The sequence below is a fragment of the Mytilus californianus genome, unplaced genomic scaffold (genome assembly GCF_021869535.1).
Source record: "Mytilus californianus isolate M0D057914Y unplaced genomic scaffold, xbMytCali1.0.p SCAF_4, whole genome shotgun sequence".
In the NCBI taxonomy this organism is placed as follows: Eukaryota; Metazoa; Mollusca; class Bivalvia; order Mytilida; family Mytilidae; genus Mytilus; species Mytilus californianus.
Genome location: NW_026262690.1, coordinates 53,419,351 through 53,491,439, shown reverse-complemented (window position 1 = coordinate 53,491,439; position 72,089 = coordinate 53,419,351). Strand labels below are relative to the sequence as shown.

At 32.6% G+C, this 72,089-nt stretch overlaps 2 protein-coding genes and 1 long non-coding RNA gene across 5 annotated transcripts in view; 1 reads left to right on the top strand and 2 right to left on the bottom strand.

Moving 5' to 3' along the window:
* LOC127738260 (acyl-coenzyme A amino acid N-acyltransferase 2-like) overlaps window positions 1–20,235 on the top strand; it is a 25,932-nt gene extending 5,697 nt beyond the window's left edge. For both annotated transcript variants that reach the window (XM_052249441.1, XM_052249442.1), the window contains 5 exons: window positions 566–679; window positions 10,096–10,172; window positions 14,518–14,620; window positions 18,267–18,498; window positions 19,139–20,235. In XM_052249441.1, coding sequence (XP_052105401.1) covers window positions 566–679; window positions 10,096–10,172; window positions 14,518–14,620; window positions 18,267–18,498; window positions 19,139–19,272 — 660 coding nt within the window. In that variant the 3' untranslated portion in view covers window positions 19,273–20,235. The remainder of the gene's footprint in view (window positions 1–565; window positions 680–10,095; window positions 10,173–14,517; window positions 14,621–18,266; window positions 18,499–19,138) is intronic.
* Window positions 20,236–30,453: 10,218 nt separating this feature from the next.
* On the bottom strand, window positions 30,454–55,419 carry LOC127738258 (uncharacterized). 2 transcript variants are annotated; one of them, XR_007999972.1, is made up of 5 exons: window positions 55,244–55,419; window positions 38,231–38,312; window positions 37,360–37,462; window positions 35,447–35,522; window positions 30,454–30,582 (listed from the first exon to the last, which is right to left on the bottom strand). XR_007999972.1 is itself a non-coding variant. In XM_052249440.1 (5 exons), the coding sequence occupies exons 1-5, from the start codon at window positions 43,392–43,394 to the stop codon at window positions 30,568–30,570; spliced, it is 285 nt and encodes a 94-aa protein (XP_052105400.1). In that variant the 5' UTR covers window positions 43,395–43,504; the 3' UTR covers window positions 30,454–30,567. The 2 variants fall into 2 exon arrangements, 1 of the variants encoding a protein (XP_052105400.1); XM_052249440.1 differs by lacking the exon at window positions 55,244–55,419 and adding an exon at window positions 43,386–43,504.
* An 11,419-nt stretch (window positions 55,420–66,838) lies between these two features.
* LOC127736964 (uncharacterized) lies at window positions 66,839–70,193 on the bottom strand. Its single transcript, XR_007999249.1, has 3 exons — window positions 70,073–70,193; window positions 68,739–68,974; window positions 66,839–67,481 (listed from the first exon to the last, which is right to left on the bottom strand). It is a non-coding gene; the product is annotated as an uncharacterized LOC127736964 (long non-coding RNA).
* Window positions 70,194–72,089: the final 1,896 nt, after the last annotated feature.

Genomic DNA, 72,089 nt, shown 5'->3' with positions numbered 1-72,089 from the left:
AAGTTGAATTCTTTGATTTATTGTTTTTGATATCATGCTGGCTAACAAATTGGACCTCGTTATTTTAGTAGTATAGATTGTTCTTACCTATTAGACTAATACATGACACTTATTTCTGGGTATAGAAACAGATTATTTTCATTTTGTCAAATTCATTATTCTAGGAGTCATGAATTTATCCAACTATTTTAGAGTAACAAAAAAAGAATCTGTTGAATATTTCAAACTTATTGCAAGTTGAATGACTAGTGAAGTGTTTTTCATGGTTCAGAACCATCAGAAAGCATTAGGTCATGGGACTCACCTAATGACGGAAAACAATTGCTTATTGTTAACTATCACTTTTACCTGAATGTTTATATCAATTTACATATTTAATTTCACAGACAATATATATTTTCAATTATGGTTGAAGATTTCAGATAATAAAAAGAAAAACTCTATACATTAAAATTAAAGTTTTCTTTTATAAATTTGTTAAATAGTCTTTATGAAGGACAATATCTTGTTTAACAGTACATTCATCAAATATATGTATAAAGGATGAGCATGTTTATATTGACAGGAAGCAGTTACATGGTTCTGTAGTCATCCTGCCACTATGAAAACAGGTATAGGAATGTTTGGAGTATCTAAAGGGGGAGAACTAGCACTCTTATTATCTACAATTTGTACAAAGGTAAAACATTACTGCTGTAAGATTTTTATTGCCATAGGGTTTACAGAAAGGACTTAGTGAAAATAAATATCCAGTGTTTAAGGGAAAAGTTAGATTTAACACCAATTCTCTAGTAAAACTGAAATGTTCAAGGCTTGATCACACTCTCGACATGGGATCTTGTGACTATAAGCATTTTATATCCTCACTTATTGGTTGTGGGGAGTACTGCAATGTCCCTTCATCTGTTTTTCTGTCCATTGGTTCTATACTGTGTGTCCTTCTGTTCACCTGTGTTACTTTCATTACATTTTTAATATAAACTTCCATGTTAAGGAAAATGTAGACATTTGACATAAAAAATAATGTTGATCTATTGTGTGAAAGCGATTTTCTATTCTGCAAGGCAGTCATTTCCTGTTTGACAGAGAATCAAATGTTTGTTTAAATTTCATGAAAATTGTATAGAACATTTGAATGGCTGTAAGAAAGCATCCTTTGGATTTTGAGGGGTGTTTTACATTCCAAAATGATAGAATTTGAACTTTCCAATTTAATTTTGCACATAAGTGCACCATCTTATGCTTTAATAAATTAACTTGAAACTTTATAATATTTTTTTCAATTAGTAAAAAAAGCTTCCTTTTGATTTTTGAAAATTTAATATTTTTTTGTATCAGAGTTATGGGACTTTAACCATCAGATATGTCAACTTTTCACATGTCACACACTTCTTAAAAGAGTGTGCTTGTATTGATTAACTTAAAACTTTATACTTTTCACCTTTGTTTGGGTTAGGAAAAGAGGCATATCTTTCAATTTTGATTTTTTTTATTTGTCATTCCAGTCTAACTAGTCAGAATCAACTATTTTACATATTATGGACTAGTTCAAACAGTTTTTTTCAGATTGCTCACATACTAATTCAACTGCACATTTAGTGCAGGAGGGTGAAACTATCTCTTTCCTATTGAAAGTTTTTTAGACAATTATTGAAAAATGATTTTAAACTGAAATATAATGAAAAGTAAGTCATGAAGTAATTTTTGTTTGCATATTTGGTTAGTGCATATTAAATTTGACTTTGTGCCAAACTTTTCAGGAAAAACCAACAAGTTTCTTTTTCTGCATCGAATGCCTTTAAGGCCTGGAGTGACTGAAATGGAATTCCAAACTTAATCCAGTTTTCAAGTTCAGGCAAAAACCATGACCTGACAATTGAAATCTATAGCTTACATACAAAGTGTCTCTTGATTTATAGACCTTTACGCTTAAGACAGTCTAATGAATGGAGACGTAATAAGATGAAAATTTTGTGAAATCATGCAATTATTGGTAATAAAAAGCTGTAGACAGTTTTCTTGCCAATACAAATGAATACAGAAAAAAATCTACTGTTAATTTTTATCTTACAATTTCGATATAACATTCTTGAAGTAGAACATAGTCGATTGCAAAAGAAAAAATGGGGATCCATGTGCTCCTTTTTAGCTCACCAGGGCCCAAAGGGCCCCATGTGAGCTTATGCCATCACTTGGCGTCCGTCGTTGTCTGTCCTCGTAAACTATTTAAAAAATCTTCTCCTCTGAAACTACTGGGCCAAATACCTTCAAACTTTAACTAAATGTTCCTTAGGGTATCTAGTTTATAAATTGTATCTGAAGTTTTGATCCATCGACAAACATGGTCGCCATGGCTAAAAATAGAACATAGGGGTCAAATGCAGTTTTTGGCTTATATCTCAAAAACTAAAGCTTTTAGAGCAAATCTGACATGGGGTAAAATTGTTCAAATGGTCAAGATCTATCAGCTCTGAAATTTTCAGACGAATCGAACAACCCATTGTTGGGTTGCTGCCACTGAATTGGTAGTTTTAACAAAATTTTGCAGTTTTTTTTTATTATTTTGAATATCATTATAGATATATATACAAACTGTAAGCAGCAATAATGTTCAGCAAAGTAAGATCTACAAAAAAGTTAATATGACCATAATTGTCAATTGACCCCTTAAGGAGTTATTGCCCTTTAAAGACAATTTTACACAATTTGTTCATCAAGTTTGCTAACATTTAAAAATCTTCTCCTCTGAAACTACTGGGCCAATTACCTTCAAACTTTAACTAAATGTTCCTTAGGGTATCTTGTTTATAAACTTTATCCGAAGTTTGTATCCATCAACAAACATGGCCGCCATGGCTAAAAATAGAACATAAGGGTCAAATGCAGTTTTTGGCTTTTATCTCAAAAACTAAACCTTTAAGAGCAAATAAGAAGGGGTTAAATTGTTTAATTGGTCAAGATCTATCGGCCCTGAAATTTTCAGACGAATCGAACAACCCATTGTTGGGTTGCTGCCACGGAATTGGTAGTTTTAATAAAATTTTGTAGTTTTTAGCTCACCTGACCTGAAAGGTCAAGTGAGCTTTTCTCATCACTTTGCGTCCGTCGTCCGTCGTCCGTCGTCCGTAAACTTTTACAAAAATCTTCTCCTCTGAAACTACTGGGTCAAATTTAACCAAACTTGGTCACAATCATCATTGGGGTATATAGTTTAAAAGATGTGTCCGGTGATCTGGTCAACCAACCAAGATGGCCGCCATGGCTAAAAATAGAACATAGGGGTAAAATGTATATTTTGGCTTATATCTCTGAAACCAAAGCATTTAGAGCAAATCTGACATGGTGTAAAATTGTTTATCAGGTCAAGATCTATCTGCCCTGAAATTTTCAGATGAATCTGACAACCCGTTGTTGGGTTGCTGCCCCTGAATTGGTAATTTTAAGGAAATTTTGCCGTTTTTGGTTATTATCTTGAATATAATTATAGATAGAGATAAACTGTAAACAGCAATAATGTTCAGCAGAGCAAGATCTACAATTAAGTCAACTTGACCAAAATGGTCAGTTGACCCCTTAAGGAGTTATTGCCCTTTATAATCAATTTTTAACCATTTTTCGTAAATTTTTGTTATCTTTTACAAAAATCTTCTCCTCTGAAACTACTAAGACAAATTTAACCAAACTTGTCCACAATCATCATTAGGGTATATAGTTTAAAAAATGTGTCCGATGACCCCGCCCACGAACTAAGATGGCCGACATGGCTAAAAAATAGTACATAGGGTAAAATGCAGTTTTTGGCTCATATCTCTGAAACCAAAGCATTTAGAGCAAATCTGACATGGGGGTAAAATTGTTTATCAGAACAAGATCTATCTGCCCTGAAATTTTCAGACCAATCAGGCAAATCGTTGTTGGGTTGCTGCCCCTGAATTGGTAATTTTAAGGAAATTTTGCCGTTTTTGGTTATTATCTTGAATATTATTATAGATAGAGATAAACTGTAAACAGCAATAATGTTCAGCAAAGTAAGATCTACAATTAAGTCAACTTGACCAAAATGGTCAGTTGACCCCTTAAGGAGTTATTGCCCTTTATAGTCAATTTTTAACCATTTTTCGTAAATTTTTGTAATCTTTTACAAAAATCTTCTCTGAAACTACTAAAACAAATTTAACCAAACTTTTACACAATCATCATTAGGGTATATAGTTTAAAAAATGTGTCCGATGACCCCGCCCGCGAACCAAGATGGCCGACATGGCTAAAAATAGAACATAGGGGTAAAATGTAGATTTTGGCTTATATCTCTGAAACCAAAGCATTTAGAGTAAATCTGACATCGGGTAAAACTGATTATCAGGTCAAGATCTATCTGCCCTGAAATTTTCAGACCAATCAGGCAACACGTTGTTGGGTTGCTGCCCCTGAATTGGTAATTTTAAGAAAATTTTGCAGCTTTTGGTTATTATCTTGAATATTATTATAGATAGAGATAAACTGTAAACAGCAATAATGTACAGCAAAGTTAGATCTACAAATAAGGCAAATGACCAAAATTGTCAATTGACCCCTTAAGGAGTTATTGCCCTTTATAGTCAATTTTTTACAATTTTTTCATAAATTTTGTAAATTTTTGTAAATTTTTACAAAATATTTTCCACTATAACTACTGGGCCAAGTTCATTATAGATAGAGATAATTGTAAGCAGCAAGAATGTTCAGTAAAGTAAGATCTACAAACACATCACCATCACCAAAACACAATTTTGTCATGAATCCATCTTTGTCCTTTGTTTAATATGCACATATACCAAGGTGAGCGACACAGGCTCTTTAGAGCCTCTAGTTTGTTATTATTTTGAATATTATTATAGATATATATAAACTGTAAGCAGCAATAATGTTCAGCAAAGTAAGATCTACAAAAAAGTTAATATGACCATAATTGTCAATTGACCCCTGAAGGAGTTATTGCCCTTTAAAGACAATTTTACACAATTTGTTCATCAAGTTTGCTAACATTTAAAAATCTTCTCCTCTGAAACTACTGGGCCAATTACCTTCAAACTTTAATTAAATGTTCCTTAGGGTATCTTGTTTATAAATTGTATCCGAAGTTTGTATCCATCAAAAAACATGGCCGCCATGGCTAAAAATAGAACATAAGGGTCAAATGCAGTTTTTGGCTTATATCTCAAAAACTAAACCTTTTAGAGTAAATGTGACATGGGGTAAAATTGTTTAATTGGTCAAGATCTATTGGCCCTGAAATTATCAGACGAATCGATCAACCCATTGTTGGGTTGCTGCCGCCGAATTGGTAGTTTTAACAAAATTTTGCAGTTTTTGTCGAGCCTTCGACTTTTGTCGAAAAAGCGAGACATAGCGATACTGCAACGTCAGCATCGGTGGTGGCGGCGTCCACAAATATTCACTCTGTGGTTAAAGTTTTTGAAATTTTAATAACTTTCTTAAACTATCCTGGATTTCTACCAAACTTGGACAGAAGCTTGTTTATGATCATAAGATTATATTCAAAAGTAAATTTTGTAAAAAAAAAATTCCATTTTTTTCGTATTTTACTTATAAATGGACTTAGTTTTTCTGCCAGGAAACATTACATTCACTCTGTGGTTAAAGTTTTTGAAATTTTAATAACTTTCTTAAACTATCCTGGATTTCTACCAAACTTGGAAAGAAGCTTGTATATGATCATAAGATAGTATCCAGAAGTAAATTTTGTAAAAAAAAAGTTCAATTTTTTCCGTATTTTACTTATAAATGGACTTAGTTTTTCTGACAGTTAACATTACATTCACTCTGTGGTTAAAGTTTTTAAAATTTTAACAACTTTCTTAAACTATCCTGGATTTGTACCACGCTTGGACAGAAGCTTGTTTATGATCAAAAGCTAGTATCTAGAAGGAAATTTTGTTCCATTTTTTCCGTATTTTACTTATAAATGGACTTAGTTTTTCTTCCAGTCAACATTACATACATTCTGCAGTTTAAGTTTTTAAAACATTTATTAGATTCATAAATTATCCCTGATTTTTACCAAACTTGGACAGAAGCTATTTACAATCAAAAGATAGTATAGAGAGGAATATTTTTATTATTTTTTTTCCTCATTTTTGTTGCGCCTGCGAAAGTAGACGAGACACGGTGTTCTGCGGAACCCTTACAAATTTTTTGTTATTATTTTGAATATTATTATAGATATATATAAACTGTAAGCAGCAATAATGTTCAGCAAAGTAAGATCTACAAAAAAGTTAATATGACCAAAATTGTCAATTGACCCCTTAAGGAGTTATTGCCCTTTAAAGACAATTTTACACAATTTGTTCATCAAGTTTGCTAACATTTGAAAATCTTCTCCTCTGAAATACAGGTGAGCGATTCAGGCTCTTAAGAGCCTCTTGTTAAACTAGAGGTTGAAAACCTAGTTTTATAAATGCTAGAGATCCAATTTCTTTTTTTTTTGGTGCTAGATTTCATTGCAGTGATTTTTTGATACAACATAATTGTGCAGCTATTCCAGGCATACATCAAAACGCTATAAGAATTACTGTTATGTATGACTTTATTGATGATAGAAAAGTAAACAGTCTTCATTTTCCTCAAATTTTATGCTTCTGCAATATTCTCTTTTTCCTTTGTAAATACTTTCAAATTCACATAACTGATTTCATGATGTTAGTGATTTTTCCACGAGTTTGGATCTTACCGTTTATAGCAATGATGCAAAAATTGGAATGCATTATTTATATCTGTTCTTGCTACTTTATTGTATGCCTTTAAAATGTCCTTGAAATTTGCCAAAAAAATCAAAAACATTGAAAAAAGAGAGGCAGATTCATGTATTGAATGCTACTGGGTGGATGATATCATTGGGGACAAAGCTTTTAATTTCTATATCAATTGATAACATGCTTTGAAAATCAAATTAAATCCTTTTCAAAATTCTGAAACAAAATTTAGAATTATTTGTTAACCCTCTGAAAAGTTTTAGATAGGCTATATATTTAAAATCCTTTTTATTAGCTCACCTGACCTGAAAGGTCAAGTGAGCTTTTCTCATCACTTTGCGTCCGTCGTCCGTCGTCCTGCGTCCGTCGTCCGTAAACTTTTACAAAAATCTTCTCCTCTGAAACTACTGGGCCAAATTTGACCAAACTTGGCCACAATCATCATTGGGGTATCTAGTTTAAAAAATGTGTCCGGTGACCCGGCCAACCAACCAAGATGGCCGCCATGGCTAAAAATAGAACATATGGGTAAAATGTAGATTTTGGCATATATCTCTGAAACCAAAGCATTTAGAGCAAATCTGACATGGGGGTAAAATTGTTTATCAGGTCAAGATCTATCTGCCCTGTAATTTTCAGATGAATCGGACAACCCGTTGTTGGGTTGCTGCCCCTGAATTGGTAATTTTAAGGAAATTTTGCCATTTTTGGTTATTATCTTGAATATTATTATAGATAGAGATAAGCTGTAAACAGCAATAATGTTCAGCAAAGTAAGATCTACAAATAAGTCAACATGACCAAAATGGTCAGTTGACCCCTTAAGGAGTTATTGCCCTTTATAGTCAATTTTTAACCATTTTTCGTAAATTTTTGTTATCTTTTACAAAAATCTTCTCCTCTGAAACAACTAAGACAAATTTAACCAAAATGCAGTTTTTGGCTCATATCTCTGAAACCAAAGCATTTAGAGCAAATCTGATGAAAATAAAATTGTTCATTAGGTCAAGATCTATCTGCCCTGAAATTTTCAGACCAATCAGGCAACACGTTGTTGGGTTGCTGCCCCTGAATTGGTAATTTTAAGAAAATTTTGCAGCTTTTGGTTATTATCTTGAATATTATTATAGATAGAGATAAACTGTAAACAGCAATAATGTACAGCAAAGTTAGATCTACAAATAAGGCAAATGACCAAAATTGTCAATTGACCCCTTAAGGAGTTATTGCCCTTTATAGTCAATTTTTTACAGTTTTCATAAATTTTGTAAATTTTTGTAAATTTTTACAAAGTATTTTCCACTGTAATTACCGGGCCAAGTTCATTATAGATAGAGATAGTAGTAAGGAGCAAGAATGTTCAGTAAAGTAAGATCTACAAACACATCACCATCACCAAAACACAATTTTGTCATGAATCCATCTGTGTCCTTTGTTTAATATGCACATAGACCAAGGTGAGCGACACAGGCTCTTTAGAGCCTCTAGTTATTCGTACTGGTTTAACTCCTAACAGAAGATATGAATTGTTAACATCCAATGTACAATATACAGTCGAACCTCCTTGTGTCGAAAACTCTGATGAGTCGAAGTAATTTCTCAGTCCCGGTAAAATTCACGTTTGATCAATGCATTATTACCTCTGATGAGTCGAACTCGGTGGATTCCAATACTTGGTTAAGTCGAGTAAATTGTATAGTCCTGTCGATGTAAAATTAATGTAAATTGACCCAGATGTCTCGAAGTTCGAAAGTAAGAATTTTCGAAAGATGCAGATCTAATGATAAAAGTTCAACTCAGATGTATTTCTCATGTAACCTAATCATTTTCAAAAGAGATTAAAGCTGAGTAAACATACTTGTTTGTATAACAGTTAAAATGACATGTTTATAGTGACCGGTAATTAACACCTTTGTTGATCGTCCAAGCGGATGTTAGTGTGTTGAACATATTTCACCTAACATAAAAACGAATTGAATTTAAATGACCAAAGCCGAGATTAAATAAATCGTTATAATTAAAATTCATTAATTACAATAAATAAAAGGATTAAGACAATTATGATAAATATATAATAATTTAATATAAAGCAGACGACCTCATCAGAGACCGTTAAGAACTTGTTTCGTTCCGCGAGTGATTTCATAATTTATAGTGACTGACCTTTGTAAACATTTATGTATACTATTGATTTTATTTGTACATGATTTGTATCTTACTTGTGTGTTTAATTATTATGAAGGACCAAAAAATATGGAGATTGAATACACAACCATAAAGTTTCATTTATAAAAAAAAGGCACACTGTTCAAAGTATCTAGTTTACACAAATCTCATACCATATTTCATGCATTCCAAATTTATGACGACACACTCAATCTTGGATGAGTCGAACCTGGGATAAGTCGAACACCTTTGTCCGGTCACTTCGACATAAAGGGGTTCGACTGTAACAATATTAACGATTCATTGGTATAGTCATGTTACAAACACACTAAGCAACAAGGGAAGTAATGTTAATGTGTAATGCATTCCTCATGTAGATGGTAGAATATTAAAATTTATTATACTTCATGTCAAAATGCCAGATTTTGATTGGTTATTACGAGGGAGATAATTTACTCTATTACCCTTCACTGAGACGCTTGATCAAGTGTGCGCTTTATTAAATACAGATGGTTGTTATGTTCAAGACGTCATTGTTTATTACCTTAAATTTGAAATTTAATAGACAGTACCAGTAATAACAAAACATTCAGAATAATAAACTAAATAACACATATCTGAGAGGGTGATAGTGCAGATTGTTACCCTTCTAAAAGACATTATTAACCTGGGCTTCGCTTCAGTTGACAATGTTTTCTCGGGGTAACAATCTGCTCTATCATTATATGGATGAAATATGTCTTTGTTAATTCTCTGTGGTTTGGTTGTTCCTTCAGAACACTGATAGAATGGTAATAGTTAAATACATAGATATTAAACTGTTTGGAAGAAAAAGATGAATGAATTGGAGAAATCCAGGAAAAATTCTAGATTTTTTTGTTTTCAAAGAGTTAGAACCCTGCTTATAATAATACTGTTATTTCCATTTACTTTTATTTGTAATTTGAGGCTCCATGCAGCTTGTAAGTTGTATCACTCACGTTACAGCTAAACACTTCCAGACTTGTGTCAAATCAAACATCTAATGGGAGCTTAAATCCCATCAAATGCAGTGACCAATGACTTTCATTTTAGTCAAGTATACACAGAAGTAAAATTTCACTTTTATATCAGGTTACAGATAATATATATTGAGGTACTTGGTTAATATTGATAACCTATGCTTATTTTTCAGATCAAAGCTGTAGTAAACATCAATGGTCCTCCATTTAATTCTTCAGCTCCACTGGCTCCATTTGATAACTATGTAGAGTAAGTTAATTTGTAATCTGATGAGAATACAGATCCTGTGAGCATGCTTTACTTCCAACAATCTTACAATGCTCTGTTTTACTTTCTGTAGTGAAGAACTTTTTAATGTATCATCAAATTTTGAAGCAGAAATGTCATAGGTTGACAAAAGTAGAATGGAGTTTTGTTAGATCTTTACAACTGAAGTGTTGACACCGGATAAGTATTTCAATCAGATTGGTGTATATAATGGGAAGAATTTCATCTGTGTTGCCTTCATACATAGGCCATCATACTTTTCGACAATCAGATATACAAATTTGTAGGAAATTCTATGCTCCTATTTGGTATTACTAAGCTCCTAAATGATGTTTTAGGAAAAAATCTTGAAAGAAATCAAATCTTAAAAGAAGTTTGCCACCATAATGTTTAATGGTTTTTCATAGCTATAGTATATAGACCCAAATGGACCCTTTTTCATAAAATGAGACAGGGGCTACCTGTTTTTTTACATGTGAACACATTTGTTTTTCTTGTCATAATGATTATCAGTAATCAGATATACAAATTTCCAGCAATAATTATGCTCCTTTTTGGTGTAATCAGTTACAAATATGCACGAGATCTGATATTCTTCAACATTATGATGTTTTTTTCTCAAAAAAAATCCAGAATAACTTAACAATTAATAGAAGTTAATCCCCACCTTGTTGTTAAAGGATTTTGTCTTGACTGCGGCGGAAGTAAACATAGGGATTACAATCTTGCAGGGGAGTAAACAGAGTAAACTATTTGAGTAAAGCTTTATATTTCAGAAGGTATAAGACCTGGATGCTTCATACCTTGTATGCAGATACCTTATGATACGAAGTTTCCGTCTGTCATATCTCCATTGTCCTTGAACTCATTTTCATGTTTCAGTGACTGCTTGAAAAAAAAAAATGTTTTTTTGTCAAGTGAAATACTCACTTATAATGAGTAATAGTTAACTATATTTGGTATATGGGTTCCTTGCAACATCTACATGTCCATCAGGTAGGGTTCACCTGACCTCAACCTCATTTCACGGATAAGTGATCAAGGCTAAAGTGTGTAAGGAATGATTGTATGGTGTACATGTCAGACTGGCAGGTTTCATCTGACCTTCACCTTTTAATTTTATGGGTCACTGGACAATGTTTAGTTTTCGTGGTTTGGTCTATTTCTCAGATACTATAAGCAATAGGGCTGCTATATTTAGTGTATGGAATGGTAAGGTGTACATGTCAGTCTGTCAGGTTTCATTTGACCTTGACCTCATTTTCATTGTTCATTGGACAATGTTTAGCTTTTGTTGTTTGGTCTATTTCTCAGATATTATAAGCAATAGGTCAATTATATTTGGTGTATGGAATGATTATAAGGTGTACATGTCTGTCTGGCAAGGTTCATATGAACGTGACCTCATCTTTATGGTTCATTGGTCAATGATAAGTTTTCATAATTTTGTTAGTTTATCAGATACTATAAGCAATAGGTCAACTATATTTGGTGTATGATATGATTGTAAGGTGTGCAGGGTTTATATAACCTTGACCTCATTTTCATGGTTCATTGGTCAATGTTAAGATTTTGTAGTTTATTCTGTTTTTCAGGTATTATTAGTGATAGGATCCCTATATTTGGTATATCGAATGATTGTAAGGTTTACATGTCTGTCTGGCATGGTTTATCTTACGTACTGTGACCTCATTTTCATAGAACATTGATAATGTTAAGTTTATGTGACACTTGTAGTAAAACCTTCATATTACAGACTTTCAACATGAATTCAATGATAAGTAAAACAGGCGAGACATTTCAGTGTGTGCACTCTTGTACAGTTTTGTTATCAATTGTTTGTCCCCCGCGCAACATGTTGTAGGGGACATAGAAATACCAGGTGTCCCTCCAGTCCTGTTAGCGCTCTCATGTGTTCAATTCTTGCCAGATTTTTATGAAACTTATATCATAGGTTTATATCAGCAATGTTTTGGACGAGTTTGAAAATGAGTGCCAATTAATTATTTTTAAAATAGTTATGCCCCTTGGAAACATTAACTATATGGACAATTGCAATGTTAGCGCTCTCATGTGTTCAATTCTTGCCAGAATTTTATGAAGCTTATAAGTTTATATCAGCAATGTCTTTGACACTTTCAAAAATAAGTTCTGATCAAATATTTTTAACGAGTTATGCCCCTTGGAAATATTAATTATAATGGAAATCATATTTCATTTGTTCTAAAGCCTTCATTTCTCTTAAGATAAGAATAAAAATTTCAAAGAACAACAAAAAAAGTGCTTTTTTAGCTCACCTTTCCAAAGGAAATGTGAGTTTTTGCCATCACTTGGCATCCGTCGTCGTCTGTCTGGTGTAAACTATTACATCTTCTCCTCTGAAACCACTTTTTTGCTTTTGAAGAAAATATGACAGATACAGAGAACATTTAAATGACAATTTTATGCAACTCATTAAATATATTGAAAAGTAAAAATAATCATTGATGAAAGATTTAAGCAAAAAAATTACAGGTGAGCAATTAAGACTCTTGAGAGCCTCTGTTTAGTTATTGCCCTGGTACCTTGGATAGATAAAATATGTGCAATGCAGGGGACATTGGAACTCTGTTCTTTTATGTGTTTTTTGGATGTTTTCTGTTTTCTTGAAAGGTATAATAAATAAGAGTTAAACTGTATCTAGCAAAAATGATCAGCAAGACAAGACATACCATCCAGTCAAATAATAAGAAAATGGATTGACTCTTTACAGAAGTGAATGCCTTAAAAAAGGCAATTTTTACCTAAATTTTGTGTGTTAATTAATTTTAAAACTATATAAGATAGACAGTAATTAAAAAAAATATCACCAAGATTAAAATAAGATTATACCAGGTGAGCTTCTAGTTGAGGTTGATAGATATGGTACTCTACTACGAGTTACTTATAGTAAGTTTGAACTTTAGTGGTTCCCTTCGTGAATCGCCTGCACTTATAGTAAATGATTTCCTTTGTTTATATCTAACTTTTTTACAGAAAATGTCAACTTCAACATATGTTACGGATCCTGAAATTCATCTCGATTATTGTATATTCAGCTGTTATTGGTAATTCACCAACACCCTGTCAACCATTTTTTGTCGAGCCTGCGACTTTTGTCGCAGAAAGCTCGACATAGGGATAGTGATACGGCGGCGGTGGCTACGGCGGCGGTGGCTACGGCGGCGGCGGCGTTAGCTAACTTCCTAAAAGCTTTATATTTTAGAAGGTGGAAGATCTGGATGCTTCATACTTTGTATATGGATGCCTCATGTTACGAAGTTTCTGTCAGTCACATGTCCAATGTCCTTGACCTCATTTTAATGGTTCAGTGACTACTTGAAAAAAAGTTAAGATTTTTTGTAATGTTAAATTCTCTCTTATTATAAGTAATAGGATAACTATATTTGGTATGTGCGTACCTTGCAAGGTCCTCATGCCCGTCAGACAGTTTTCATTTGACCTCAACCTCATTTCATGGATCAGTGAACAAGGTTAAGTTTTGGTGGTCAAGTCCATATCTCAGATACTATAAGCAATAGGTCTAGTATATTCGATGTATGGAAGGACTGTAAGGTGTACATGTCCAACTGGCAGGTGTCATCTGACCTTGACCTCATTTTCATGGTTCAGTGGTTATAGTTAAGTTTTTGTGTTTTGGTCTGTTTTTCTTATACTGTATGCAATAGGTCTACTATATTTGGTGTATGGAATGATTGTAAGGTGTACATGTCTAGCTGGCAGGTGTCATCTGACCTTGACCTCATTTTCATGGTTCAGTGGTCAAAGTTAAGTTTTTTAGTTTTGGTCTTTTTTTCTAATACTATATGCAATAGTTCAACTATATTTGGTGTATGGAAATATTTTATGATCTACCAGTATATGTCAGTCACGCAGGTTTTATTTGACCTTGACCTCATTTTCAAGGTTCATTGCTCAGTGTTAAGTTTTTGTGTTTTGGTCTGTTTTTCTTAAACTATAAGCAATAGGTCAACTATATTTGTTGTATGGAAGAATTGTTAGCTGTACATCCTGCCTAGCATGGTTCATCTGACCTTGACCTCATTTTCATGGTTCATTGGTCAATGTTTAGTTTACTTGGTTAATGTTAAGTTTATGTGACAGTTGTAATAAAGCTTTATATTTAGGACTATCAACATAATATCAATGATTAGTAAAGAAGGCGAGACATTTCAGCGTGTGCACTCTTGTCTTCTTATCAAAGTATGTTTGGGTATGACTAAGAATCTAGCGACATTGTATTGTGAACATAATTATTAATTCTAATTCTTCTTAAAATTCAATATAGGATGAACCATTCTGCTGCTTTAACTGTACAGCCAGATGAGAGTCTTGTATTTAGAACAAGGGATGCAATATGTGACAATTTAACCAGTGAAAAACTTACCCAAGTAAGTCTTTGCATTGATAAGGTACAGAGGTCAGTGGGTTCTTGAAAAAAAATCAACAGTTTGGACATCAGAGAAAGGGGTTAAATGCATGTTGATATTTAAGAACAGAGTAGCCTTGGTATTAAAAGGAAAATGGCAAGAGATTCTTTTTATTTTTTTGACAACACACATAAGCTAATAGTCTAAAAGGCTTATCTGATTTTACAAAGTAATTTTTTTTATTTGAAAACCGTTATATTGATAAATTTTTTATCTGGATTGCAAAGAAATTCGCAGAATGCTGTCTGGGGTGGCAGTTATAATGAAGATGACTAATTATTTCAGAAGGTTAAAGAGCTAGACAAGTAAAACCTTGCTCATGGTAGTTGACCTTGACCTCTCATTTTCATGTTTCAATGGTCACATTAGGTTTTTGACTTACATCCAGTGGCATAGCTTGACACTCAGCTGATGCCACTTAAGAGTGGATGGTTAAAGGGCATAAGCAAGGCTCCAAAAAATTTTTCAGCATTTACAATATTCAAAACATTGCATTCTTAAACAGGTTTGATTGATTGATTGTCTTTTGCTTAACATCCAGTGACAAATATTCCAGGCATATTCAGGAGGAATCAACAATAATCCAAAAGATGACAGGAATTTAAACTGCAACTGGTAAAGGAGGACATGTTAGACAGGGATTCTGACTGTACAGAGAAAATGTAACTGGTAAAGGAGGACATGTTAGACAGGGATTCTGACTGTACAGAGAAATGTCATTGGTAAAGGAGGACATGTTAGACAGGGATTCTGACTGTACAGAGAAAATGTAACTGGTAAAGGAGGACATGTTAGACAGGGATTCTGACTGTACAGAGAAAATGTAACTGGTAAAGGAGGACATGTTAGACAGGGATTCTGACTGTACAGAGAAAATGTAACTGGTAAAGGAGGACATGTTAGACAGGGATTCTGACTGTACAGAGAAAATGTATAACTGGTCAAGGAGGACATGTTAGACAGGGATTCTGACTGTACAGAGAAAATGTAACTGGTAAAGGAGGACATGTTAGACAGGGATTATGACTGTACAGAGAAAATGTAACTGGTAAAGGAGGACATGTTAGACAGGGATTCTGACTGTACAGAGAAAATGTAACTGGTAAAGGAGGACATGTTAGACAGGGATTCTGACTGTACAGAGAAAATGTAACTGGTAAAGGAGGACATGTTAGACAGGGATTCTGACTGTACAGAGAAAATGTATAACTGGTCAAGGAGGACATGTTAGACAGGGATTCTGACTGTACAGAGAAAATGTAAAAAACAAAAGTCATCAGCTTGACAAGATCTTCTTATAAGTCAATATGGCAGACATTGTCATTCGACATGAGTTATTGCCCTTAAATACAGATTTTACTCATTATTGTTTTTGATTTTTGGAATGGCAGCTATAGTAGATATGGAGAAACTGTAAATTACAACTATGATTAGCAGGACAAAAAAAAGTTGAAATGACCTATATCGTCAGTCGACTACTGATAGGATTTTATTGCTCTTGAATGATGAATGCATGACCCTCATGGGTAGTCAAGGTCGTTAAACACCCCTCTAGTAGTATTATTTTTGTCTCACCTGTGATGAAAGTAGCCTTGGAGACATCAGGATTGCTTTCCGGCAATGTAGATGGCTGCGGCGACAACAGCGTCAACAATTGTTAAGTTAGTTTGATAGGAACTACTTGTGATAGATCATTGATATTTAATATAAAGTTGCATTACTATCAGTACATATCAGTTTGATGACTATTTCGAGGCCCTGACCCCTATAGGTCATGGACCAGCGACTTTGAATTAACTAGCAATTTTCAATGTTTAGTTTTCTGTGTAAGTTAGTTTGATAGGAACTACTTGTGATAGATCATTGATATTTAATATAAAGTTGAATTACTATCAGCACATATCAGTTTGACGACTATTTCTTGACCTTGCCCCCTAGGTCATGGTCAAGCGACTTTGAATTAATTAGAAATTTTCAATGTTAAGTTTTCTGCTTAAGTTAGTTTGATAGGAACTACTTGTGATAGATCATTGATATTTACTATAAAGTTGCATTACTATCTGTACATATCAGTTTGATGTCGTCTATTTTGTGGCCCTGCCCCTTAGAACATGGTCCAGTAACTTTGAATTAATAAGCGATTTTCAATGTTAAGTTTTCTACTAAAGTTAGTTTGATAGGATCTACTTGTGATAGATCAAGGATATTTTGTATGAAATTGCATTACTATCAGTTCATATCAGTTTAACGACTATTTTGAGGCCCTTCCCAATAGGTCATGGTCCAGTGACTTTGAATTAATTAGCAATTTTCAATGTTAAGTTTTCTGCTTAAGTCAGTTTGATAGATTAATGATATTTTGTATAAAGTTGCATTACTATCAGTACATATCAGTTTGACTATTTTTTTTCAGGCCCTGTGTGTCCGTCCGTTTGTCTGTCTGTCTGGTCTTGTTAGCGTTCTCACGGGTACAATTCTTGCCAGATTTTTATAAAACTTATACTATAGATTAATATCAGCAATATATCGGACAAGTTCTATAATGGTGGACGATCAACATTTTTTAAAAGAGTTATGCCCCTTGGAAATATTAAATTTATGGAAAATGGCTTTGTTAGCGTTCTCACGGGTACAATTCTTGCCAGACTTTTATAAAACTTATACTATAGGTTAATATCAGCAATATCTCAGACAAGTTCTATAAAGGTGGATGATCAACTTTTTTTAAAAGAGTTATGCCCCTTGGAAATATTATTTTTTTTGGAAAATGGCCTCGTTAGCGCTCTAATGGGTGTAGTTCTTGCCAGATTTTTATAAAACTTATACTATAGGTTAATATCAGCAATATCTCAGACAAGTTCTATAAAGGTGGACGATTGACTTTTTTAAAAGATTTATACCCCTTGGAAATATTTAATTTATGGAAAATGGCCTCATTAGCACTACAAAAAAAAAAGTTTTTCATTTAGTTATTGCCCTTGTACCTTGGATAGATAAAATATGTGCAACGCAGGGGATTTTTGGAACTCTGTTCTTTTATTACTATTTTTTTAGTGTTTGTGCTGAAAGTATAGCAGATAGAAAGAAACTAAAAACAAAAAAGACCAGCTGGAACAGATCTATTAATAAGTCAACTTGAACGAAATCCCACGATAAAGTTTCATTAGAAATTAAATTTTCATACTTTAAATGCCATTTTAATAATACATGTCCCTCAAAAGGATATTAGAACAGAAACAAATCTGGTGATTTATGGCTTACAAGATTTTTGTTTATAATAAGCTTTTATGTTGACAGCGACTGACTTTCTCTCAATTTATTTTAACAGTCTGCAATTATTTTAGTGTCAGACATTGAAAAAGCTGTTATGTTAAAGATATAATTTCCTCAATGAGGGCAAGTTTTATATTCAAGAATAACCGTTTTGAATTGTATTTGCTTTATGCAGTTATTGAAATTTTTACCATATTGAAATAAGTTTTTTATCAGGTCTGAGCATGATATATTGATCCATTATATGGTATAATTCATTATTAAAAGTAATTATTGCAAATGAAATATATAAGCTGAACAGCTGTTTATATTCTGCTTTATAATGTACATTCAGACATGGAGAACAGATGTACAGATATTATATTTGGTTGGAGAAGATGATCAGAGTTTACACCCAAGATGTGCTCAAATGTTCCAAGAAACCTATCCACGGAGTAAACAACATAATCTGACAGTTGTAAGGTACCCTGGAACTGGACATTTAATTGAGCCACCATACTTACCAATATGTCCTTCAAATAACAAAACATATGTAGTTGACAGTTTTGGTGAAAAAATACAAAAAGGTACAGGATTATACAATTTGTCTTTCCTTTTTTAAATGGTACACATATTAACCAAGGAGTACAATGACTGTGAAAAAAAGATGGCTGAAAAAAAATTTGATAGTGACAATCAGACTTATTTTCAAGAACAGATGAAATCAAATCAAATCAACACATTCCTGTATCTTTTCTTTTGAGTTATGATTTTTGTTCTACTTTCCCTCATCAAATCAAGAACATGTTAAGCAAAGGAAATAGGCTGAAATAATAAAGAAACTTCATTGAAAATATCACTGAAACAGATAATAATTTTTTATATATGAAACATAGTTTATAAGAAATTCAAAAGAAACTGTTAAAGGGAGACCATGCCCTAAATGTCATGTACTTATTTTAGAACCCTATTGCTTAGTGATCCTTGTACAATTGTCTAATATGTCTTTTGTAATTGCCTTACACTGAAGTTTTTGTAAGTGCATCTACCTGATTTAGCTTACAAATCAGAAAAAGGGTTGTTCTGTTTAAGTTCTATTTTATGAGAATGATATATACAATATGAAATGTGTTGTATCCATGCTTGTTTCTTTTGAATTTCTTCATACATAAAACATCTACCACAACCTAAACTAAATTACCATTATATACAACTTGTTATTTACAGAAGTGATATTGATGTGGGGTGGTGAGAAAGAAGCTCATTCAAAGGCACAGGAAGACTCCTGGAATAGAATTATAATGTTCTTCCATTCTGTCTTACTGAAAAAAAATGTATATTCGTTAAATAGTCAATTATGATAAACATATTTATTGAATGTTATTTGACCTAAAGATTGACACACGAACATATCATGGTATCAATAGGCAGAAACGTCATTTGTTTTCATTGTTATGATACTGCAATTGTATATGGTAATGAACACCATAAAAACCCGGTGAATGAAGGACTTGCTAAGAAACATATCATTTAGTGATGTCTGGTGTATCTACTGAATGTGATCCACTGTAAGATTAAATAATTGTAACACAAGCAATACACAACTATACATAACTAGTATGCCGCTGCATTAATGAGTAAGGCATATTGAATCAGATCTCTTGCCTGATAACACAATTATCAACCTTTGATTTTTTGTTATCTACTAATATAGTCCCAAGTGTGGACAGTGCATAACTTGAAAAAACTATTTTATTCACCTTCCCAGTTTATTACGTCAAGTTTTATGCATAAAGTAGCAAGTAAGGGGATTAAATTAGACTCATCTCAGCTTCATCTCATCTTATCCGGGACAGGAACCATTTATACAATAAACAAAAATTTACAACTTCTTCCTCTTTGATGGTTTGTATTGGTGTGATACTGTGAGGTATGAAAATATAGTTTTAGAAAACAGAGAATGTTATGTATGTTATGGTTTTATGGAAGACAAAGCACATGTTTTATTGAGATGTCCTGTTTATGATGATTTTAGAAGCCATTTAAAATAAATATTAAATTTTAATAATTTAGATGATAACCAAAAACTCAGATGTAAATATGATTAGTATGTTTGTGCAAAAACCTTTTAATTTTAAGAAGATGTAGGAATTTAATACATTATAAATAGTACTTTATTTCATATTGTTTAATTTAGTGTATTTATGCATTTTAATAGTCTCTTATAACTCTGTATAGAATGGCTTTCGTTTTATAGTTTTACAATTAATACATATATATTGTACTTGTTGAGAGATGAGACTTTAATAAAACATTGAATTGAATTGTGATCTTTGTCTTGGCTCCCTATGAAATTGCAATACATTTCAGGTTTATTACATTATAGTAACAACATTAATAGTATAAATTTTTCTGCACTAGATGTGTATTTCGACAATAATTGTCTCTTCATTGATACTCAAGGCCAAAATATTTGAAAATCAAAAGCTTATTCAAAATAGCTTATGAACCAAAAAGACAAAAAGTATAGCATATACCGTGCAAGGAATTATTTCAGAATATTCCTTAAAACAACCTTAAGCTTGTATACAGTTTACTATACACGAAACCAAAAATAGCTTCATGCATAATTTTACGTTCTGACTTGTGACGTGTTATACATTTTATATTGTTCATATTTTAGACTTAAAACTCTCATTGAACTTGAAATATAACAAGTAAATAATTTATAACCTATTTAATGTCTCACCTTGGATGTAAGTCGCAGATTTCTTCATAGAATGCGAGACATTGGGATGTTAATCCATTGGAGGCAACAGTGTAAACTATTAGTATAAAATTTATTTCAAAAGATAGAAGGCCTGGATTTTTCAAATCTTGCCAGATGCCTTATGTTCTGAAGTTTCGGTATGTCACATGTCCATTGTCCTTGACCCCATTTTCATGGTTGAGCGACTGCTTAAAACTATTATAGTTTTGTTTGTCTCGCCTACAACGAAAGTCTCAGTCTTATATTTCAGAGGGTAAAATACCTGGATGCTTCATACCTTGTATAAACATTACTTATGTGACAAAGTTTCCGTCTGTCATAATTATGTCCATTTTCCTTGATCTCATTTTCATGTTTCAGCGACTGCTTAAAAATATATGTTTTTCGTGTGCATTTCTTACTTATTGTTATCAAGGACGTATATTATACGTCCTTGTTATTATTAATAGGATAACCATATTTGGTCAAGGACGTATAACTAACAATATATGTCCTTCATTTGGTATATGGTTTCCTTTCAAGGTCTACATGTCTGTCAGACTGTTCATCTGACATCGATCCAATTTCATGGATCAGTGATCAAGGCTAAAGTTACGTGATTAGGTCCACTTCTCAAGCAGTAGGTCAACTAAATGGGGTGTATGAAATGATTGTAGGTTGTACATCTTCTGTGAAGTTTCATCTGACGATGACATCATGTTCATGGTTCATTGGTCAATGCTAAGTTTTTGTGTTTTAGTCAGTTTTTAAAACACTATAAGTAGTATGTAAACTTTATTTAGTGTGAGGAATATATGTCTGTGTGGCAGGTATTATCTGTCCGTGACCTTATTTTTATGGATCATTTGTCAATGTTAAGTTTCCGTAGTTTTGTCCTTTTCTCAGATACTATAAACAATATAGGTCAACTATATTTGGTGTATGGCATGATAACAAGGTGTACATGTCTGTCTGATAAGGTCCATCTGACCTTGACCTCATTTTCATGGTTGATTGATCAATGCTAAGTTATTGTGTTTTAGTCAGTTTTTAAAATACTATAAGCAGTATGTCAACTTTATTTGGTGTGAGGAATGTATGTCTGTGTGGCAGGTATTATCTGTCCGTGACATCATTTTCATGGATCATTAGTCAATGTTAAGTTTCCATAGTTTGGTCCTATTCTCAGATAGTATAAGCAATTTAGGTCATTTATGTTTGGTGTATGGCATGATAAAAAGGTGTACATGTCTGTCTGATAGGGTCCATCTGACCTTGACCTCATTTTCATGGTTTACGGGTCAATGTTAAGTTTTCATTGTTTGGTCTGTTTTTCAAATACTATAAGCAATTATATGTCAACTAATTGGTGTATGGAATGTTTTGTAAGTTGTACAAGTTTGTCTGAAGGTGTTATCTGTCCTTGACATCAGTTTCATGGTTCATTGTCAATTTTAAGTGTCCATAGTTTGGTTTTTTTCTCAGATACTATAAGCAATAGGTCAATTATATTTGGTGTATGGAATGATTTCTAGGTGTACATATCCGTTAGGTTGGGTTCATCTTAGTACCTTTACTTGTTGTAATACCTTTATCTTAAAGACTTTCAACACAATTGGGTCATTAAAAGTAATTCAGCCAGATATTTCAGCGTGGTTTTTTTCATGTTTCTGTTCTTTTCTTGGATACTATAAGCACAAGGTCAACTATATTTGGTTGATTGAATAACTGTGAGTTGTACAAATCCGTCTGACAGGGCTAATATGACATTTGCCTCTTTTTCAAGGTCCAATAGTCAATACTAAGTTTCTCAGAGATACAATTCACAATAGTCAACTATATTTGTTTTATGTATTGATTGTTAGAATAACCGTGTATCATGACTCTTTTGACCTTTACCTCATTTCCTGTATCATTGTTCAACATTATTTTTTTTCGTTGAAAGGTCGGAATCTTAGTAACTACAAGCAATAGTTTAACTTCATTTGGTTTATGGAATGATTTCGAGGTTATGTCCGTCGGGGAGGATTCATTTGACCTTGATCTAATTTTCATGCTTTATATGTGAATCTTAGGTTTTCGTGGTTATGTCCTTTTCTCAGGTACTACACGTTATCTGTCAACTATATTTGGTGTATAATTGATTGATTGTGACGTGTAGCTGTCCGTCTGACAGGGTTCATCTGAACTTGACCTCAATTTCACGGATCTTTATAATGTTAAGATTAGGTGATACTTGTAGTAGTACCTTTATCTTATAGACTTTCAACACAATTGGGTCATTAACAGTAATTCAGCGAGATATATCAGTGTGTGCACTCTTTTTCTTTTATTCTTATGTTTCCAAAATATTTTAAAAGCAGGTGTACTGCTAAGCTAAGGAATAACTTTAATTTTCAATAAATTAATGTTTGACACGCACAGGTTCACAATTCGAAGAAACAACAGTTCAAAAGCACTACAAAGAAAATTAATGATTAAGCAACATTGACCCACCTAAAAACTGGAGTGTACTCAGGTGCTCTGGAAAAGTAAGCAGTTTCCTGCTACGCTAGTGGCACCAAATGTGTCGCTCACAGCAAATAAAACTACTGTAATAAGTCGCCTTCTGTGGTGACATCAAATAGGAGAAAAAGACAAGGTCTTGGCTACGACACATCCTTGGATAATAACATTTTCAAAGTGATAACTTTAACTTAACCATTTACCATTGGTTCAGCAAGTTCCTTGAAAGCAACAACTCTCTATCAAGGTGGTCATGAAAAGAAACGTAAGCACTAGATAATTCTATCTACTTAGATATATATATATATATATATATATATATATATATTTCTGTGACTGCATCTTACGATCCTTTACGACAGATAATTTAGATCATCTGCAATCAATTCCATCTTCATGCCTAATATATCATGTACTGTGTAACAACTCTAGATTCTACTGACGAGGAAAGGTAACACTAGGCCACCGAAAGCTGAACTTTGTTCAGTCTAAGTGGCCGAGTGGTTTAGAGCGCTGGGACACAGTGCAAGCGGTGTTGTCACGATATCCCAATTACATGAGTTCGAATCCCGGCGAGGGAATAACAAGCAGATTGAACATTGCTGTGCTGATATTTAGAGTAATTATGAATATAATATGTGTTTTCAGCCGTGTATCACCTTCAGTGGTGAGTAAATGGATAGATTTCTCGTAGAGTTGTCACTTGTTTAGACGTACTTATCAAATAATTATTTCTGTGACTGCATCTTACGATCCTTTACGACAGATAATTTAACTAATCTGCAATCAATTCCATCTTCATGTCTAATATATCATGTACTGTGTAACAACTCTAGATTCTACTGACGAGGAAAGGTAACACTAGGCCACCGAAAGCTGAAATTTGTTCAGTCTAGGTGTCCGAGTGGTTTAGAGCGCTGGACACAGTACAGGCGGTGTTGTCACGATATCAAAATTGCATGAGTTCGAATCTCGGCGAGGGAAGAACAAGCAGATTGAACATTGCTGTGCTGATATTTAGAATTATTATGAATATAGTATGTGTTTTCAGCCGTGTATCACCTTCACTGGTGATCAAATGGATGGATTTCTCGTAGAGTTGTCACTTGTTTAGACGTACTTAATATCAAATAATTATTTCTTTATCCTTTACGACAGATAATTTAACTAATCTGCAATCAATTCCATCTTCATGCCTAATATATCATGTACTGTGTAACCACTCTAGATTCTACTGACGAGGAAAGCGGGTAACACTAGGCCACCGAAAGCTGAATTTTGTTCAGTCTAGGTGGTTGAGTGGTCTAGAGCGCTGGACACAGTGCAGGCGGTGTTGTCACGATATCCCTATTACATGAGTTTGAATCCCGGCGAGGGAAGAACAAGAAGTTTGCGGAAGCAAAATTGCAGATTTAACATTGTTGTGCTGATCTTTAGAGTAATTATGAATAAAAAATAAGAAAATTAATACATTTTGTAAAAGATAATAACGGTTTCAATTCATCACATTTACTAGCGCTTTCACTGCTTTGATAGATCTTCAGGTAATGTGACTTGTATATATAAGTGTTATAAAACAATTTATTGATGTTAACAATAGTATGACGTTAACAAATAGAAAGGAGACTACAAATGTCATTTTAAAATTTGAATAAAGTCTTTAAAATATTATTTAAGTAAAAATTAAAATATTATTTATCATTTAATCCCGGGTTAAGATTTGCACAATGATACTAATATAAGATGGTAATATACGATTTGATTTTGATTTGATTTTTGGTGTTTTAACGCCACTTTTAAGCACCGCTTTTGGGCTATTTCGTGGCGGCCAGTTTTTATTGGTGGAGGAAGCCGGAGTGCCCGGAGAAAACCACCGACCTTCGATAGGAAAACTGACAATCCTAGTCAATTAAGATTGGAGTCGAGTGCACCCGCACGAGCGGGGTTCGAACTCACAACCTCAGTGTTGACTGGCTAGTGATTACAGTAGTAACTACTTAGACCACTCGGCCACCGAGGCCCCTGGTAATATATGAAGATGATGTTATAAAATCGTGTTGACAAATATTTCGGCTGAACTAATAGCCTTCGTCAGTGTCAATAATTTTAACAAAATGTTAAAATTATTGACACTGACGAAGGCTATTTGTATTTCGGCTTAACAAATAGCCTTCGTCAGTGTCAATAATTTAACGAGGCTATTTGTTAAGCCGAAATATTTGTTCATCCTATTTCGACTCTTTAAAATTCAAGAGTCTATCCTAAATTGAGGAAAATTATATGGCCTTCCAAATACCGTTTCGATCCCTTACATCACTGAAGAGACATTAATTGTCGAAATCCGGATATGGTGTACAAATTTTTGCACCTCATGTTTGTGGTATATCATCTTTTCCGCAAGTTTATTGTTTTCTGTTTGGTATTAAATTAATATTAAGATCCATTTTGTTACATCTTGAGATCAATTTATTTGGCAATCGCCAATGGCAGTCAGCAGGGTTTAAGAACATCCGTTGTTCGACCTGTTAATCAAATGCGTTTTGTTAAAATATACTCTTTTCACTTTTTTGGTCTTTTGGAAAATGTTGTTTGTGCTGTATTTAGACCCCTCTACCAAGAAATTTGTTTAACGTGCACAAGTATAAAAATTGCGGTTTTTATCCAACGCAATCATATGTTTGAACGTTGATTTCAATTTAGACTTGTTTATATTTTTTCGTTTGGGCTTGTAATATATTTTCCTTCGGGTTTATATGATCCGTTCATCCTATTTCGACTCTTTAAAATTCAAGAGTTTATCCTAAATTGAGGTAAATTATATGGCCTTCCAAATACCGTTTCGATCCCTTACATCACTGAAGAGACATTAATTGTCGAAATCCGGATATGGTGTACAAATTTTTGCACCTCATGTTTGTGGTATATCATCTTTTCCGCAAGTTTATTGTTTTCTGTTTGGTATTAAATTAATATTAAGATCCATTTTGTTACATCTTGAGATCAATTTATTTGGCAATCGTCAATGGCAGTCAGCAGGGTTTAAGAACATCCGTTGTTCGACCTGTTAATCAAATGCGTTTTGTTAAAATATACTCTTTTCACTTTTTTGGTCTTTTGGAAAATGTTGTTTGTGCTGTATTTAGACCCCTCTACCAAGAAATTTGTTTAACGTGCACAAGTATAAAAATTGCGGTTTTTATCCAACGCAATCATATGTTTGAACGTTGATTTCAATTTAGACTTGTTTATATTTTTTCGTTTGGGCTTGTAATATATTTTCCTTCGGGTTTATATGATCCGTTCATCCTATTTCGACTCTTTAAAATTCAAGAGTTTATCCTAAATTGAGGTAAATTATATGGCCTTCCAAATACCGTTTCGATCCCTAACATCACTGAAGAGACATTAATTGTCGAAATCCGGATATGGTGTACAAATTTTTGCACCTCATGTTTGTGGTATATCATCTTTTCCGCAAGTTTATTGTTTTCTGTTTGGTATTAAATTAATATTAAGATCCATTTTGTTACATCTTGAGATCAATTTATTTGGCAATCGCCAATGGCAGTCAGCAGGGTTTAAGAACATCCGTTGTTCGACCTGTTAGTCAAATGCGTTTTGTTAAAATATACTCTTTTCACTTTTTTGGTCTTTTGGAAAATGTTGTTTGTGCTGTATTTAGACCCCTCTACCAAGAAATTTGTTTTACGTGCACAAGTATAAAAATTGCGGTTTTTATCCAACGCAATCATATGTTTGAACGTTGTTTTCAATTTAGACTTGTTTATATTTTTTCGTTTGGGCTTGTATTATATTTTCCTTCGGGTTTATATGATCCGTACACCCTATTTCGACTCTTTAAAATTCAAGAGTTTATCCTAAATTGAGGTAAATTATATGGCCTTCTAAATACCGTTTCAATCCCTAACATCACTGAAGAGACATTAATTGTCGAAATCCGGATATGGTGTACAAATTTTTGCACCTCATGTTTGTGGTATAAGATCTTTTCCGCAAGTTTATTGTTTTCTGTTTGGTATTAAATTAATATTAAGATCCATTTTGTTACATCTGGTGATCAATTTATTTGGCAATCGCCAATGGCAGTCAGCAGGGTTTAAGAACATCCGTTGTTCGACCTGTAAGCCAAATGCGTTTTGTTAAAATATACTTTTTTCACTTTTTTGGTCTTTTGGGAAATGTTGTGTGTGCTGTATTTAGACCCCTCTACCAAGAAATTTGTTTTACGTGCACACGTATAAAAATTGCGGTTTTTATCCAACGCAATCATATGTTTGAACGTTGTTTTCAATTTAGACTTGTTTATATTTTTTCGTTTGGGCTTGTATTATATTTTCCTTCGGATTTATATGATCCGTACATCCTATTTCGACTCTTTAAAATTCAAGAGTCTATCCTAAATTGAGGTAAACTATATGGCCTTCCAGATACCGTTTCGATGCCTTACATCACTGAAGAGACATTAATTGTCGAAATCCGGATATGGTGTACAAATTTTTGCACCTCATGTTTGTGGTATATCATCTTTTCCACAAGTTTATTGTTTTCTGTTTGGTATTAAATTAATATTAAGATCCATTTTGTTACATCTGGTGATCAATTTATTTGGCAATCGCCAATGGCAGTCAACAGGATTTAAGAACATCCGTTGTTCGACCTGTTAGTCAAATGCGTTTTGTTAAAATATACACCTTTTCACTTTTTTGGTCTTTTGGAAAATGTTGTGTGTGCTGTATTTAGACCCCTCTACCAAGAAATTTGTTTTACGTGCACACGTATACAAATTGCGGTTTTTATCCAACGCAATCATATGTTTGAACGTTGTTTTCAATTTAGACTTGTTTATATTTTTTCGTTTGGGCTTGTATTATATTTTCCTTCGGATTTATATGATTCGTACATCCTATTTCGACTCTTTAAAATTCAAGAGTCTATCCTAAATTGAGGTAAACTATATGGCCTTCCAGATACCGTTTCGATGCCTAACATCACTGAAGAGACATTAATTGTCGAAATCCGGATATGGTGTACAAATTTTTGCACCTCATGTTTGTGGTATATCATCTTTTCCGCAAGTTTATTGTTTTCTGTTTGGTATTAAATTAATATGAAGATCCATTTTGTTACATCTGGTGATCAATTTATTTGGCAATCGCCAATGGCAGTCAGCAGGGTTTAAGAACATCCGTTGTTCGACCTGTTAGTCAAATGCGTTTTGTTAAAATATACTCTTTTCACTTTTTTGGTCTTTTGGAAAATGTTGTGTGTGCTGTATTTAGACCCCTCTACCAAGAAATTTGTTTTACGTGCACACGTATAAAAATTGCGATTTTTATCCAACGCAATCATAGGTTTGAACGTTGTTTTCAATACAACATGCAGGTTCTGCTAGAATGAAAAGTTGACCATGGAAATTTGAAATCAGTTGTCGTAACATTCTCAAATAACCTTTACTGTCAAAGTCTAGATGTAAGTCAAAATATGGATCCGATTTTACTGTGTCTATGGCATTCTTTATTTTAAGTTAAATGGGACAAGTGCAATCAACATTTTGACTTGCTAAACTGAATTACTAGTATTCAGTGAAAGAACATCATCTATACTAGAGAAACGTCAAATAAAACGATAATGTTAGCATCTTTTCGTTCCTCTTGAAAAGCCCCCCTATGACGTATGCCTAAAATGAACATAGAAACAAGTCGGGGAGAAAAAGGAGAAAACATCCATTGGAATGCCAACTGTCTGTGAAATACATTACACCCATCGAACGTAACAATTGTGTTGTTAATAAAAAGATCAGACCAGTTGCACAGAACTTCTTGGTTTAATGAGTGTTTTTTTTTTTACCAAAAATAGGTTGTCCTTCCAAAAACAAGATCTTTTTATCTTTTTTTTTTTATGAAAAAAGGAACTAATTATTTCAATCTGTTCTTGTGCAAAGAGAAGAAAAGTTAACTGTTCATAACATCTCCATCCTATACTACTAAATATACTTTGAGCACTTTGGCTTTCTTTCAATTTAGGGAAAAAGGGAAAAGCAGTTGCCTAAACACTGATTTTTATAGCCCTAGGGTCTACTCACGGAGTGGAGGTATACTGCAATGAGCTTGTCCGCCATTATGTCAGAAATTTTCGTTACATATTACTCAGCCTCTGTATTAATGAATTGCCTGATATTTGGTCTAACCCTGTCTAAATTTGAGTTGAACTGTGTAAGCAGTTTTCAGGTTTGCCGGGTAGTTACTATCTGTTTTTCCGATATTTTGAAATTAATTATATTAAATGAGTCTGGAATTTTGGGGTAAATACTATACTCAGCTTCTGTAATAAGGAATGGATTGATATTTGGTATGGTACTTTATAATGCTGAGTTGTACTGGGTAAGCCATGTTCAAAGCTCCCAGGAGAATTTAGAATTTTTGAAATTGACAAAATGCGAATGAGATTTCAAATTTGTCGTTCGTCACAAAGTATGCTTCAGTGGCGTAGCTTGTCGCTTATTCTTAGTGAGAGAACGATTTAACACTAGAAAATCAAAGCAGGGTTAGTGCGCATCAAATACAGCGATGCAGATTGGGAGTGTATTCATGGTTAATGGCAAACCGGCGTTTCAACATTTACAAAATTATACATGTTTGATTGATTGATTACTGTTGTTTGCCTAACATCCAGTGACAAATATTTCTTGCATATTCTGTACATGAACAAAATTACTATAAGTAGGTTTTGCAGAGCAGGTTGACGAGAATGAGAGCATGATTCGGAATTGCAACTGCAACAGGAAAAAGAGAGCATGTAAGACAGGGGTAGAAACTTTTCCTTTTAACAGGCTCCATATTGACCCCTAGCAGAGTTGTTTCAACATTGGCTAGGTATTTATACACCAAGCACAACCAAACGGATGACCATTTTAATCATGGGGTTTACTGTAGATGGGAAAAGTTCATGAACATATATTACTTTATCCTAGTCAACACGTGTGGTTCATTCCGAACAAGAACAAATCAACAATAAAACCAGTAAATATGTTTTGCAAAAAGGGTCGATCGAAATGAAGGGCGGAGAAAGGGAGAAATTGGACCGCCAATAAAGAAAGGGGGTAAAGTGGATAATATCAGGGTATAGAATACGTAGCGGTTCTACCTGAAATGCAAAATGAACGCCCCGTCCCCAGGCATAGACTAGATATAATTTTAAATATTTTTTTCATATAATGGACGTTTAATTACATGTGTCAAACGACTGCTTATTGGAAACACAAAAATACTAAGCTAATATTTGTTATATAATAAATAAATAAGATAAACACATAATATATACAATGTATAACTGAGTTTGGTATCATTCATCAAAACTGATATAATCTCCTCTTCTAATCATGTTACTCCACAATACACTAGAAAGAAACAAAGATACATTTTTTGAATAATTAAACTAAATGTGACTATATATTTATCCAATGTTTAATATGTGCCAAAATATCTGTTTCACATTTTTCTCCGTCTCTCTGAAGTCTGTTTGTGTACTATCTTAATCATATATGACATTACCAAAGAACCTTGCTAAACTAATAAAAAGCTGTTTTGTCGATTTATGCAAGCAAAATAAACGAATTAAAAGACAAAAAAGAACCACTCACTGTACAAACAAACAATGTCATCTCGGGCAACTATAGTATGCCCTGATTTTATTAATTTCGATTTCAAATTTCGCTGAAATTAATGGATTATATCATGAACATTTATAAGAATGTGGAAATTTGATTGATTGATTCCTGTTGGCTACTGAACGTCCAGTGTCAAATTTTAACTGAAAATTCAGGAAAAAAGAACAAGAACAATACATCAATTCAATAGGTTCTACAAAGTGGATTGACCGGAATAAAGGATTGGTGATTGGCATCAAACAGAATCAAATGAACGACTTTCGGCACGGGTCTGACAACCAGACGTGAAAAAGTCGGGATATCCACAACTGGAAATACAACGTATACGTAATTGGGCGATATTCCTGATTTTATATCTTAAATATAACGAAATATAAAAGGTAAAAATGGAGAAACATATTTCAACAACTTCATATGGAAGGTGTACAACCTCTATAGGTTTGCAGACTGTATGTGAAGTTCCATAGATCTCGGTGAAAAAAGAATATCTTGCCATCTTTTTTAAATGCTGAAGTTATTGTGGTGCACTTCTGTAATGTATGTGTAATCATTCTAGGATCTGTGTTGAAACTGAAGGAATTAATTACACCAAACTGGTACCATCTTTTTTAATGTTATCAAGTTAAGCAAAATATGCAAATTAGAATCATCAAACAATTCTATACTATAATATTAGGTGCACAACATCAACATATTTTCAATCTGTCTGTGAAGTTTCAGGAATCTGGGTTGAAACTGAATAAGGACTTGATTATACAAAACTGGTACCTTCTTTTCTCGCAATTTAAAGTGAAAAATGCTGATATTTCTACGCTTTTAACGTAAATTCTATACATTTATAGACATTTTTCACACTTTTTAATTGATAGTATCTACGGAAGTATATAAATGCTACATATATCATTTTCTGATATTCAGATGCAGTTCAGCGAATTCTAAATGCATACAAATTTTCATCAAAATCCGAAATATCGCCCAATATTAGTTTTCGCCATTTAATAATCACTGGGGGAAATTTTTATTTCTGATTGTTCAATTTGAATGTCTTTTATATCAAACATTATGACACTTTCAGAATGATGGGAAAAGGGAAAATGATAAATCTCATTTATTGGGTAGTTGACTTGGTAAATGTTGTGGCAAAAGGTTCTCAAGGAGGTTACTCGAATTAATCTGTGCTCTCTTCAGGCTTTTCTCGAGAGATGATCGAATGAGGGTATTATTAAAATTACTCGGACCGTTGTCCAGGCCTTGAGATCTGAAGGGCGCATGACATTTTAGCGAAAAATTCAAAATTTCTTGTAGACATTTTAGCGCGACATTTATCTGTGATGATATTATAGCCATGTAAGCTTAAGCAAAAACATACCAAGTTGAAAAATACTCATTTTGGTTTGGCTATTATAAAATTGAAATGAATATTTTCTTAAAACAAACCAAAGAAAATATGATGCAATATTTGACGGATCCCGGTATCGGATCGACAAAGTATTAAAAGGCCAAGAAATCCAGACTAGAACAAAGAGAATAAAGATGGGACAGTGCTTATTGCAATTATATGAACAATATTGTAGAGGGGGTATATAAAGTTCCCATTATGTACGATCATTTGAATACAAATTCAAAGCTAGAACAGTTTAGCAATATTTGAGTTCAGAAACAGATGGTGTATATGAGATCATTGGTTTGATTGTGAAAAGAAGGCAAACATTAAATTTTAGTGTTGCTTTCGAATGAATCATTCAATATTTCGCCCTTAAAAATATCAGTCCACTATTTCATATTATAAATGTGAAAAATGGATTAATTTTCTTTACTTTCGCTAAAATGGACATGGATAATTTCAATTTTCACCAAAATGGTTTAAATCTGGCGCTAACATTGGTTATACTTTGGTGATTGAACGTTTGATTGTTTTACGCTAAATGTCCTATCGATTCGATAAAATGTCCTCCGCTTGATATAAATATAGGTTCTCTTCTTTAGACAGTCCAATAAGAGTCAATAAATATAGTTCTGACATCAATTAATAAGCAATCTTATAACTCATCAAATCGATGATACAAAGCACTTTGTTTACTTTTTGAAGGCTAATTTTTTAAAATATGTTTTGTCTACTGCTTAATTTAAATGTGAAGTGCTACTTAATTAAATACTATTTTTTGTATTTCCATGCTTTGATATATTATTGGATTATCAACAAAAATGATAGACTTTTTAAAAACTTTATTTTGTCAAATCGTAGTTTGTATGATAGACCAAGTGACCGGTGGCGCAAAATTCCAAATTTTTTGAGAATTAAACACGGACAAAGAATTATAATCATATACCTTAAAGAAAATCTCTATTAACTCATTCGACCCAAAGAGATTTCTGGAAAATCAGGCATTTTCGAAAATTTGCAAACATATGCAAATTATATGCAAATAAGTTGACTGTTGATGCTGTAACTGATGCTTATCTATTAAACTATGTATTAAGATTTGGGGGCGGATGGAAGGAGTGGGGGGTAGGGTGGGAGGTGGTATATTTTCGGGTGGGTTTGAACCCACCCCTACTGAAAAATGGTTATTTTCAATCTATTTTTCGATTTTAAAACGACCTTGAGAGGTGAACATTGAACAAACTGTGTTTCTTTGTCATTCAATTATTACCTTGCAGTAACAGCAGTCCATCCATACTGACTGGAAGTAAATGTGACTTGATCGTCTTGCCGGGGAATTATTATTTGCAAGCCAAGTCTGCCTAAATGTCCGTTTTTACGGATTTCTGACAAAACAGTGACCTAGATTTTACAGACCAGATTTTTTTTTCCGTATTATACCTCCTTGTGTTGCTGTACCACCTATGCATGTATTTAGGATAATAGTTAATACATACGGCCCATACATACCATTAACGTAGTGGCCATCAAATGACTCCCATCCCCACCTGATTTTGGCTACTTTTCACATTTTTCCGATTTTGAACTCTAAGAAGGGCATTAAAGTTGTCATATTTTCATAAAAACACATATGGGAAGAGTTTATGGACCATGAATTGCATGGTTGAACTCCCTGCTGTCAACACATTTCAGCTAGGGCAATTCTAAAAAAGTATGGCGGGTCATACGGGCCATCAAAGAATGGCGGTTGCCATAACGACTACATTCGGGATTGGGGCGAAGGGGTTAAAGAACTTTTAATTATATATAAGATGATACATGTAACTTATCATTTCGACTTATGGTCGTATAATGAAATTTCATCTCTGCATTAAATTTTTTAGCATATAAACCCTGTATAATTAGCGATAATTAATGAGCCAGGAAAGTGGAATAGTTATTATATACTACACAGAGACATATGCGTGGATTACATGGCATGCTTGTTGCATTGTATCACTTTTAAAGTTTACTGAACCTGTACATGTGTTTGTTTTTTTTTTTTTTTAATATTTTGCTACTTTTCATTATAAAAATGATTATTATGAAGGTGTGGTATGATTGCCAAAACCTTTATTTCGTCCAGATGCAAAAAAGAAATAAATATTCATGACGATAGCTGTTGATAAATATTCCGTATCAACTTCACACATAATACATGATGGTTTTGAAGTATAGATTCTAGGTACTAACGTTGTTTATCATCTTAATAACGTGTTATATTGTTCTTTTTATTTGACTTTGTATATTTAAACCTTTACTGTTTGGTCCGTTTTTTTTGGTATATACTTTTGGTGTGGTTAGGTATTTATACATACCGCCATTGCGTTATTGTGTATGGTCATTTTTGTATTCTTGTCTTTCATTTTTGCTTGTGTACTTTGTCTATAGAGTGCTAGATGCCGTTCTGTTTTTCTTTGTTTAGATGATTATTTTTTTTTATAGTGATTGAGATTACAACACAATGTTGACTGCTGTACCCCAATTTTGACGTTTTTACCTATTATGTCTGTTTGTTTTGCTTACACATTGTTGTCAATATAATGGAATGCTATATGACTGTCATACAAGTGAGAGGTTTAGCTAGCTATAAAACCAGGTTTAATCCACCATTTTCTACATAAGGAAATGCCTGTACCAAGTCAGGAATATGACAGTTGTTTTCCATTCGTTTGATGTGTTTGAGCTTTTGATTTTGCCATTTTGATTAGGGACTTTTCGTTTTGAATTTTCCTTGGAGTTCGGTATTTTTGAAATTTTACTTTTTGCAAATAAGACATTAATATACTCTGTTTTTGTAGGAGACCGGCACGTAAAGTCGTATTTTAACATGCTATGTCAAAAAGGCAACACCAAAGTGGCATACACGGACACATTATTCTGATTCCTAACCAACCAGTCTTTCTTCTTACTCATAAATGTCACGGAGTAGCAGCATAAACCAATTTTAAAGACTTAGGTTTGACCAAGCATCGAATCAACGAAGATTAAAAATTAAAACGTCTTGTGTTTACAAGTTCTTCTACCGAATGGTTAAAGTTGATACTTTCTCAATTTATCTTTTTCATGCTTCATGTTGGTGATTTCTTCGTCACAATGTCATTGCAGGTCAAAGGCATAAACGTAGATTTATTGTTGAATAATAAGTTGAATAAATTATATATTTCTTACCATTATTATCCATATAATTGGCCAAAAAGGAATAAAGCAAGTCAAAATTAGGTTCAAACATATTTTGTCTGCAAACCTGAAGAATAAAGAAAATTAATCAACTGATATCTCTGACAATTTTAATTCTAATGCTCTGTTAAAATTTCCATAGAAGAGGCTGTCCGCTTTTTAAATAAATTTTGTTCTTCTGCCCCTACCATCGTTTTGTATCGTGAATAAGTACAGTATTAGCAATTATATATGATAAAGAAGATCATCATGATTACAATATTATTATAGTGTATTGTTGAACTATTTATAAAAAAGAGATATGGGTATACCAATGATGAGGCAACCCAACAGCTTGAAAAGGACATTTGTGTGTCAATGTACACGCTTCGAAGACCATGCCTACATTTCATCTCTACCCTTGGTACAAACCGGGCATCATGCGTTAAAATACTTTTCTTTCATTAATATATGATAAATAGTAGAAAGAACAAACTAGTTATATTCAAGCGGGATTATGTAAGACAAGAACAGTTTACGGAAGCCGTATGACCATTTATAGTTATGATCATCTTTTGGAAAACGTGAATGCATATATGTATGATAAATAATTATAAAAACAAATAGATGTTATGCAATAATTTTATGATCAAATTTCACTTTGGTATGTCTGCGGTATTAACAAGAACTCTTATATTATTAATGCCTTTGTAATTCTTTTACGGAAAGTGTCAACCGAGAAGCATCGTCATATTTTTTTTTAGCATATTAAGTGTAATCAAAGTACTGAAGTACTGAACATCGGATGACCGCAAGTTCTTGTGAATGGTCACAAGCACTTGTCTCAGAAAGTAAATCACATCTCTATACCTGAAAGTGAGGTTAATGTACAGAGATGTATTTTTTTCTGAGACAAGTTCGTGCGTGGATGATGAATAAATGACAGGGAATTCAACCTCACCGTAATAACTATAATATTGTAGTAATATTATATTAATATTTGTATATAACAGTTACATGTATATATAATTTTTATCCATTTGTATATCATTCTATTCTACTATTCTGATAATAGTGCAGTGCAAGTGCATGGTGGACACTCTTCTGTAATAACTCGATTTTTCTAATAGATTGGATTTGAGCAGGCATTCATATTTTCCCGCAAAACGTTCTTGAGATATTCTTCCGCATGCGTTAACACAATTTTTCTGTACGTGCATGTGCGTAGATATTAATAATTTTTTACTTGTATATATATTTCTAACGACAAAACATTTTCATATTATTAATTTATGTTCTAAAAACAATATTTTTATGAGTATTCATTGAAAAATGAACTTATAATAAGCGACAAGGAATGTTATTTTGCACTCGATAATGTCCGCGTATTTATAGATCTGTTACCAGTCAAACACGAAAGTTACGTAAGTGGAAATCTCTGTGGCAACAATACATCGGAATGCCTTCACGGTCATCGCGATGTAAAAAATCGCGATGTTTAGTGTACTGATGTTTCATAAAAGAAATATTCTTTCACTATCACATTGTTTTATTGATGGGTTCTTCCAAAACACTTCTTCCTTAATAAATTTCATTTTCATTGTTAATAAATATGCGTCCTGACATCGCAGAATAAACTAGTTATTAGTTATTTTTACAGAATCATACAATTGATAGTTGACAAGAACATTTCATAGAACGCAGGTCAATCTCGTGAATATTATTGAAGATTGGAGATTGCCTCATGATAAAGTGATGCCGACTGGCTTTCATTCCAAATGGTGTTTCAGCTAGCTTGTCAATAGTTGCATATGTTTGTTACCTGTATATATATATATATATATATATATATATAAATAAAAAAAGAAAAAAATCAGAGTTGTTTACCACCTGGCTGACCCTCAACCCTATACACATGTTATTACCTTTCCTTTCTTTGTTGGATGATAGTTGTTTGTGGTTGTCCTCCTTGTACAACAACTGTGGTTTGCTGTTGTTGCTGCTGCTGAGGAGGAGGCATATATCCACCTACAAAACATTATTCATTACCGTATGTCAACCATATTTTGTCATTCATTTACTATAAATATATATATATCTCAGTGGAGTTGGTGTATTCTACATTTCTTTTCTAAATTTCATCGCTGTATGGATATTTCTTACATGTAAAAGGCAGCTACTAAACCAAATTTCCCTAAGTGTAAAATAAAAGCGATTACTTAATAAGTTCGACGGTCGCCATCGTGAATTACTGTAAACCAACTTATTTTCGCGGATACAATTTTTCGCTTTTAGTCCATTCTATACCACTTCGCGGCAATTTAGTTTCGCGATTTTCAAATTTACTTGATGGATTCAAATAAGGGAAGATGAAAGTATAACATAATCGCGAAGATTTAAATTCGCGTTATTTTTCTACCGCGAAAGTCGTTGGTTAACAGTAGTTGATCGTTACAAAATATTTATGGGGTATTTTGCATAATCCATGCGTCTTTTTCTTTGACATGTTCGTTCATAACGACTTGTAGTTCGTTATCACGAGCAATACAAATAAGATCATATTCGACCGTTCAAGTAAACTTTCTTAAAATTGATAGGAACATAAGTACTTGTATTTCAAAAATATATAACAGTAGTAGTTTTTCCTCTTCAAATATAAATACAATTAGAGAAAATAATAACCAAGAGCATTTTCTTTATACAAATCGAGATTTTATGTGTCAATGTTCTAAATGCAATGTCGAATGACTCAGACTATTTGGACCGTCGTGATCGTAGATGAAAACATTTACTTACCATATTGTCCCGGGGGTGGTCCATATTGGGGAGGTGGTCCTTGATAGTATGGCTGCTGTGGTGGTGGTCCTTGTCCGTACGGCTGAAATAAAAATAACACTCTATACATTTCATGGGTCCGAAGCAATTTTCTGGATGTACCTTCATCAAGAAAGCTAAAACCAGACATTTGAAAGCTAGGGATGTATAAATACGCAGAAACGTTAGGTGTTATATGACCAAAGAAGACTTTAAAAGAATAGTCAAATTCGTGTAAGGTCAACTTTGCCTGATTGTGTTAGAACCCGAGCAGCTTCTTAAAAACTTCTTAGTTTTACTATATGAATAAATCTTTTTACACTCACTATTTCGCTTTAACGACAAATAGAATTCTTATACACTTACAAAGATTATTCTTTTAACCCTATTACTAAATCTTTAGTTATCTTATTTTTTTATATTTTTCTGCGATGTTATTAAATGATTTTTGATTGCATTCTAGGTATCGTTTTTCTTTTATAAGTGAACTGAGTATGAAGTTCATTAATAAATATTCCACAACTTAATTTTATTTTCTTGTCTATTTAAAAAAGGAACCGGTCTAGACGATAGTGTTCAAAAGTGCAAAATTGCTACCAAATTTTGACGTCATGGTAAATTCTTGATCGAAAAATATTGTTTTAACAAACTTGCAGATAATGAGAAATATAGATTCCATCACTGCAACAAGTGTGTTACGATATTTCTCCACTCGAGACAGTTAAATTTTAATATTTAAAGCGCGAGGCTTCCCGAGCTTTTTAAATATTTAAATCTAACTGTTGGGAGTGGAGAAATATCGTAATACACAAGTTATAGTGCTGGATTCTGTTTCTCTAATGATTTTTATCCTTCCTTTTCAAAGATTTGCAGAAAGTTGTGTTCTTTATACGTGACGTCATCAGGCATGGTCGCCTTTTTTCAGGACGTCACAATAGGAAATTCAGAAGAAATAAAAAAAAGATTAATGTAATAATTAAATTTCGACCAATCATTTGCTGAGAACAGAAATTTCACTAGTGAATATTTTAACCCTATGACAGACATGTCCATGTGCCAGTCTGAAGACAGGAACCTCATCAATGGTTGTCCTATGTCATATCTCTTCCTTATTATTGGAGAATTTGGTATTGATAACAGTTCTTTGAATTTCTATTTAGTTTTTCTCCATGCCGAGACGGTACAGAACTTGCGACATTGCATACATAGACTCCTGTCTTTTGTTGAAGATCGTAATTATGTTGACCTCTAGATTCATTTGATTTTGCGTGTTGGGTTGTTGTCACATTGCCGTATAGTACCCAACAAATCTTTCAATTATTCATATGTTAGTTTATGTAATATTCTTGGTGATGTAAGGAATCGCTTATATTTCTAAATTTTAATAAATTGTGTTTTAGACATTAAATAACAAATCAGTACGATTACGTAATAGGAACTGTAGATCTATAAGTTTCCTAGTATGAATGTACATTATGTAATCTTTTAGTGAGGAATTACGCTATTGTTTATCTATATAGTTCTAATCAATACATTGTATTTTAATTACAACACAGTAACTTTGGTATGTGTGGTAATTAATTGGAATTAAAACAGAAAGTAAAACAGAAATTTAGACAGGAATATTTTCTGCCATTTATGAAATTCGAAAGTGTATTTTACATTTTGCTTTAAGATTTTAAATGTATCGTTATATTTGAAATTGGCATTGTTATCAACTGTGGATCCAGTAATTTTAGCTACTTTTTTCATATTATATGAGATATATATTGTTTTATTTTCAGTCATTTTGAAGATAACGAACTCTTGAAATTATTAATAAAATTAACGGTACCAATTTTACTGAACCAGATTTCGACTGTTAATATCTCTTCAGTGTTGATCAAAGCCAACATATTTGAAAATCTAAAACCTAACAATAACATTGCAGGGCTGATATTACCAAACATATTCACTTTACCCTCGACATATTTTGAATAATTTTATTTGTTTAAAAATTCTTCTTTTAGAAGAGTTCGATCCGAAATCCTGCCACGCTTACAAAGCTTCAGGAATGTTGAACGTATTTACATTTATATCAATTCTTTGTTTTAAACTGTGAAAAAACAATATTATGATCTCCTAATAACAACATGTTTACATTTATACTTCACAATAATAAAACATGAAATCCTACAGTGTAATTGGTAGAAAGCACTTATAACTATATTCTAAATTGTTGATCTTAAAAACTAATTCTTTGGATATTTGCCAATAGTTTTGAATGCGTAGAAAGTCGTATCCTGTAGAGCATTTCTATACTTAAATTTTAAAATTAACGATTTTTTTGTAATTAGAATCCTACATTGTTCACATTTCAAATAACATTTAAATATTAGATATTTTTGCTAACTCATGAGAAATCAAAACGGAAACTTAGAAAATTATTGCACCTTATCGATTAAATATGGTTTAAGTATTTATTAATGCAAATTACTTATTCAAATAATTATAGAATGCTGTATAATAATGTAGCAATTAACATGTGATGACAATTTCTATGTTTGACCCATCGAAACAACATCTGATACAAAAGTTTAACAATACTTTTAGATATTTGGATGATATATTGGCTCTCAATAATGACGACTTCAGTATAACACCAGGGTTTTCGATATCATAAACTAGTCAAAACATTTACTAAATTTTATCATCGGTATAAGGACATCATTCGTAAATATAACTCAACATGCAGACATCTTATATGTTCGGGTATTTCACATCCAATCTTGTATGGTAACATTCTTAACAAAGCACAAAAATGTCAGTATTCACCTGAAAAGCTAACAAAACCTTTAAACAGACTTATTAAGAAGGGATATAGTTACGATACTGTTATCAGGTCATTAAAGATTGCATATTTTGGCTTTAATATTGATTCACTTATAGGGTCTTTGCATCGGAATTAAACATATTTATTCTAAAACCAGTTGTTGGCATGACACGGGTTATGTTCTTCTCATATATTTTATGATGGTATAATACTAAACCCCTATTCATATGATGAAGACATAATCTTTCAATCAGTTTAATTGAGGTCTGGAGCTGGCATGTCAGTAACTGCTAGTAGTCTGTTGTTATTTATGTATTATTGTCATTTTGTTTATTTTCTTTTGTTTCCTATTCTGACATCGGACTCGGAAATCTCTTTAACTGAGTATTACTGTGCGTACTGTTGTACGTATGTTTTTTCTACATTTGCTAGAGGTGTAGGGGGAGGGTTGAGATCTAAAAAAACATGTTTAACCCCGCCGCATTTTTGCGCCTGTCCCAAGTCAGGAGCCTCTGGCCTTTGTTAGTCTTGTATCATTTTTAATTTTGGTTTCTTGTGTATAATTTGGAGTTTAGTATGACGTCCATTATCACTGAACTAGTATACATATTTGTTTAGGGGCCAGCTGAAGGACGCCTCCGGGTGCGGGAGTTTCTCGCTACATTGAAGACCCATTGGTGGCCTTCGGCTGTTGTCTGCTCTGTGGTTGGGTTGTTGTCTCTTTGACACATTCCCCATTTCCATTCTCAATTTTATTTGAAATAACAGACTTATATCGATTGAAAAAGAGTAAGTACAATATGTTCTAACATCGAAATAATCCGGTAAATGGTATAATCAGATTTGCTATTCATTGACAAGTAGCATAATATGTTATCAGCATACGATTTTCATTCCATTGTCCATACCATACTCTCTGTATTTCTATTAATTCGGCGCTTTTGGTTTTCGATCTGTCAATTGTTTAAACAAGTAAAGTCCTTGTGAATATCCGTCTGTAGACAGATTTACTTATTCATTATATGACAAAGATTTTAAATTAAAAAAAACCCTTAAACTCAATTCTGAAGAGCACAGATAATTATATGTTTCAACATTTTGAAGGAGAGCGTGTCAGCGGTGCTACATTTTGTTTGTACGTCGGATTAAAAGTCTGAGGCCAACATATGAAGATTAAAAGAAAAAGATTCAAAAGGACCTGCTTGATTTTAGTCACAATTATTGAAATGCACGTTACTGTTCCCTACTGAATAGTTTCCTCATTGGCAATTATACCACATCCTCTTATTTTCATATATGTTCAATTTGGTCTCCTGGAGTTAGAATCTTAAACTAAAAATATAATGTTTTTATCTGGATTTTTTTTTCATATGGAATCTTCATATATACCAGTTTTGAAGTAGTGGAATATATCTCGGAAACTAACAGTTCACCAGCAGTGCATATCATAGTATGTACTTGTCGTGTGGCAGTAATTTTATAGTTTCAGATATACTTAATGTAGTAAGTACGGAATACACTTTAAAACAATACAATCCGCTTCCAGAAAGACTCTATTTTTTATATGCTTATAATTTAATTTTGGAGGTAACACGTCTTCTGATTGGCAGAAAATGTTTTGTCTATCAGCTCATAGACATAATTTTGTCATGTGACCGTGACGACATCAACGTTTTTTCATGATTTACTCCTTAAAAATAGAATTTAGAATTAAATTATAAGGACTGACTGTAATGTTTTTTTCTGTCTATTTGAAATAACCTCAGAAATGTGGCGCACACTTTTAAATAACCCATTATTCAGTGTGCACCATATTTTTGATGTTATTTCTTATAACAGTCAGTCCTTATGATTTAATTCTAAATTCTATCTAGTCATTCCTTAAATATATTTAAGATAAGAACATGACAATAAATGTCCAGCAATTAACAAAGTACAATTGAAACATCATTTAATATTTCCCCCCTCGACAACGGTCTTCGAAAATAAACAGTCAACATTAAGAATTAACTAAATCTATTTATGATGTGAGTTTAGGCAAAAGCGATGGCAACAGCATGATCATGATAAATGGATGAGTAAAATAATGTATTCAACCAAATTTTACAATTAACGCAAGGAACCTATACTTGTATAGAACGGTACATTTTTAAAAACATAATTTTTAATGAACCTACACATTTTAATTCATAGCAAAAAAACATTAAAAAAAATCAAAAAACGACTACGATATATTTCAAATGAAAAAAAATATATTTAAAATTTCAAAATGCACTGTATTGACCATTTTTTTTCATAAATGTCAAATAATTCTAGATAACTTACGGCAGCCATGATGCTCTTCGCAAATAGTATTTTTCAAAAGGCGATCCTTAGGGACAAAAAGTTCAAAATGGATTTAATTGTTTGAAATAACCATTGTAAAAAATTAGAGGGTTTGACTTAAATAGTAACGCTCCACTCAAGGTACTAAACAAAAATATTTAAATCTACTGATTATCTTATTTCAAGACAATGAGTAAATAGATATGTTAATTTTCAAAAAATGTTAGAATATACAGACCAAACTAATTGCCTTTATACTTACTTCTACGACACATTAGTAAAGGAACAATGCAAACCTTTATTGGTTTTTAAAAGGGGTGTATTTATAATCTGTTATTTTATATTGTAAATAATATCACAATCATGCTGTATATTTTATCATTCATGTTAAACTTTTAATGTTATTGATTTGCATATGTATATGCAAAATGTATCTTTTATGATTGTATTGAATATTTGTATGCATATGGTAAGACGTAAATAAAATATTGAATTGAATCGAATTGAGTAATGGACACGAATATAGTATATCTATTACAAAGCTGATAATTAGTTCCTCTGTTTTATTGAATCAGTTAAACATATTTATAATATTTTTACAAACACAAAAAATCAATGATTGTCCTCAACCATTAGAATGGTTCCTGTAATTTTTCATGATGTTCCTTTTGTTGTGTATTCGCTATCTATAACTGTATATACATGTATGTGTGTATTGACATTTGATGTGCCTGGAAGCTGTATTGCTTTTGGAAATAAAGTATTATTATTCTTTACTTATAATTTTATGTTCCTATAGAATTATTAAATTCTTTTAATATGCTTTTTGTATTGCAATTCTTGTGGTGACTGTTTCTGTTTTTATAGGAAGAGTGTCGTTGTTATTTTCGTTTTCATTGTATGCCACTGGAGGTTAAGTTAAAAGCAAGAATTCAATCAGTCAATCTTTGCTGTTGTAGAGTGATTGTGTCACATACTGTTATTTTGAATATAAATGTTAAAAACGTTTTTTGCAAGTGAAAAATCGTATACACTAGCTGTGCTGAATAATATAAACTTTTTAAATTGTGAACAATTAGTCAGAACGAACAGAAATGACTGCAAGGGAATGGTCTGAAAACAACTAAAATCTTAAGGGTAATTTCTGAAGAATAATTTACGAGACATAAGTTTTTGTGTGGGTATTTTATGAATTTCAGATAAAAAACACATTTTTTATTAAATCAAAATGATGCTTCAGGGTAGATTTAATTTATCGACGGAGAAAATAAGTTTTACCCCGACACGTGTTAATGTGCCTGTCCAAAGTCAGGCATCTACATAAGTGTCGTCATATTTAGATGTATCTTAAGCTTTTATCGACTCTAGCAATTTAGGGCGAATGTAGATTCTTTTATTTTGTGACATTGGGTTACTGTCTCTTTGTTATTATCCCGATCCTTTTCCGAAGAAAATTATGTACAAAAAGAATTCTAAAAGGTGTTCAACAGAAAAAATGCAACAGGAGATACCAAAATGATAAAGAACATTCATAAGTCGAAAAGAAACCAATAAAACAATGACAGAGAACGAAAAACAACAGTCCACAAACCACTACATAGAAAATTAAAGCCTGAGCAACACAACTCCACCAATACCGTGGTTGATCTCAGGTGCTCTGGAAGGGTAAGAAGATCCTGCTTCACACGTTACAATCGTCTTGTTGCTCATGGGAAGTACATTTGAGTGATAAGCTTAATTCCGAGATATTAATATCAGGAAAATAGGACGGTATTGTAACATATTTGTGATCATCTGTGACACAGATATTCCAAAACGGTCAACAAAATCATAATGGCGTTTTTTTTATGGTGTAGACAAAAAAAACCCAAATATATGAAGATTTGAATAATTTGCGATGGGGAGGTACTGGATTTTGTTTTTCACTAGAAAACAAGGCAACAAAAAAATCAGGTTTCTTGATATCTGCCAACTTTCACAAATGCATGATTCTATAAATCATACAACAGTAACTAACAGATCCGGCAACAACACAAATCAAGCTGGAATCCTGCATGCTATCTCTACACATTTTTGTACTAAATGTATGCAACTAAAACTTAATCAAGCGATGCTGTGGTTTAAGTTAAAAGATTTAGATAAATGGAGTTGATAAACATGAACATGAGATATTATATCTTATGAAATATCGAACAAAAACCAATATATAAAACTAATGGGCAGTGCTTTAGTTGTTGTTCCTCATGTTAGTATTTACTGCAAAGTTCTTAAATATCGATTGCAATACTATTTCGAAAGATATGACATATAACGACAGTCTAATTGTATTTCTGTTGTATCTACGATTGTTCAATAAAAAATCTTGTTAAAGAAATAACGACATCCGTTCTTCTCTGGTAAAAGAAGGGGTGTCTTATTTCTGATTTCTGATTCACTATTGCAGTGTTCCGAAAAATATATACGACAGATGATTTCATTGACACGGTGTATCAACTCCACTTACCTTACCTAGAAATGGGTTTATTTTCGGATAATCGCAAAAATTATCATAACACGTTAATAATATATTTAAGCTTTCACTATACTTAAAACTTCGACGACTCCTGCATGTACATTGGTGAATACAATATGTATTCATGTAGCACATGCAAGTTAAAATCGGTTAAAATCACACTGAAACGGCATGCAACCAAATACGTAATTTTTGGGGCGTATTACGTTTCCGCATTTTTAGCAAAAATCCAGTTTCACGTTTCCGCATTTTTGTGCATTACTTTTCCGAAATAAATAGTTACCACCTTTCCGTATTTTTACCTGTACTTCACCTGTAAAAAATGGTAGTAATGATATGTAAGACTTTATTTTATTATATAGTATTTTTTTCTTAATTTGTATTTTATTATGATAATATAATTCCTTCAGATAATTAAATTAATAATTAGAGGGCAACTGCAAAAAATGGAGGAGAGCCTGTTGGATCGTAAAGATTCGAAAAATGTGGTCATGTCACTTTACAGGGAAAGAAGGAAACATATGCCGAGATTGACCTATTGTTTGAAGTTGATAGTTTCATTTTAATCATAAAGACTTATCCTGCTCGAAGTCCTACTTCAACCTCCTCGTTGGTGAGCGTGGGGCAACAGGTTTTCATGGCAAACGGAAGAGGCATACATTAAAAATTAAAATGCGGAAACGTAAATAACCTCTAACAAAATCAATGTAAAAATAATGCGAAAAAGAGTACTATAAAAATGCGGAAACGTAGGAATTTTAATGCGGAAACGTAGTGCCAAAATGCGGAAACGTAAAACGCCGAATTTTTTATACCTGAATATTGGCGTAGCATTATGCACGTTAGTTAAAAGACGGGATGTATATTCAATTGTCGTTGCGTTTGTTGTACATGTAAGATTGAAGGCACGGATATACAGAAATAAGATAAACAAATGTAGTAGCTAAGCCGAATTTAACAACGTTATTAGTGCTTGCTATATAAAAAATGGACCTTTTACGGTTATTGTTCCACTTTGATGAATGCATTATCTATTGGATATATAATTTTTAAATTTCAAATTTCTAAAAATTTCTTTAACATCTGTTGTCAAAGGACACCTAGAACGAAAAAAACACTTTATAAATGCGTCCGAAGCGCTTTTCTGGATTTACCTTCATCAGGAACGTTCAAAGCCAAACATTTGAAAGCCAAACATTTATAAGCACCGAAACACGCGAGAAGCTTTATGACCAAAAGGGATCTAAAATAATACCAGTAACCAAATCCGTTTAAGGCAAGTCAACTTTGCACGAGGCAGAAGGAACCTTTTTATTTCATTATAATTTTTAAATTTAAAATAATAATAAATACTAATAAATTAGATATCTTTCATCATGTTAATACTGCGTTTCAACTTGGATTTTATCATTTCAAACATCGCTACTAGACATCCCTCGCTCTTTCGATGACTGTATAATGACCTCCCACAGTGGTGTTGCCAATCACAATCAACAAACTACTGTATGGCTGTGAGCAGTTTGTCAAGTCTTACCATAGTGTAATCGAATTGACAAGTTTTTAAAGACTAGCCAACTATACATTGTTCCTTAGATTTCGATAGTTAAAACTATTGTGCTATCTTTTTTTACATTACACAATGTTGGAGATATAAAGTTATTATAAACCATGATCGACTTTTCTAGATAATCACTCTACTAGCTGAAATAAGACTTGGAAAACTCGGTCTTGTATTCTATTATGATTGACATATCTTGATTAATTGTAAAAATAACCACCTGCGGATAATATCATTTTAAAAATTGACGATTCTTACTTCAGAAAAAAAAGGAACACTCCGACGTCATCAATATCTATGTTTGATTGATTGTTGCTTGCTTAACATGCCCCATGGCAAATATTTCATGCATATTCAAGACAAGAACAAATAGAGAATAAATACAATAGGTGCATGTAGGTTCTGCAAGGTAAGTCGCAGGCAACAGGGATGAAAAGCAGGACGAATTGGACTACCACTGGAAAATTAGGGTATCTTGAACATTGTTCATTCTAATGCAATTATTTTGTATCAATGGTTCTGATTGGACGACAGTAAGCGTAAAATTCTCTATCTCCTTGTCTGTAACCAAGGAAGCCGACATTTTGAATTGCGGAATGTATTGATGTGCAATTTTTACAATAATAAGCAAAAAAACTCACATGTTGCACCTAGAAATCTTCTTTTTATTAAATTTTATTACATTCTGAAGCGGCCAAGAAGAAAACCAGAAAACGCCTGGTGTTTACGTTTGACGCCGGAAACATACCTATGACGTCACCTAGTTTAGGGGCCAAAGAAGATAATATCTTCTCGCGGAATTTTCTTTAATGAGAATTTTACACAAAAATAATGATTGAAATTGAATTATGTACTTGTTTTGCATTAGAATAGAGATAACTGTAATGTATTTGAAGCTTTGCGGACGTCCATCGGTAGTTTTACTGTCGCAAATACCCGTTTACCTGTCTCCGCTACGCGTCGCCAGGTAAACTAAATTTGCGACAGTAAAACTACCGATGGACGTCCGCAAAGCTTCAAATACTATCAGTTATCTTGGTGTAATCAGGTGTGTACAGAATTTTACACCGTTGTTGAAAATTCATACACCCTGAGGCGCAGCCGAATGGGTGTATGAATTTTCAACAACGGTGTAAAATTCTGTACACCCCTGATTACACCAAGATAACGAATTTATTTCTTATGAACAATTCCTTTACTCATTTTTAAACCGGGATGTAAAATTGAAAAATGCTAATGAAAAATTTCCAGTGTTACACTTTTTCAACGTCGATGTTGCTGCGCATTGTCAAATACTTTTTTTCCTTATTTTGGGAATTCAGAAAAAAAAATTTGTTCTTTTGAATTTTCGGGGGAAAATTTTTTTATAAATTTTTTTTTTAATTTTTTACAAATTTTTGTCCTCAAATTTATTTATTTTTCATTTTTTATATTTTTTTTTTTTGACATTTTATTTATTTTTTTTGACATTTTAATTTTTTTTCTTCATTTTAGCACTTTTTAAAAAAAAATTATTTTTTGGCAAAATTTTATTTATCATGGGGTGAACAAGGGTGGGGTGTTATTTACACCGGGGTAATTAACCAATCAGATTGCAGTTTTTTTCCTGCATAAGAAATAAAATACAGTTATCTCTTAAATGTCTTGCAACAGACCGCTCACGGAATCCTCGGAGAGTGAAATGATGAATGCAGCGCCTGCATACGGAGTATATATCTCCCAATTGATACGATATTCCCGGGCTTGTGTTTCCTATACTGATTTCCTTGATAAAGGATTGCTGCTCACAAGGAAGCTATTAAACCCAGAGTTCCAAATGGTGAAGTTGAAATCATCCCTTCGTAAATTTTACGGACGCCATCACGAGTTGGTTGACCGTTATGGAATAACCGTTTCACAGATGATATCGGATATGTTCCTTATGTCGTAACTACAATACCCTTCCCTTTTCACGAATGTGACTTACCGAATTAGACTATTTACAGGATTTGTAATAACATAAGCAACACGACGGGTGCCACATGTGGAGCAGGATCTGCTTACCCTTCCGGAGCACCTGAGATCACCCCCAGTTTTTGGTGGGGTTCGTGTTGCTTAGTCTTTAGTTTTCTATGTTGTGTCATCTGTACTATTATTTGTCTGTTTGTCTTTTTATTTTTGGCCATGGCGTTGTCAGTTTGTTTTCGATCTATGCGTTTGACTGTCCCTCTGGTATCTTTCGTCCCTCTTTTTTAATGTAGAGCCAGGCACTCACCTAGCATGGAGCATCATATTTAGAATTCCCAATTCCGATCGGACGTGGCTACGTATTTATAAATCCCTACAACAATCACTGTTGTACAGGAGAAGTCCAGGGATGACCATATTTCTATACATAACTCTTTCCTTGGAATTCGGTACGTTTGATGTTGACTTAATACATGCATTATATCAAAATATCTAATAAAAATATTTGTTGAACCTACATGTAGCGTAGATTTTAAAAATTATTCTCCGGTACAAAAATTAAAACAATAGTAATTTTGGCAATACAAACTCAATCAAGAAATTGAGAAACCAACTTACTTTGTTATAAGGGAAATTGAACATCTAAATTCAGAGGCCAATGCATAAATGAGACTAAGACGTAGTGAAAACAACAATGCTATAACAAACATTGGAAAGAGGTGGCAGTGTGCTATCAATTGAATTGTGTGTACATTGTACCATACACAATTCAGAATGAGGAGAATTTTCAAACATCATTTACTTTGAATGGCACTGCATTTTATGTTGTAGAAAGTAACCCGCGCAAAGCTCAGATATGAAGGACATAGATTTTAATGAATAAGACTGAGTAAGTAGTACGACATCATAGTTAGTGTGATGTGAGGGGTTCTGGCTATTGAAAAGAACGTTAAAAATGCTTATTTTTTCTGAATATTTGTTTGAATGAATTTGTTAGGCATGATTTAAAAGACCGACGTTAGTGTTTATAATAAAGACCTTCAATACATATAGATTATACTGGTATTCTATTCATTGAGAACTATTTTGGGTATACGACATTTCTGAAGGTTTTCTTTAAAAAGAAATCTATGTACACGTGTTTTATTGTAAAACTTAGCCACTCAAGTATAATACAACACTTACATTTTTTGTTAAATTTGAAATATCATTTGACTTTAAACAAGATACTCATGAAACTACTTTTAACATAATGTAGAATCTTATATATGTATATGTGTACTGTTGTGTTGATTTTGTTGACTATTCATTTATATACAAACAAGTCAACGTAACATGGTTAATATGTGTTTTTTTTGAAAATGTAAACAATCGAATTTTTTAATTTACTCTGATTGCATTTGCGTGCGTTTTCGTTACGATTTATTACTGGCGTTTGGTGTTACAATTGTTTTATGTACGCTATCTTTTTGAAGCGTGTTCCAATTGTTTGCTTATTAATATGAATTACGTGTACTTTGAATAACGACATTGATTTTAGATATTTTATTTATCCAAAATGTTGTGATCTATCAACAAAATAATAAAATGCAAATGCACCATTCCAACACAACTCACCGTAAACAAAGTTACAGTGTTATCAAATTCCCTTCTAAGTTGCATAGATTATAGTGCAGTTTACCATTATGTAAGTAATAAATACCAAAGATAAATATTATCATTGATAAAGTCCAATGGTTAAATATAAATGACATTTCAAGCGTTACAAGTTCTTTAATGTTCCCTGTTTAAAAGAGTATGTATGAGATAAATTTAGAATGATTTCTGGCAACAAAGAAAATCAAAACAGATTCAGTGTTTTATTCTTTTAAGAATTACAAAAACTTAGGTGAAACACTTCACAAGTCAACATATATATATATATTAGACGAGTTGTATATATAGACATGACAATAAGCATGGTCTAGTTCTAACGTTTGAAGTCGTTACATATATATATACACAACTTTAGACAATACGCCATATGAAGGTACAACTCAAACGGATATAAAAAAGATGTAAAAAATGTTTTCCCTTTCTTTTTTGCTTATACAGAGTTATCGGACTTTACTAATCAAATTGCATTTGAACAGTGAATGTGGTTGTGACCTACTCGCTGGATTATCTTTTTCAAACACATTGTTTTCCCTATGCAGAAAAAAGGGAATCGTGAAAATACATATCACAATTTATGTTATAGTGACACTATATATCACAGTTAACGTACCCGTGTAGACGGGCATATCATGCGTTCATGACTCGGCTGTAAAATTATAAAAAAAAGCGAGATGGTATGATTTCTAATGAGACAATTATCCACCAAATAACAAATGACAAGGATGTAAACAACTACGGTCATCGTTCGGCATGTGGCATAACCAATACCCGTACAAAAGTAATGGAAAAAATGGAATCAATCAAAAGAAGAAACCATACAATTTGAGCTAATAGCATTAAACGAAAACAAACTGGATAGACATCTTCTAACGACAATCACCAGACTACAGAATCCTGGATTGGGACAAACACGTGCAGAAGGTGGCGGGGTTATACAACATGTCTGTGAGAGCACAACATATACCTTAACCTGACAACAGTTTGAAAGGTTGTCTGCTATGTTGTGAAGATTAAATTGCAACTTAAAACTTTAAACTGTTACAGTATATATTGACCGTGCAAAGCATAAGTTACATCATGAGCAGTATGTATCTGTTTACGAAGTGTTCATTTCCATAGTTTCGGATTAGATTTCGAAAAGGATTTCATCTACAAACATGCATTGTTTTCATGACCTAGCTCTGTTTTAGCTATTAAACTAGAAATGACAATTGCATTTGTTTAACATTAACTCTTGTGAGAGGGTTTTTGAAAAAAGTAGTACGAGTAGTACGACCTTCCGTTTATTTACAGGCAAAACTGAAATAAATCAAAGTATGTGTAATACGGTATCACAACAAAACATACATACATAAAATATTATTATGGCAAAGTTAATAAATAAAAAAAAAAATACGTCTACACTAGAAACAAAATTTCTTTTCAAATGCCAACTGGATTTGTCTACTCTTTCATATGTAGATTCACAGTTCCATTATTCACAAAAGCATTATCTTTCATATGATATTGCGTTGGTTGACGATTTTCTTGTGGGTAGGAATAGTAGTTGTTCCACGCTGGATGAGTTCCACTTTGAAATCCGTTTGGATAGTAGTTCTGCTGTGGAATCATGGGAGCCATCGGTTGATATGGAACTAAAGACTGAAACTGTCCTGCAGACTGAGATTGCCCCCATGGGCCTTGAGATTGCCCCCATGGGCCTTGAGATTGCCCCCATGGACCTTGAGATTGGGACTGTCCAGAGTAAGCCATGCTTGATGAACCTATATATGCAAATTTATTTAAAGTTAAAATAGTATAATATGAAAATGTATTGTTGTTATCAGAGCTTTTTTATATTAGTTTTTTTTATTCGCACATGAATTCAATGCGTTCAATTATATCACCGTGGTATTTAACGTCAAGAGGCCAATATCAAATGCATATCAGACGAAATCATATTAATTCCAAATGAATATGAACCTTCATTTGTACTAGACAGACATGTTTATATAAAAATAAGAAGATTTAGTATGATTGGCATAGTCGGCTCTTAAACGTACTAATTCACAATGTAACAGTTCCCAAATATGATCCTTTATTACTTCGAGCAGACCAGTCTTTGTTTAAATACCTTGTACTTAGCGGAGAAGCAGCAAATATCAATTATCAAGCCTTTGGTTTGACCCAGCTGGAGATCGAACAAATGAATATACCACATTCGAAATAGCCACACTACCACGAGACCATCGATGTTATTCATTGCTGAATTAGGTAGATATAAGAAGATGTGGTATGAGTGCCAATGAGACAACTCTCCATCCAAGTCAGATTTTAACAATTAAGAACAAAGATATAATAAACGTGTGAAACAGGGTTCACTTCTAACAAACACTGCTGAAGAATGTTACTCAACGACATAATTGTTAGTATTCTGTAAAACATGCCCATTTGTTAAGGGGCATTAGCTGTCAAATTCACGTTCACCGATTTGAACCAGATTCTCATATTTGACTTATAACATACTAAAACGTATATTCAAAATTACAACAGTCTGACAGAAACAATTGACTCGTTATAATGTATCAGCATTTCGTGCGTATTTAAACTAGAAGCCATCTAATTATTCACCGAGATTACCTCCGAAGACTGCCGGCGGTCTTTTAACCCAATATAACCATAAATATAAATATAAATACACAGAGAGCCACATGCATTCGTATAATGACGACTTTTCTAGGTCTGTTTGATTTCATTTTCTAGATTAAAATACAATGTATGTGTAAATCATCGTTTCACCTGTATAAGAATGTTTTTAAGGGCCGGATCAGTCAACGAAATGGTTATGTCTTGTGTCTCCCTTTTTCACTTTTCAGTTGTTGACATTCTTTTATTTTTAATGAATGAATCACATGCTGAATACATATGCGTAAACAATTTCACTAAAGGTCAAATTGAAGGTTGCATGAATAAGGATTCAAATGAGGTTGTATTATTAACTTGTAAGCCAATAATATATCAGCGATGTTTTTAAAGCTTATTTTGACGATATTAAACCACTCTGAGTGTTAATAGGAAATATTATTTCTAAATTCCGCTTTTAGAAATGTTTGAAAAAAAATCAAATTTCAATGTTGAGTCTAATTTGTAGCTATTGCCTCTTTAAACTCCTATTCTTAGTTATATTTTCACTGAATCAGTGAAAAACATTAAGATATCGTTCCGAAATCTTAATAAACGGAAAGTGATTTTATATTTCAGAAATATAAGGATATATAAATAATGAATAAGTATATGATCGTTTTGTTAATTTCTTTTAAATCTAACGTTCCCAAGATAAGGTAATTCCGAAGGATTTCAAAAGGTTTTGGGCAAAATTTAAAATATCAATTTATACAATCTTCAAGTTGGTATTCAGAGATATTTAACCTTTCAAAGATTTTTTGCTATATAATTTTTCCAATCCTTTTTCTATTTTAAGAAAAATATTTCAGACTTATCATCATATTATACATGTATGTTTATCCTCAGTCTCTGTTTACATGAGAGGATCACCGATTTCCAAACGAGACCAGAAGATGACATCACGTACGTGCCAAAAACGAGAGGCGGTGCCACTATGGACCCAGATGACAAATACACCTGTATATACTTACTTTGATACAAAAATTTACAAACAAATAGATTTTCATATTTTTTCATAAAAAGGAAAATAACGCGAACAAAAGTTTTCTTCAAAAAACGAGGTTATATTAAAAAAAAAATGGTAAAATTTTATGAAGTCTCTCCTCCTTGGTTCAAACAATTAGTGTTTATGATGTACTTACATGTAATTTACACATTCACTCACGCGGCATATTTATACATTGATTGGGTATACACAAATGCATATTTTCTATCTCAAATTTGATTTATGAGAATAACTTTTTTAAGTTGCTTCTAATTACTACCACATAACATTTTAATTGTCTTAATTTTTCACACACATTTATTTAAAATTAAAAATTTGCTCGTTAATCATATTTTTTATACATCCAATCAATTGTATATTTACATCATTCTGTAAATAAAATTTAATCTTATAGACGAAACAAATCGGAAGATATTGATTAAATACCAAGCTTTACAAGAAAAAATGTGTTTAAATTATAGAAATCTCTTCTTGTGTTGATCGGTTTTATCAATATTTCATCTAAAATAACTTACTTGATTAAGACTGGTGCACAACAATAAAATCACTGTTCGTTAAACTTTTGTATTGCAGTGCAATTCTTGTCAAATAAGTATTTTCAGAAAATATATTCAATATAAACTCTTCAGTGTTAGAAAATTCCAAAAGTTATTGTCCCGAAGGTTGAGTACATATAATTGTTGTAATTACCAAATGGTTACCTATACAAAGAAGTTTAAAATTTTACGTGCTATAAGACTGACGTTTGCTCAATGACAGTTATCATAAATATCGTTATGTACATTACTTTTTTTCTAAAAGCCTATAATTATGCAGACCATGACCATTTAACAATTTAACACGAAATACAAATAATACATGCCATGGTTATTTGGTAACCAATAGTGTAATAAGAGATACATTGTAAAGACAACATGATATTGCGGTTTAGTCAGGGGGACTGATTTTTTCGTCTTTTAAATATTAATTACATTCTACAATCTTTTTAGAAGAGAAAATTTCTTTTTGTTAAAAGGTTTCTCCATTTATATATAACAAAAACACATGTTAAAGGGGCATTAGCCATGAGATATAGAAAAAATAGAATATGATTTTTTTTTTTGTTCAATCATTAATGGAAGTGAAATAGTGAAATACAAGTTCATTTTTAGAAGCCAGTTTGGTTCAATTTTGTCAAAATAAGCTAAGAAACATAGCTGATAAATTATTCACTTGCAAGTGAACAGGTAAAAACGATGATTAGTATATTTGTTTAACCTATAATATAAAATCAAACAGACCTAGAAAAATCCAATTGCACGTGTTCGCTATCTATTTATATCTATATTTATGTTTATATCGGGTTATATGACCGTCGGCAGTCTTCGGAGGTCACCTCGATGGTTAATTAGATGGCGTCTAGACTAGAATACACACGAAATCTGATACATATTCTCCAGTCCATGCATTGTTAATTGTTCATTTTAGACTTTTTGTAAGTTGGATAAACGTTTTAGTAAGTTATAAATCAAATATGACGATCTGAGTCAAATCGGTGAACATGAATTTGACAGCTGATGCCCCTTTAAAAAATAATGAAAAGTATAATACGGTAACAAAAAATATCTGCAGTTCCTGATACATAACCTGCTGATATGAAATCAGGCCATCTTACATTCTTCATAGATGATTTCATACATAAATGTCATAAACAGTACAGGTAAATACACTCTTTGGCAATACACAGAACACACTGTACTATACCGATACTTAATCAATTTAAAAGAAACATCGGAATACTGGTTCAAAGTATAAACTAGCTTATTGATGTTTAACACCCAAAATTACCAGAAGCAGCGTGATAGAACAAATATAGTACTAGTATAGCCTTTATGAATAATCCTTTCAAGGTCAAGAAATATTTGAAGGAAAATTTCTCTAAAGGAAGAGGTATTATAAGAAGCAGTATTTGGCCCCTGAAATAACAAAAATATCTTACAAAATTTTGTTGATTTTAATGTTAGATAAACAGGTTAATATAATCTGGACACTTTAGTTCAGAAAGGTCACTTGTTATGTCACTATTACTTTATAAACATGTCAAAATTACCCTAAAGATATTTAACACACATCGAAAACATCTTTGTGAAATAATTTTGTAGCAAAATAATTTTTTTGATATAACTTTTTCTTAATATTAATGACAATATCTCAAAATGAAGATAATTTGAATGTTTTGTTATTTCGAGCTAAATATAAGAAGTATGAACAGGCTCTATCTAGTTGAAATTAAAGGGGCATTAGCTGTCAAAATCATTTTCACTGATTTGACTCAAGTTCTCATATTTGAGTTATAACATACTAAAATGTATTTCCAAATTACAAAAAGTATAAAATAAACAATTAACAATGCATGAACTCGATAATATGTATCAATATTTCGTGTGTATTTTTGTCTAGACGTCATTTAAACAACCATCATGATGACCTCCGAAGACAGCCGACGGTCATATAACCCGATACAAACATAAATATGAATATAAAAAGATAATGACCACGTGCATTGGGATTTTTATAGGTCTGTTTGATTTCATATTGTAGGTTAAAAAGTACGTTTATCATCGTTTTTACCTGTATAAGAATGATTTTTGAGGATCGAATCCTCAGATCGAATCAGTCAACCAAACCGTTCATCCTTGTTTCACTTTCAATGTTGACATTCTTTTCTTTTTAATAACTGAATACATGCGTAACCCATCCATGTCCAGCTAAGGGGTAAAATTGAAGGTCACATGAATACGGATTCAATGAGGTCGAATTATTCACTTGCAAGTGAATAATTCATCAGCGATATTTATTAGCTTATTTTGACAAAATTGAACTAAATTGGCTGCTAAAAGCGAATTATTATTTCACTTTATAACTTTGATTAATGATCGAAAAAAAATCATATTTCAATTATTTGTATATCTCGTAGCTAATGCCTTTTTAAACAAAAAATATGGAACTCTTTATAAGAGAAGGGAAAAATGCCTAAGTTGGTATATTTGAATTGTTTACATCTGTTTTTATGGGCTTTAAAAGTTAAATTTAGGTGAATAATTCAGGATTTTTTTGCATCTTATCTTATATACGTGGAGAGAGAGAGAGAGAGAGAGAGAGAGAGAGAGAGAGAGAGAGAGAGACTATAAGCAGCAAAACCGACCAGCAAGACAAGAAAAATAGTTCAAATCGTTCTTTTACACATTTCTGCACTTTTGGCTACTATAATGAAAACGGTTATAGATTGAAGGAACCAGCTAGATAAGTTCTTAGTCCTGGTATCTTTGTAGTTTCAACAAAAAAGCGACAAAAATCGTCCGAAAATTTATAGGAGTTATTGCCCTTTATTGACAATCTTACCTATTTTATTTTAGCAAATACCATAGTAGATAGAGAGAAATTGTAAACAGAAGAAACTTTAATGATCAGTAATTCCAGGTCTTTTTATCTCATGTGACTCAAGGTCAATAGGGAATCTTGCGATCACTTTGCGTTCATCTTCATGTATCTGACGTCCGTCATCCATCGTCCGTATACTTTTTAATAAAACTTCACATGATTGATCCTTAGGGTATGTATATCAAAGTCTGTTAATTTTATTCCGCACCATTAAAAACATGGCTGATACGGTTAAAATTATAACATATGGGTAAAATGTAGTTAATTATCAAACCATAATAGATAAGGTATAAAACCACTAATTCATAGCCCCATTGCTTTCTATGTTAAATTCTGCAATTTCAAGCATAAATGGCTACTTTGTCTTAAGTTCAAATAAAGTTGCAGTTATTTCATGTAAAAACTGTACCTAATGCTGACTTGTGCTGAAAAAATCAACATACCTTTAATTGCATATTAGAGCGTACTGGTTCCCGGAAGTTTGATAGTACAAAAACAGGAACTTCTGATCTGAACAACAGGCCAAATGAGCCCTCCTATTAAAATTTCATATACTTCTTTATTATTCAAATAAAACTTTCAACAAGGGTTCTACAGTGATCCCAAGTCCCCAAGCTTTCATTTGATACTAAAACTACCCAAATATTCCCACTATTGACAAAGATACAGCTATGCGTAGGAACTATTTTGTTTAAAATATGTACTACTTTCTTGTATGTTCTTTCCGACCGGGCCTGAATTAGTGGTTCTATACCTATAACAGCACCAAACGTGTAATATTGACTTCTGCCTGACTTAATTTCCTTCTATGATCTATTTCTAGCATAGAAAAATACATAAAGCTTTTGTCAAAACACTATATCACTGAATTCAAGCTCAAATTCGACTGGTAGTAACATATGTGTTAAACAAAGAAAACTACATATGGATACTAATAGTGACAGATATGACACTTTTTTCAATTTTTACCAGTTCTGATTTGTTAATATCTACTAGTACTCAAATAACAGTGTTCTTACCTATATGTCTTATTTTTATCAGAGATTCTTCCTTGAATATAAATACAGTGGTCCAAACATAAAATATAATTGATAATTTTGTCCCCCCTTTTTTCTACATGTTGGAAAAGGAGAGTGATTTGGTAAACAAACCATACTTTTATGTATAAACATGGATCAACAAGAGAAATGTATGTATCTCCAAGCTAGACAACTTGTAAAATGGTTATAAAATGCATTTCAAGTGAGATTTTGGAATTTCTATATAAGTATACACCAATTTTCCTTGAAATAAATAATTCACCAAGAAACACAATAAAACATGAACACTCACTAGATAATTTGACTAAAAACAATATTTATACTATAAACTAGTCATAATATACAAGTTTCATTGGTTTCAGTGTTAGATAATCCAAAAAATTAAATTTCAGGTAAAATCTTAACTGTGTGCATGCTAAATGACCAAAAAGGCTAAAATACCTTATTGTAGCAATTTGAGGGCTGGAATTTGACACTAACATAATTGTTACATAAAAAAAATAATGTATCATGATTTCTGACAACAAATGTGACCAATTTTCACTGTAAAGGGTATGATTTCTAAAAATTGAATTTCACATGCCTGTCAGTAATAGGTATGAAACCACTAATTCATAGCCCCATTGCTTTCTATGTTAAATTCTGCAATTTCAAGCATAAATGGCTACTTTGTCTTAAGTTCAAATAAAGTGGCAGTTACTTCATGTCAAAACTGTACCTTATGCTGACTTTTGCTGAAGTTTGATAGTACAAAAACAGGAACTTCTGATCTGAACAACAGGCCAAATGAGCCCACCTATTAAAATTTCATATACTTCTTTATTATTCAAATAAAACTTTCAACAAGGGTTCTACAGTGATCTCAAGTCCCCAAGCTTTCATTTGATACTAAAACTACCCAAATATTCCCACTATTAACAAAGATACTGCTATGCGTAGGAACTATTTTGTTTAAAATATGTACTACTTTCTTGTATGTTCTTTCCGACCGGGCCTGAATTAGTGGTTCTATACCATAAGAACAAAACTGTTTAACATGTCAAGATCCATAAGTAATGAACTTTTATATTTCTCAAAACTGTTATAGAAAGAAAGAAACTGTACATTGGAAAATTATCAGCCTTAATAGATCTACAGAAATGCCAATTTTACTGAAATGGTAAATTAGCCTATATTGGTGATATTGCTCTTAAAAACAATTTTACTTTATACTTGTTTGGCTTTCTAATTATTTCGATCTGACTCGTCACTGACGAGTCTTATGTAGACGAAACGCGCGTCTGGCGTATCAAATTATAAGCCTGGTACCTTTGATAACTATTTAACGTTTTTGACTTCTTTAATGAATACTTATAGTTAATCCGAAAATGTTAAAGACACACATTATCATCAGTTCCAGTTTCTAAACAACGTGAAACCATTAATCGATTTCCCTCGGGATTAATTGCCATAAATGTTTGAGAAATGTTAGTATTTTTGCTTCCTTCCTATTTTAAAAACGTTTATTAATAGACGTACACTTTGAAGAGCAGTGATCAGCATTACAAGATCTCTATAATAATTGATAAATATGGTTATATTTATTGGTCCTGATTTTTATGTTAATATCAATATGTCGTATATTTTTTAACAAATGAACAATTTAGTCTCTTTGGAACCTTTAGTTTTTTTTTATTTTTATCTTGAAAATCATAAGAGACAAAGGAAAATTTTGATCAGCAATCATTTTATGATAATCAGCAAGACCAGATCTACGAAAAGATAAATATGAGTGAAATGCATGGTAAATGATTTCCCTAGCGAAATGACTATTGTTACAGATGGTTTCCATTTTTATCTTACATTTTGAAAAGTTGAGAAGACATAGAGAAATGTAAGCTATTTTAATGATCAGCAAGTCAAGATCTACAAAAAGTGTAAATTGTTGAAATAGACATGACAATTAAATAAGGATTTTCATCCATTTCTGTCGCTTAAGCAAAACCTATTGTAGATAGAAAGACACTGTAGACAGCAAAAATTCTAGTAAAGTAAGTTCATTTTGTTGTCTATTATTTTGAAAAATCATCTAAAATAGAGAGAAATTTTGACAAACAAAGATGACCAGCAAAGACAGATTTAACAAATAGATCAACAGCACTGAAATGTTAAATGACTCTTCTTATGAGTTATTGCTCTTTATTGACTATGTTTACCCATTTCTTTCAATTTCAGCTTTTATCTTAAAAAGAGAAACCTTTACAGTAAAAATGACACGCATAACGAGATCTACAAAAGTCAAACAAATCATTTATACCCCTAATTGGAGTTATCATCCTTTTTGCATTTTGGCTATAATCTTGAAAATGTGCATTGATATGATAATGATATTTGGTCTTTTTATCTCCTGGAGTCTCATGTGAGTGTTTCAACATAACTGAATCGTTAAACGATTTCTTATTAAAACTATCCTTTAATTCCTGCGGACTGAATCATACTACCACAATAAATCCATAAATTTTAAATTTGCGATAAAATTATATATAAGTTTTGACCAATATATGAAATCTATATCCCTGTTGTAAAAGTGGTTTTAGTTATGATAATATAACATTTTTTTTAAATCCGAAATTTCACTACAAAGACACATATTTCGAACCAATTAAGAAAAGTACATCACATAGGTAAGTGATGTTTCATGGGTCGTTATGGAGCTTAAAAGGAAAGATTCTCCTGCTATGCATCCATCACAATCCATGCGAAACTACACTCAGTAAAACTGTCACATAAGGGAATAAGACACAATCAGTTACTTTAAAGTTAATTTACAAACCAGAGGACTATTGTGTGATCAGGTCGCAAGTGAGTTGAGACATATCAACATTGTATCGGTCAACCAATTCGACATGGTGACCGTAAAACGTATGAAGTATTGATTTCAGTCGTTCACATACTGCATACATCAACCACAAAGCAAGACTGCACTTAGTCAAAAATGTGACTATTTTCTGGTATCTGAAGACCTGCGACCGTAATTGTGACCATAAAACTTCAGTAGTTCTCATAACTATTTTGGATCCGTTTTGATATCAGGAACACACCCCTGGTTATGAGGTCCATATAATGTAAACATGCATCAGCTTATATGACGTTATATGATGTTGGTGCTTAGAAATCCAAAGTTGACAATTGGAAAGCTGAAATCTTCACATTGGTCAAAAATTCTAGTTAAAAATCGCCCATCTGTGCCAATTTCGAGAAAATGATCAATATATAAAGCATTTTTCGGTAGTCCTTGATATCAAAATCACTCGAAAATATGAGATGCAAGCCCTCCTTGAAATGAGGACTATCGAGTGATAGGATATCAGTATATCTAAAACTGAAATTGAAATATTTGACAGGATGCCTTTGAAAGGTTTTGTATGAATTCTGCATCATTAGAGGACAAATAAGTCAACTGGTATAGGATGTCAATTAAAAAGTCCAGCATTGTCATGATATTTTATTTTTTGTTGTAAACAAAGGCAACAGTAGTATACAGCTGTCCAATAGTCATACTTCAATTAAGCAAAAACAAATCCGGGTAACAAACTAAAACCGAGGGAAACACATCAACTACAAGAGGAAAACAACGGAACAACAGAAACACTGAACTACAACAAAAGCAAACGCCAACATACATAGAAACGGACTGTGTGATAACAACTGCCATATTCCTGACTTAGTACAGGACCTTTTAACAAAATATGGGGTTGAACCTGGTTTTATGGCTAGCCAAACCTCCCGCTTATATGGCAATGTTAAAAATAAAGCTAAAATGACAACACTACGTGAAAGGAATACAGTAAGACCCCACCAAAAAATGGAGGTAATCTCAGGTGCTCCGAAAGGGTAAGGAGATCCTGCTCCACATGTGGCACCTGTCGTGTTGCTCATGTGAGTACAAACCCGGTGATATGTCTAATTCGGTAGGTCACATTCGGGGAAAAGGGGACGAGATTGTAGTAACGACAATTGAAACATATCCGTCGTCATCTGTGAAACAGATATTCCATAACGGTCAACCAACTCGTGATGGCGTCCGTAAAATTTACGAAAGGATGATTTCAACGTCACCACTTGGAACTCTTGGTTTAATAGCTTCCTTTTGAGCAGCAACCCTCTATCAAGGAAATCATGATAGTAAACACAATCCCTGGAATATCGTATCAACTAGGAAATATATACACCGTATGCAGGCGCTGCTGGAATGTTGGTATATAGAAATGGAAATTTCACAATCGGGAAGCTGAAATCATCTCTTTTGTCGTAAAGTTATGTTTTCAACCGACCCTTATTGTCAATGTCTAGATGTAAGTCAAGATATGAGGCAGGCTTAACTGTACCTGTTGTATCCTTTTATCTACGATCGGATAGTTGCGTTCAACATAGTCACCAAATTTTGAATTATTTAGTGAAAGAACATCATCTATATAGTGGAAAGTAAAGTTAAAGGATACTGCTAATTTCTTCTTTCTTACTAAGAAGTTCCTATATGAAGTCAGCCTCATATGAATAAAGGAACAAGTCACAATCTTTAGACGTCTTGAATGCATGACGGAATAGGCTGGATCCATTCAGATCAGGTGTTCAGTTTTGGTTTATTTGGTTCCCGTCATACTTCCTAACTCAACCTATTTCGACATTTTTGGAACCTGGCTAACATTCTCTGAAAACGAGGCAAGAGATGCAAAGGAGACATTTAAAACTAATAAGTCGAGAGAATCTGACAACGCAATGGCGAAAAAAAAACAACGATAGGCGATGAAAAACAACAAATTCACAAAACACTTCACAAGTTATTCATTGTTTACGATGAAAAGATCCCTGGTGAAAACAGGCCCAGAAATATATATGTGTACTGGGACGATAAACAAAAGCAATCATATAGTTTTGATTTTACATCTTTGAGGTTAGAAGTCTCTTATACCTTCTTGTTGAAGAAAATCTTAGATGTATTTGGTTTGGTATAAACATGTATTTTTTTAAAAGCATGCAATGCTACTTAGAGTTACTGTTTTTCTTATTTCTTGTTGTAAAATATTTTTTTATTAAGTACACAAAAAGTAAAACATACCCATAATTATTTTGATTATTTAGATTATCTTATGAGACTATAAACATATATTATAGATTTGAATATTTCATTAGAAGAAAAGTACAGAGGGGACAACTAGAACTAGAAAGACCATGAAGAGTAATGAGCAACACGAACCTACCAACTCTGACAAATCAGATGACATCCATTTCGTATTGGACGATAAATCATGAAAGCGGAAAGAAAAACTGGACTACAACATTGTGATCAACTTTAACTACTACGGACGTTATGTAGGGAAACAATATTAATATATTTATATATATCGGTGTTGACACAGATGGTCGACTTCAAACTAGAATCTATGACAAACGTAATAATTGCAACTTTCCAATTGTCAACTTCCCATTTTTCTGCAGTAACATACCCCTTCTCCATCGTATGGCGTTTGTATCTCATTTAATACGCTTTGCCCGTGCATGTTCAAACTATACGGACTTCATTAACAGGTGTGTTCTTGGTGGTCGTGAAGTATAGATTCTAAATACTGACGTTGTTTATCATTTTAATTACGTGTTGAAGTTCCCTTTTTTGTCCTTGTATATTTATAACCTTTACTGTTTATCCATTTTTGATTATCTACCTATGACGTGGATCGGTACTTATACATCCCGCCATTGTGCTATACTCAATTTTGAGTTCTTGTCTTTCATATTTGCTTATGTTCTTTGTCTATATGCATTTCGTATTTCTTTGTTGAAACAGTTATTTGTTTTATAGTGATTAGGATTATATTACAATGTTGACTGCTGTATCCCAATTTTGACGTTTTTACCTATTATGTCTGTTTGTTTTGCTCACACATTGTTGTCAATATAATGGAATTCTATGCGACTGTCATACAAGTGAGAGGTTTAGCTAGCTATAAAACCAAGTTTAATCCACCATTTTCTATATAGAGAAATGCCTGTACCAAGTCAGGAATATGACAGTTGTTTTCCATTCGTTAGATGTGTTTGAGGTTTTGATTTAGCCATTTTATAAAGGTCTTTCCGTTTTGAATTCTCAACTCTCTAGCGACATGTTTTCACAGTCTTAGATCTTTAGGTAACAGTATAGATCTGTGATTTTACCGATTGTGTCATATCCCTGTTTGTGACATTTTTAGTGAGTGTTAATTCGGATGATGCTTGCAAAGAAGAAGACGCTTACCTTATCAAACCATACGGTATCACTGCTTTTGTTGTTCTTGTAATTCCTTCAATATATCTTTGTTACCTTCATTTATCTCTTCCTAATCGATTTACGAGATTTGAACATCGATAAACTACTGTCGCCATTATTTATTTGTATTTATCTTCCTAACCGATTTTGCGTTCAAAAATTTTTTAACTTGAGGGCGCTACGAATGAAACTTAGGCCGATGTTTGGTTTTCTAACTAATCAGTTTTGTTTAACTAATTTTGATGGATATATATTTGTTGTCATCACTGTTCACTTGATAACATTTGTTGTGACTCAGTATAAAATATCAAAACATATTGGGAATAAACATGTTCATTAAAATTGAGAATGGAAATGGGGAATGTGTCAAAGAGACAACAACCCGACCATAGAGCAGACAACAGCCGAAGGGTATCTCGTTTAATATATGTATGTTGCAAAATTACAACTAACACACTTCAATTTTTCAGGTTTCCTGATTGTTAGTAGTGTTTTGAACATCTTTATTTGTGACGATTTTTCTCTAACTGTACGATTTTCAAATCGTTTTGAGATTTGTTCAGGTTCTTAATTCCAATTCATTTTAGATTTGTTGTTTCTAGTCCACAAACAATGTACAAATATACCAGTGAGAAGTTTTAAACGAAATTTGCAAGGTACTTTTCTTAAGTAAGTAAAGACATGATAAAACTTTCCGTTACTCTGATCGATTAAATCAAAAAGTGTTTTGTTTCATTCTATGTTGAATATCATCAACGGACTAACAGATGTTTTACCATCATTGGTCGCATTAGTTTTTAGTTAGTAAATGGGAAAAATGAAAAATTATAGACTTACTTATATAGCTTATTAATAAAGCATGATATTTAGTACATTAAGTAAACATTCACCTTTGCTCTTGACTTGTATTTTCATGATAGATGGTGACCTTTAGTACTCTTACTATTATCCTTACTTATAGTGGAGGTGTTTCATTTTTGTTCATCGTCTCTTTCTAGCTTTGTCGTAATGATTTGACACTGGACTCTCACCCTTGGAATCCAAACTGAAATGGTTTACTTTTTGGTCTCAACACAATATAGTAGTGTTAATTATTTCATGTTGCGATCTTGTATAACATTATAATTACTCAGGAGACTGAATAAGTTCTAAATCTGTTTGTGCTAAATACAATGTTATATGCAGTTAAAAAATGTAGACAAATATTATGTGTAATTTTCAACTAACATTCCTAGCTAGATAGCTGAGCTTCAATCTCACCATGCAAAGGTTTTGTAGACAGAAACAACAATACATGCGTTTTTTATACAACTGACACAACAAATATTTGACGGAAAAGGTATGTCCGAATATAACGAATAAAAAAGAATAATTAACGTTTTAATCTAAAATGAGCGACCGTAAATATAAAACCAATGTTAATCAAATAAACAAACATAAAATAAGATACATTATATACATAGATTTTTAAAAAATCGACTATTTATGTATGAAAGAATTGTTCACATATTTGCTTTATTCTGATTTTTATTTAGAAATGAACAAAATTAACCAACTGGTTATTTCCACCCTGACTTATTACTATTTGTCCATCAGGAGAACATACTATGATGTTTTGTTCACTGTTCCCAGCTTGTGTAACAGTTGTAGAGGTCGTCATCATTGGCTGATGAAACTGGCTGGTATTATTGAAATGATAACTCCACTGATTTGGAGACTGCCACCCACTTGGTGTTATATGCTGACCATATATAGGAATTTGTGACAAACCATGAAATTGTGTATTGTAATTATACGACATATTGGGATACGGCATCGTGTGATTATTGTTGCCAGTTGATTGTGGTATATTGTATCGTTCACGGTGAGATAGAGCTGGTGTGGGACTTTTATTGACATGATTTTGTGCGTGTCTATATGACCATGCTGTGGTCGGTCTAGACGGATCTACAAAGTCGCTGCTGAAGTTTATACTTCCTACAGGAGATGTTACTTCTCTTTTATCAATGTCTACAATATAAATAAAGCAAATAAAACTTAGATTCAATGGTATGATATGATTCATACCTAATTATCAAATGAATAAATAATACTGAGTATTGAATGAATGATAACCATATATTGTACAGACAAGTATAGAAAAGTATGCGGATCGGAACTGGAACTGCCGGTGAGTTTGTTGTGTCATATATCAAGTGTATATCAGAGTACATGTGAGGTGCCAATCGTTTTAACAAACACTGATATCAACATTAAGTTGCCACAAGGTATGTCTCCAATCATCACGAAACAGAAGTTTTATGGATAGTCTCCTGATCATTATTTCTATAAAGTTTGAATAGATTTGCAATTGTAGTTTAAAAAGGGAAGACATTTGAAATCGAGAATTGCCTCTGGCAGCTACGTTTTTGATCCAATCAGAATAAAATATGTATTTTCTTATCGATACCCGCCATACATTATTCCTGCAAAGTTTGGTTAATATTCGCCATTTGGTTTCAGACCAGGTGAAAAACATATGATTTCCCAAAGGCTTTAATGGAAACATATGTGCCACTGAGGCTGTCGTGTATGCAACCCAATCAGCAAAAATGAGGAAATTTAAAGAAGGTCTTCTTACTATCATTCCTTTAAAGTTTGTAAATATTTGGCATTGTAGTTTCAGAGGAGAAGAAATTAAAAATAATGACCAATCAGAATCAAGAATCGCCTCTGGCGGTCAAGTGCTTCATTTGATCGGAACGAAATGAGGAAGTATCATAGACACCCTTCCCCATATTATTCTTGCAATATTGATGATGATGAATCGTCTAACGGACAACGGACGACGGTCAATCATTGTATTTCTGGATAATAGATGATAAAACACAGGTAGAAAAAGAACAAAACCGCAGAAAATAAATGCTCGTTACCACTAAAGAAAGGGAAGATACTAAGTTTAAACCTGCCGCAAATTCATGGTACATGTATTGTAAAATTTCAATGTTTTTTTATTTGGAGAATATGTTGTTGACGGCTGATTTTTGAGTGGATCTGTTAAATTTATTTGCACATTTTTAAGAATTGGGACGTTTTAAGTTTTGCCATAGTATGTAGCGACTATAGTAGGTAGAATGTTGACTTACGTTTATCTTTTTTTTCCTCTTTTGGCCCAAGGGTTTTCTTCAACTCGTTATGTTCAAAATTACACTACATTTGCAAAAATCTACCAAATTTAATTTTTGGAAGTGGTTGCAGGCACGATAATAAAAACGAATCTTAGCCTACCTGCGAGTTTAGATGAATCTAGAGGTAAACCGAAAACACCAAGACCTCCTAATGTGTGAATTGTACGATCATTTGGGCATGTGATAGATGCATTTCGTGACACCATTCTATCCAAACATTGTGAACAGTATGTATGGCAGCATGGCAGTTTCCTTGGTTCGTGGTTGTCTCTGTCGAAATCCTCATAACAAAGGTCACAAGTGTTTTCGTTTTCAGACATGTTGACAACTTTTTATCTTAAAAATAATAAGAAATATATAATGAAATTTTTTTGAAAAAGAAAAAAACGACGACATACAGAATGACATGAGTGTATATTAAAAACTTAATTTATCATGACACACTAATGTGCTTGATATAAGAATACGCTGAAACGGTGCTCAAATTGGTCGACCCTTGAGCCAATTTCCATACAGAAATGTGAATTTTGGACCCCATTACACCTTATTGTTTGGAAACCGTTATACCTTACTTTTCCTGCACTTTCATAATTACTATCCATCCTTTCGCTACCCTGGGATTTGTTATTTTTATTTAATTATTTAAACGTTTGTATTGAATATGCATTTGTTTGCGCGTGCTGATCATTTTTTGTTTTTAAGTTATATGAATATAACACCAACAAACACCGTAATACAGAGGCGGAAGATAACAAAGGAATATTCAAACTCATAAGTCGATGACATCCTGATAACGCCATAACAAAAACCGACCAAAAGACAAACAAACAACACTATACAAAATCAAGATGGAAAGACTGAGCAATGTTAGACAATGTTTGTACTGTAATAATCTATTTACACGTAATTGTTGAATACTATTCCTTTTGGCATAAAAATTCCATATCAAAATATAGTTGCAAACCATTTTGTTTTTAAATATGCCATAAATGTATTGTTATTGATAAACAAGATGGACTTTTTAATTGTCGTATTAAAAATAAATTTACATACAAGCAATATATTGATTCAACATTTTACATTTGCACTTCCTCTTTTAGTGCAAATATATACGCAACACATTTACAGTAATTTGCATACAAAATTAAATATTAGAGCTTTCACAATGCAACCAAATACAGCTTTTTCATTAACGTAATCATTTGTGACAAAATGCATATGTTATTTTCGTTAAAAAAATGTTAATGAAAGATTGCCATATGATTGTGTTCAAAACGAAACTGGAAACACTTGATTTGCCAATACAAACCAATCGATTATACATATCAAACTATGTGTGTCGACTTATCTTTCAGCTTTCTCTTTGATAATATGTACTTAACGAAGTGTATAAAAACATATATGGAACTTCTTTATCATTCAGTTAATGCTTACCAAATTTTGATATTATATCGCCATTTCCAAAACGATCATGTTCAAACTTTTGGAAAATATCCAAACACCGAAGTAGTTAATCTTAATGTCTTTTAAATATAGATATATAGATACTAACAGTCAATTAAAAATGTATGGAACTCCCAAGGCGACATAATAACATACTGTTTATCTCGAGTTTATATATGACTTAAAACATTTGGTCATGTTACTGAATAAAGATATTTTAGAAATACTCATTGAACATGTTAGCAGTAAATCGATAAACATATGTATCGTATATCTGTATAGCAACTAGGTGAATATAGAATGCAAAACATTGACGTACAATATAGAGTGGATTATTATTTGAATCGATTTCATAATTTTCATGGAAACATTGTCTATAAACTGAACAATAAGAAGTATTGATATGTATATATTAATTCTCAAATATGTTGTTATAATTCAAGTAATGATGTTTACTTAGCTCTGGTGTTAATGGTACCAATTTATAACATTTTTAAGTAATGTATGCAGATAAGATTTCTATCTTTAACCTATCTTATAAAACATAATGTATCTAGAACTTAAAAGAAAAGACGATTGTCTACGTTAGTCGAAGTTTTCTTAACATACATTTGTATGTGTTTTATTTCTTAAACATATACTTAAATAGTCGTAAAGGAAGAACAAATCGAGAGCACACTAAACATGCTTCAATCGAAAAAAAAAGATATTACATAGAAAACTTAAAACTAAGCAACACAAACCCCACCAAAAGCTGGGGTTTACTTAAATGCTCCAAGCGAATAAGCAGTTCATCTCAATAAATCTAGAGGCTCCTCGTGTTGCTAATGGCAAATATCCTATGACAAGTAGCCTTTCGATGATGCATAAAGCGAGGAAAGATGGACTGAATCAAGGCTACACGAAAGCAATATGCAGTAAGATGTCAAAAGTGTTTCACACTACGAAAATAATGCTATGTACATGCATGTTTCAGTCGTCATATGCGAAACGGATATTACATGAGTTACTTAAGATTTTTAAGGTCTTAAAAAGAAAATTATGGTATCCAGCAAACTTAAGTTTATTCAAACACAGTTGAGTACAAGATTATCATGATAATTCATATTTAGATCAGGAGACAACTTCCAATAATTACTGCTACGTTTTTTTAGAAAGCTAAGGAAATGAAGATAACTTTATTTTTGTATCTGACGGTATCATTCCAGAATGCACCAGTTGAGAGCGGAGTAGTTAATGACTTTGACCGTGCGTTTGCCTTTATCTGTCCAAATAACACTGCTATATCCAGCATCAAAGGAACATATGACAGCGCTGCAAAGGATCGAATATTTGACGTTTCTTGTAGAATTGTTACAACAGAAGGAAATTTTACGAGCTGCAGTTGGAGCCGTATTGCATTAGAATCATATTTTCTTATCCATGTCCATATTATGAATACTAAGACAGACGACCAAAACTACCGCACATATTTTGTCAAGTGGCTAAATTTAATGGTAACTTAAACACAAACTCCAAATCATAATGTTTTTATTTACAACTTCTTACAAAAACTAATGTTTAAATAATAAACTTCGATATACAGTTTGACTGATGAGAAAGGAAACCTCTGATCTCTGCTGCACACAGGAAAGGACGACCAGCTTTATTATTCGTTATGCTGATGATCTAAGTAAATACAATTTTCTGTCGTATTAACCGTATTAATGGGTATACTCAAACCAATTAATACTCCAAATTTGTTATTATTACATATAGCAATCTAAGTGGAGAACATGTTGTTATTATTAGAATATAATGCGTTTGGACCAATTTCGGTATTTGTTTCATTCGCAGACTCAAAATGTTAAAAAAATCGGTTTGAATAATTCACGTCAATGTTTTTAAAAGATATCCTCAAAGAGTTTTTTTTCTAATTTTACAAACAGCCATCAAATCAATGTTTAGCGTGTACAACCTTTCTTTTTAAAACAATTTAAAGAAAGTTTAATATGTTGTTGTAGAATAT

What these genes read in the sequence shown, in the direction of transcription:
- LOC127738258 (XM_052249440.1), bottom strand. An exon ending in ACCACCCCCGGGACAATATG is followed by an intron (nt 37,463 to 38,230) that starts GTAAGTAAATGT and finishes AATGTTTTGTAG; the next exon opens with GTGGATATATGCCTCCTCCT. An exon ending in ATCCAACAAAGAAAGGAAAG is followed by an intron (nt 35,523 to 37,359) that starts GTAATAACATGT and finishes TTTATTCTTCAG; the next exon opens with GTTTGCAGACAAAATATGTT.